At 46.3% G+C, this 71800-nt stretch overlaps 1 protein-coding gene across 4 annotated transcripts; it reads left to right on the top strand.

Moving 5' to 3' along the window:
- The first annotated feature begins 42775 nt into the window (after positions 1-42775).
- Thnsl2 (threonine synthase like 2) lies at positions 42776-61562 on the top strand. Of its 4 annotated transcripts, none has more exons than XM_052721075.1 (9): positions 42776-42904; positions 45838-46072; positions 48259-48453; positions 50017-50169; positions 54479-54709; positions 56951-57099; positions 57201-57326; positions 60567-60718; positions 61063-61562. In XM_052721075.1, the coding sequence occupies exons 2-9, from the start codon at positions 45850-45852 to the stop codon at positions 61289-61291; spliced, it is 1458 nt and encodes a 485-aa protein (XP_052577035.1). In that variant the 5' UTR covers positions 42776-42904; positions 45838-45849; the 3' UTR covers positions 61292-61562. The 4 variants fall into 4 exon arrangements, with proteins under 4 accessions (XP_052577035.1, XP_052577036.1, XP_052577037.1 ...); XM_052721077.1 differs by having other exon boundaries at positions 42780-42904; positions 45926-46072; XM_052721076.1 differs by lacking the exon at positions 45838-46072.
- Positions 61563-71800: the final 10238 nt, after the last annotated feature.

Raw genomic sequence — 71800 nt, 5'->3', positions numbered from 1 at the left:
AAAACAATGAGTCACCAGGTGGTGGTGGCTCACGCCTTTAATCCCAGCCCTCGGGAGGCAGAGGCAGGCAGATCTCTGTGAGTTCGAAGCCAGCCTGGTTTACAGAGTGAGCTCCAGGACAGACTCCAAAACTACACAGAGAAACCCTGTCTCGAAAAGAAAAAAAAAAAAAAAAAGAAGAAGAAGAAGAAGAAGAAGAAGAAGGAAAGAAAACCAGCGAGGCACAAATCAGCAAGCTTCACACAGCTTGGCCCAAGCCATTCCAGGGATTGCTCTGCTGAAACCCAGAGGTCTGCTGGAGAGATGCCATGAGCAGCCTGGGGTCTCTCCAGGGAGCTTTTGCGCCTTTCCCCAGCCCCTTTGGAAGGTGCCCACTTGCCCTGCAGCTTGACCACTGTCTTCTCCACCTAACTCTCCATCAGCTCCCAGACTTAGGGAACTCCCCTGCCGTTCAAGCGAGCATATCAAGACTGCCTTTGTTGTGCCTTCCATTCCCAGACTCAAGCTGCCACATCTTCAGTGACTCTTGAGGAGGATCCCCATTCTCTCCCCTCTCCTGTGTTTCCGTTCTCCTTAATAGACATCTGAAACAGGCACGGTGGAAAACCGAAACGTGAAGGATTGCAGCTACATTTATAGGCCATGGATTCCTGGACACACAGTCCTGGGGTGCACTGGTCTCCTTCACTGCCACTTTCCCATTTATAGAGTAATCAAGTTGCTTATCCACTCACATAAGAAATATTTATCAAGCATTTAGTTAGTAGTCTGCAGAGTAGTGATTGTCTCAAGGATCAATCCTAGCTGCTGTCTGAGGTTGCTGGGTGTATGGATGGAGATTAACCAAAAGTATTGTGTAAAGTACAAAGACCAGGGGTCCTAGAGATTGAAAGCAGCTTCTTTTCCCAGAGATGCTGTGCCCTTGTCTCCCACCCCAAGCCTGTCTTCCTACACAGGCTTAGTAATGCCTCACACACTTTGCATTGCTTCATAACACACATGTATACTTGCCGTCAATGCTGAGACATCCCCACTCTTGTTCCTAATCCAGAGGGAAAGAGGTTCTCAGTTTTCCTGTGCCCTCATCAATAGTTGTCATTGTCCCATCTTTTAAAATACAGCATCCAGAGAACGTGGATGCAACACCTCCCTGATGTTTTGATTCGTATTTCTACAAAGTCTACAAAGACGTTTTACATCTTTATGTGTGTCCACTGGTCCTTTGTTGACCTCCTTTGAGGGAAAAGTTCATTCAAATTGTTTTCTTGTTCCTAATTTTGTTTTGAGTCAATTGTCAAGAGGCCTTCATGTATTCTAGATAGAGTTTTGTTTTACCAAATACATGACTTGTAAATATTTTCGTTCATTTTATGTGTTGTTTTTTTCATAGTCTCGACGGTGCCACTTCAAGTAGAAAAGATTTAATTTCCATTAAGTCATCAATGTTTTCAGTGTTTGTATTTTCGGTATTAAATACAGAAACTACTGCCTGAGCTAATATTTTTATTTTTAAAAATGTGTTACATACATTTGTTTAGTATGTGTGTGTGTGTGTGTGCATGTGCGTGTGTGTATGTGTGTGTGTGTGTGAGCCTGTAAGTGTACCATGGCTCATTCGTGGAGGCCAGAGGACAACTTGTAGGAACTGGTTCGTTCCTTCCACTATGTGGCTCTGGAGGTCAAATTCACATCCTCAGTCTTGGTGGCAAACATCTCTGCTCACTGAGCCGTCTTGCCAATCCTAGATCATTAATTTTAAAGGGCTCATTGATACATTAGTTTTGTATGTTCTGTCTTTCTAGCTATGTACTATTTCTTCCTTTATTTTTCTTCCTTCATGTGTCCCTTTTTCTTTTGGATTGATGTCACACTGTTTCCTTTTTATCTGCTCTGCTTGTATATCAGCTGTGAGTCTTTATTATCCTTGTGATTGCCTTCAAGTTTAGAGTACATGCCTTAACTTATCACTCCCTCCCTTTGAATCATAGTGTACCTCACATGTACAGCATAAAAGCTTTGAAGTTGTAGACTTCCTCTTTCCCCTTTTAAACCTTGATGGGATGATGGTCACATTTTTACCCTTACGTAACACACTGCACTGTGATTAATGTTTAAATAGCTGATTATTTTTTAAAGAGATTTAAATAATAATTAAATTTTTATTACAAAATTGCCACTTCCTCTGCTGACCCTCCCTGTGCAGATCCGACCTCCACCTGGCATCGTTTTCCTTATTAAAGGGCCGACTATCCTTTGCCCTCAAACCATTCCACACATTAGAAATGGAAGGAATGCTCCCAAGGTCACCCTAGAAAGGCGATGTTACCCTGATGTGAAAACTCAGTAAGGACAGAGCAAAACAACAAAGACTATAGATCAGTTTCCTTGATGGATATGGATGAAAAAGTTCCTAATAAGAAAATATTTGCAAACTGAAGTTAGCAACTTTTTTTTTTTTTTTTTTTTTTTGGTTTTTCGAGACAGGGTTTCTCTGTGTAGCTTTGCGCCTGTCCTGGAACTCACTTGGTAGCCCAGGCTGGCCTCGAACTCACAGAGATCCGCCTGGCTCTGCCTCCCGAGTGCTGGGATTAAAGGCGTGCGCCACCACCGCCCGGCTAAGTTAGCAACTTTTTAAAATGATAGCACACCCTGATAAAATTTACTTCATTGCAGGGATACCATGGTGGTTCCACACAGGCAGATCAATAAATGTAATTACATGACTTACTTACATACTTAATCACAGTATTTACATATTACAAGTAGTGTGTAAGAGTCAAGGGAAGAGATGACATGGTGATCTCAATAGACTCACAAAAGGCCTTTGATGAAACTCAGCATCCCTCTATGATCCAATCCTGGAAGATACTAGGAATTCAAAGACTCTAATTCAGAATACTGAAGGCTAGAGACTCCAACTCTGAATAACCAACATTATAACAGAGTGAAGGAAGAATTGAAAGAATGCATCTTGAGAATGAGACAAGGACCTTGGGAGATGTCTTACCTCCTGGGTTGAAGGGTTGAGATGTGTCTGCCCTCAAAGAAAGTGCTTTTGTATCAGGAACATGTGCACTAGGCCCTGTTCCCACCCGTAAGCTGAGCCATAGGTACATAATCTAGACTGTTTTCTTAGATTCTGCACTTTTATAGACTATTTTTGAAGATTAACACATTTGCAAGATGATTGACTTGATCTTTGCCTAAATCCCGTGAGTGTACAGAAGCTTTCAGAGATGATAATGTAAATCTTGAGGGGGGAGATTATATACAATAGGAGGCAAAAACTAAACCTGTATTTAAAAAAAAAAATCACCAAATCTATTAGAAAACATGTCAATGTGCTTAACACTGAAATCTGGGGGGGGGGGTGCTTTCAGATTTCTCTAGCTCCATTTCCTGAATGCATAAAAATGCCAGTTTTTTGTCTGTTTGTTTGTTTTTAAACGGCCCTTTGTGCCTCACAGTGTGTTCTTGTCACCAGCAGTAACTCTCGGGACACTACTGGCTTCCTGTGTCTTTCCCTTTGCGGCAACAGTACAAGTGGTAGAGGTACAACTCACTGGATTTTTGTTAATGTGCTTATTTCATCCTAGTCTGATTTATTCTAATTGTTGATACTTAAGTTGCCAGACAGTAGACATGCTTTATTTCTGATATATTTTATCTTAAAGTTACGTTAGTATATGTGGACATAAATATAGATTGGGTGTTTTACAAAAACAAAACCAGAATGAGTCAAGGGTGTTCACTCGCTGCGTTCTCGCTGGACTCAGTGCTGGGATCTTGGCTGGAGCAGAAGGCTAGAGAAAGAGATAGGGGGCAGGAGCAGTGGCTCAGTAGGCAAAGTTCTTGCCACCCAAGCATGAGGACCTGAGGTAAATCTCCAGCACTGGAAATCCTCACATGGAGGAGCCCAGCCTCTCACCCTGCACAACCCGCCTTTCAAAATGGGTCAGAGATCTTAATGCATGGCCTGAAACTTGGAAACTGCAGGGAAACAAGAGGAAACACTTGAATAACTTTCAGAGTGTTACTCCCGTGGCCAAGGCAGCAATGTGGAGAATTAGCAAATGGGACAACAGGAAATCTGAAAGCTCCAGAACAGCAAAAGAAAGCACTGCCCCAGGGAAGAGAGCCCACAGAACAGGGAGACTGATGGGAGTGTCATCGGAAACAAAGAGCTAGCACACAACAACAACAACAACAACAACAACAACAAAACCCAAAGGACAAACAACTCAGCCACTAAGTGGTCAACTTACTTAAAGGTTAATTTTTTTATAAAAGTAAATGCACAAACAACTAATAAAGGGGGTTTTCAAAACACCAATAGTGATAATTCATGAAAAAATGTTCACTGTCTGGAAAACACAAACTCAAACTACAGTGAGATCCTGCTTTAGTCAGAATAGGGCAAAGAAAAATGGGCAAATGTTAGTAAGGGTTCAGGAGAAAAGGAACCATTGTGCCCTGTTAATGGGAATGGAAATTATGCAACCACTATGGAAATTAGTGTGGAGGTGCCTCAAAAAACTATAGAACCACCATATCACTCAGGTATCTATTTCTGGATATATACTTGGTGCTGGGGAGATGGCTCAGCCATTAAGAACACTTCCTGGTCTTCCAGGACCTGAATTCAGTTCCCAGCACCCATGTCTGGTGACTCACAATTGTCAGTAACACCTCCTTCTGACCTCTCTGAGTACTGCGTTCATATGTATACACACACACACACACACACACACACACACACACACACACACACACACACAAATAAAAGATTGTTCAAAATATATGAACTCAACGTAAATGTCCAGCAACAGATGAATGGATAAAGAAAATGGGCAGGAACCTGGGAGGGGGAAGCAGGAGAATCGAGTGTTCAGGACCATCCAGGTCTACATTGTGAATTCATCTGTGTAAGGCTGGCCTGGCCTACACAAGGCCCTGTCTCAAAAAACAAAAGAGAAGAGAAAGAAGGCACATATACACAGTGCTAGCTGTAGAGAATAATGGAACCGAGTCATTTGCAGAAAAGTGGATGGACCAAGGATCATCATGTTAAGTGGAGAAAGCTAGACTGAAGGAGACAAATGCCACATGTTTTCTCTCATATACGGAATACAGATGTTTTTAAGGGGAGTAAGAAGGGAGCTATTTGAGAAGAAGAAAGAGGCAAGATGGGAAAACGAGAAGGATTGGAAGATGAATATGAACCAAACATGCTCTCTCTCTCTCTCTGTGTGTGTGTGTGTGTGTGTGTGTGTGTGTGTGTATGTATGTATGTATGTAAATATATATTGGGCTGGAAATATGGCTCACTAGTTAAGAGCAGGTGCAACCCTTGCAGAGGCCTTGGTTCAGTTCCCAGAACCCATGTCTAGCAGTTTACAACCTGTAACTCTAGTTCAAGAGATTCAGCTCCCTCTTCTGGCCTCTGAGAGTAGCTGCATGCATATGATACACATACAGAAAAGCAGGCACACACATGCACATACATTTTTTTTAAAGGAACATACTCAGAACAAAAATACACGAAGGAACCGTCTACTTCTTGTAACGTGGGACTGCTATACGAGTCCACTCAGCTTTTGTTTGTCTGATACGGTCGGTATTTTGCCTTCATTTCTGGGAGATTTTTCACTACTGTAGAATTCTAGGTTGTCAGGGCTGGTTTGGTTTGCTGGTTTCTTTTTCCCTTCTCTCCTCTCTTTAAAGCCTAACACTCTGGGGTCATGCTTGCACTGTTTCCCATGTGAAGTCTGCTGGTGTCTCTACTGCTGCTCTTTCCATGTAACATGCCATTTTCTTGCTTTCTTCAGATATTTTTCTCTTTATCATTAGCTTTGGGCAATTTGATCTAAGATGTGTACAGTGTTCTTCCTCTAGCTTGTGCTTGGGTTGGTTGAGCTTCTTGCATGTTAACAGTTTTAATAAAATCAGAGGGGCTGTTGAGATGGCTCATTGAGTAGACGTGTTTGCTGCCAAGCCTGATGACCTGAGTTCAATTCCTGGAACCCACATAATAGAAGGGGAACGTTGACTCCTGCAAGTTGTCCTTTGGCTGTCATACACATGTGCACACATGTATGTACACAAAGAAGTAAAATGTAAATAAGCGATGCAAAAAATTGTGTTATTAATTTTCAAAATATTTTACTTCTGCTTTGTTCTGCTCAAACTTCTCAGCTCACCAAACCTTTATTTTCTAATTACAATTTTCTCTGTGTCTGGACTCATATATATTTGCTTTTTTGGGTTCACTGTTTTTCCTCTGTTTGTTGGTTTTTGTTTTTTCAATATCCATCTTTTAACCCCATACAGTTCAATAAAATAGTTTTGAGTGTACGTACATCTGTGCATGTGCCGTCAGAGGCCAAAAGGGGGCGCCATTGCTCTGCAACTGGAGTCACAGGCAGCTGTGAAACACCCAATGGGTTCTAGGAAGGGAGGTTGGATCCTCTGGAAGAGCAACATGTGCTGTCAACTCCTGAGCTGTCTCTACAGCCCCTTCCATTCATTTTTTGGTTCAGGCTTTAAAGCATTTCAGTTTTCATCTCTAGAAGTTTCACGTGGTTTCACTCAGTCTCTCAGAATTTTCTTCTCTCTGTGTAATGTGGTGGACGTGGGATATGGGCTACGAGTCAATGTCTTTGTCTTCTAACATCTGTGTCAGTTGTGGGGAGGTAAAATCAGTTGCATTTATTCTCATTATGTGTGTTTTTCTGCTAATTTCTGACTGGATGCATATAAGTAGCAACATTGGGCAGTGGATATATATTTTTGTGTTCCCATAAATATTCTTGGCTTTTGTTCTTGGATGCAGTGTATTCACCATGAAACATTTGGACTCTTTCGTATCTTGCTTTTTTTTCACTTGATAGGCAGGACTGGGGAAGTGGTTTGACCAGGGCTAATTATTCACCAGTGTTGACATTTTACCAGAGACAGCACATCTCACGGTACCGTCCACAGCTACTGCTCTTCCCGCCCATGAAGTGTTCCGTCCTGACTCTTGGGAAGAAGCACTGTCCCTGGTCTTGTGTGGTCACCAGGAACTGTGTTCTTTAGTTTCTTTACTTGGTCTTCTGACTATTCAAAGGGCACCGTCTGGAGGCCTCTACTCTGTAGCTCAGCTCTCTCCTCTCCAGGACATGTCCACATAATCTGACTCAGCCTTCCTGGACTCTTCATTTTGTCTCAACTCAGAATTCATCATGGTCTGGACAGAGTTCCTCCAACTGTGCCATGGCCTAGAAGTTCCCTTGAGACAATGAACCGAACTAAATCTAAAGCAACCTACTTTGAAGCTCTCAGAGGCCAGTGTCCTGCATAACACTACGTCTTGTGGCTTGAAAATTTTGTCTCATATATTTTTTTAGTTCTTTGGTTTCATGCAGGGGGGTTTATCTTGTCCAGAAACAGTAGTTATAGTAGCAGTGGTAGCAATGGTGGAAACAGTAATAGCACAGTAGTAATGGTGGTAGCAATAATAGTGCCAGTGGTAATAATGGTGGTAGCAGTAATACTGGTGGTAACAGTAATAGCATAGTAAGGGTAGCAGTGGGTCATGGTGGTAGCGGTGATGGCATGGTAGTGACAGTGTTTCCTACCCTTTCTCTCCTCTTCATATTATCTTCAAATCACCTCTCACAGTTTCATCACTTCCTTTCCAATCTTCCTAGTCATCACTTCTTTTTCTTGCATTATAATCTGCGGAGCCGTGGCAGTCGTAACAGTTAGCAGGGCGGTACCTGGTCTTATTCTTAATTTCAACTGTCCTTACACTTGCAGTGATCTAGGCCCACAGGTCCTTTGCTTCATTCCGTTTCATTGAATTTACACGTTCAATGGACACTGCATGCTGCTCTTTGGCTGGCCCCTAACCTGGCACATACAACCGGGTTGTAAATATCCCTGACCTGCACCAAGATAACCTGAGTCTTCTGGGAGAGCACACGTTTTCTGGGAAGGGGTAGGACAATCTGTGCAGGTGTGAGGTCCGAAGGTCTTCAGCCATCTTTGTCAAGCCCGAGGTGACCTTGCAGGTGGAGGTGGCAGCTCTGCTCTGGGGTCATCAGAGCTTCTGGTTAAGTGCTGATTTCAGGCTGGCCCAGGCCTAATCACAGGAGTGGTTGGTCCCGCCGCTCTTCTAATCTCAGGGAGATTAATTAATGATCTGAGGCTCCTAGCCAGATGGCCAATGGTCACAGAGCCACTGGGCTGTCCATGGGACAGACGCATAACCCAGTACAAGGCTCCTGGTCGCAGTTCATCATGCTCCAGAGTGGAGGAGATCTCTGTCTGTCTGTCATCATCATCCACATGCTGGAAGTTCTAAGCTTACCCAGGAAATGAGCTACACAGCACATCAGAATTGGCCTGCCACCTGCTCTGAGGCTCTGCCCGTTCTGGTCTTGTTTATACTGCAGCATGACCATCTACACTCCAGAGTGTTAAGTTTATCTTTATTTTAAGATTTTTACAATTCAAGTACTTCAGAGGGTCATAATGATGCATGTAATTAAAAGCCTGTGTGGGAGGTTACATTAGGTTAAACGGCCCTCACCACCCTGCCCGGCTCTCTTCATTCCTCTGAATCTCGCTGTCACCTCACTGGAGACAAGAGAGACCAGGAAGCTGGGGGCAAAGGCAGCAGGTGGAGGTCTAGATGGAGACAGCCACTGATCTGCTTCTACTTGACTCAGAGAAGGGGGCTGCTCAATGAAAATGGAATGACCCTCAGTTCTGCCACATTCTCACCCGCATTTGCTTTTCCAGCCTCCCTCCCATCATGCCCTGAGCCAGGCTCTGCGGCTTCCACACCTCTCTGTTTTACATCTGCTTTTCCTTTTGCAAATCCTACTGTGTTTCCCTTGGGCCGGATGGTGAACTCCGATTCATCCTTCAAGATGAGGCCTGGAGACCACTGCCTCTGTAGACCTTCACGATTCCTCTCCTCCTTTCCTTCAAGCGGGTCACACGTATAAGACTGCAGTTTTACCATCCAGTGCTGCTCAGGCCCTGATCCTTCCCGACAGCTCTCCTTTTACACTGACAGTCACCTTCTGAGGCACCTTAGTCCCTAGCTAACAGACTTCCTGTGCCAGGATCTCTCATCTGAAAAGTGAGCTACATCAAGGGAGGCATTGGTGGCCACACATCCCGTTCCCCATTCCTTTCCCTTACTCTGTGAAACCACCCCCATCCCCAGGAAGGTGTACAAAGAGACCCCACCTTTGCCCCATGGACTCCGACTCCTCTCTTCAGAATCCCTGCCGTGTGTCTGTCCTGGGGCTGGGGCCTGAACACCTCTGTCGTGCTGTTGCCCCTCTGTCTGTCTGTCTGTGGCAGTAATGTGTTTCCTCTCTGTGCCCACATCACCCCAGGCCGTCTCCTGCTCAGCAGGTATGGAACTTCACTTTGATGAGTTCTCACGATTTCCTGCCTTCCCAATTAAACTCTGAGCTCCTTCAAAAACCTCTACCACCTGCCCAGCACCTAGCATCCATTTGGGATCCTGAAGCTGCTGCCTAGATTCAGGATGGATTCTGGTAAGGACACGTCCCTTGACACTACTTTTTCTAAGTGACTGTCACCACGAGTCCGCAGGACTCTAAAGGATCCAGAAACAACTGAACTGTATGAAAATTTTCAGATTGGACTTTTCTGAGTCTTCCATCACATTCCCAACCCTCTCCTCCACCCAAACCCAATAAGCTGTGAATATCCTCAAATGTGTGGTCCTCCTGCCTCAGCCTCCTGAGTGCACCACCATGCCTGTCGAGTAGCTATCATGACCTAGTTTATTATTATGGTAATTAGGATCCCAGACATATCTGGTGGTTTTCAGCTGCTGTCCTAGGTACACCTGACATCTTGACCATCAATGCTCCTGAGGTGGGACCAGATGTGCCTCGCTTCACCTGCCATGTCAGAGGAGCCTCTGCTCACAGGAATGGGAGCTGGCATTAGAGATGGCTCATGGTCTCTGGTCCTGCCCCTTCCGGGCTGTCCCAAGTGCACATGACACCTAGGAATGACTGGTAACATTGCTATAGGATCCTGAGGGTGAGGGAGGGACCTATGCATTCTCTCTGCTGGTGAGGTCAGCCTGGCTCTTCTCTGTGCCGTTCTCCTGTGCCCAGCACTTGGTTCTACCCTTTGCTCATCCCTCCTTCATTCTGTATCATCTTTCCAACTTAGAAGACATTCATGAAACAGCCTATACTTTAAAATTGCCTGTTCACTTAGAGAGGGGGGCGGTCACCAAGAGACTCAGCTCTGTTTTCTCCCCTGCCTCCCTGTGTGCAAGCACCTGCAAGGCGGAGACCGCCACATTCAACCTCCACTCCTCACCCTCGTGTGCAGCATGCAGCAAATGCTTCGTGTGTGTCTGCTGAGGGACTCACTTTACAAAACACTCACCAGAGGTGCTTTCCTCCTCCTCGAAATCACGCAGTTTCATAGTTTCTCTACTGCCTCCTTTTCCACTGAAAACATTTTCACAGTTCAGCGTTTATCTTTAATTTAGAGACTGTATATGCATGTCTGTACATAGATGAGTGCATGCCTTTGTCTTTGTGTGTGTGTGTGTGTGTGTGTGTGTGTGTGTGTGTGTGTGTGTGTGTGTGTGTGTGTTTGGGGTCTGTTTGTGTGTGTGTCTGTGTGTGTAGGCCAGAGGCTGGTGACAAGTGTCTTCCTCTATTGCTCTCCACCTTACTTCTTGTGAGACAGGGTCTCTCATTGAATCCGGAGTGCCTTGTTTGGGCCAGATTGGCTGGCTCTGAGCTCCTGGGACCCTCCTCTGTCTGCCTCTCCAACACTAAGGTTATAGGAACAGGCTGCTAAGTTCAACTTTTATGTGATGCTGAGGATATTATTAACTCAGGTCTTCATGTGTTTTGGGATATCACAACCAACAAAACTTCTAGTAGAGTAGGCTTTGAAATATTTTTTGTTTCATCTCAGGCACTGTTTTGGGAGCAGCTACACGATCCTGCACGAATTCTATCTTCTCCAATCCAAACTAGCAAATGCAGTTCCCAGGTGGCTTTAAAACACCTGTTGTGAGCATTGTTGGCCACGTGCTGCCATCTAGTGGTAATAAATGTAACCATCTTCATTTATTTCAGAACTGAGGACAAGAAGGTAAAATCTCCTGTACCAAGCTATAGAAAAGAGTACATGTGACACCGTGCTTGTTAGGATGTGTTTGTACTAGGAGCTAAGTCAGTCAGGGTCTCATGTGTCCCGAGCTGCTTTGAACTCTTCTGTTCTACCAAGGATGACCTTGAACTTCTGGCTCTCCACTTCCAGAGTGTGCATCACAGGTGTGCTCCCACACACCCAGTTTATGATATGCCGGTTTCAAGTTCGCTAGACAAGAATTCTACTGCTGAGCTACACCTCCGGGTCACTTCTGCTCTTTCAGTCTCTGGTGCATTGCCTGTAAGACCAGCAGCCTAACTAACTGAGTTCTGGATCAAGGGGACACTAATAACGGGCACAGGACTCCACCTCTTCGTTCATCTTCCCCAATACCTGTCCAGAATCAGATCAAGATGAACACCTTGCTTTGTGCTAGCCACGTTCAGAATTGAGACTTCCTAAGCCACAGTCTTCCTGGCCTCACAGGCCTGCCTTGGCTGTAACTGGTTGAAAAGACCCCAGCCCAGGTCAGCCGTCCCCATCGGCTATCGCTTTGGTTTTCCCAGCTCATCTGCCGTTTTCACCTGAAGTCTTTTCCTTGCCAGCCTCTTTTGGTTTCTCTGCTGACCTCCACCAGAGCATCTCCCAGCCAAGGCCATGTTGGCCATTCCAGACTCTCACACTGGTTGGTGCCTTTGCTGTAGGGTTTCCCTGTGGATGGAACCGGGAACGGCCTGATAATAAGAAATGAAAACATTACTGCCACCAAGAGGGACAGAAAGGAAACACTTGGAAATGTATCTCAGTGGTACTTTTATATCAGTAGAGTGTATGTATGTGGGATCATATGATTCTAACATATTCCAACATTTTATAAACACTTCGGGCTGCCACCGCTTAAACTCCATTTAGCAATGAAAAGCAGGGGAATGGGCAAAAAGTGATTTTAAAAATTAAGGAAATTTTATATACAGCTTGATGACTGTGCACTTGGGATCAGGCTAAGAGGTATTGGAAGACATAGTGGGGAAGTAGATCATATGGGAAAATTCTTTTGTTGCCAATTCTTTTTTTTCTTTTTTAATTTAACATAATTTCTTTATTGATTCTTTGGAAATTTCACATCATGTACCTCAATTCTGCTCACCTCCCAGTCCCGCCCCCCATATACTCCCCTCAGTCTGGCAGTAACCCCCTCAAAAGAAAAATTTTTAAAATCAAACCAAAATGAAGCAAGCAAGCAAACAAACAAAAAAACACAAAACAACAAACCTCTTTGCTCCTCCATGTTTCCCGCTTCTCCAACACCTCTTCATTGGTCCTGGTGGCGTTGGGAACTGTGGTGTGTCACACGGTACCCGCTTTTGTACAATTAGCTTTACAAGCAAATGTTCATTGCAATGAGTCACTGGTCTCGTGCAAGGCCCCTGGGCATGCCAGGCAAGTACTCTCCTGAGGCAGACAAGCACAGAGAATAACTCAGCGGCCAGAACTCCACGTGGTTTGGAGTATGCACACACCCCCTTTCCGTAAGGATGCACTTGGAAGACTGCTTCCTTTACCTGTGTGTCCTATGCACACAGCCGTCTCTGAAAATGCACTCACCACCTCAGGACTCGCCCAGAACACCTGCATCCCACTACACCTCCCTCAACAATAACGTCAGTCTCTCCACTCCAGATTTAGGGAGCTTCTAATCAAGCACATTCTCAGAGTATCCAGGTAGGAAGGGTGAATGGGTGGACCCAGGCTGAACTGGTTTTGGCGTATGCACAGAAAGACAAACTCTGTCCTCCAGTGAACTTTTGGGGAGAATCCTGTGTTACCGATCTTGTGCCTATGCATAATTGGGCATGTATATGAGAAAAGTTAAACACATTGTGGGAAGGGACATGGGCGTTTAAAAAATGAATGTGACTTAATCTATCAATCAAAATAGAGCGCTTCCCAAACTATGCCCCTTAGTGCCCTCCTTCATTTAAATCCAGTACAAAGAGACAGCAGGCTGAAGCCTGGGGCCCTTGGGCCCTCACGTGACCCACAGTTAATCTTGATGTTGTACCTCTCTATAGCCTGTACTGTCCCTTCGTTCTGAATAACGTTTGTGAGACTTTAATTCAGTGGATGAGAGAACCAAGACCTGGACACACCCAACCTAGAGCCTGCCCCAGGGACTCTGCTACTGAGATGCATCCCTAGAGCCTGCCCCAGGGACTCTGCTACTGAGCTGCATCCCCAGGCCCTGTTTGCCCATTCAGACAGGGTAGACTGATCCTCCTGGTTCTGTCTTCCAAGTGCTGGCACTACAGGAGGTTGACAAACCACGCCCAACCTATGCTTGCCACATCCTTTATGCTTTCTGCACACGTGTACAATGCTCCTTCCAGAAGATACCAATGGTGTTAGGTGCTAGAGACTTCACACTGAAATGCTAAGGTGTCCTTCATGGACCTCACTAGTTTATCTGTCTCCACCACTGAGGTGGAGCCTTTCATCACATCCTTACAACCATGGGTATATTCAGTGTTACTCTGACTAGCTCTTCTGTATTTGGGCACTTCATTTTACATCCCCTTCCCCTTACAATTTCAGTGAAAATAAACATACACTGTGAGTTGCCTGTTAAAGGTGTTTGACCCACCTTTGCAATGACTTGGATTTTTTTTTTTAATGATATTGGGTGAGTTTAAAATTCTTTTTGCTTTCACCATGTAAGCCATATTGTGTTCTCCCACAGTGTTCTTTGTGCAGAAATTATATTAACTTGTTTTTACATTTGCAACTTCAAGTTTTAACAAAGTCAAGTTTACTAACTGTGTTCTTCTGGTCTTTGTGTTTTATATGAAAATTTTTCTGTGTTTGAAACCATTTATTGTCTTGCATTTTATCTTTTTTCTATCGTTCTTGGTTTTATTGTTTTGAGACAGAGTCTCATGTAGCCTAAGCTGGCCTTTACCTTCTGTGTAGCTGAGGATGACCTTGAACTGAGCCTCCTGTCTCCATCACCCCAGTGCTGGGATTAAAGCAGACATGATCATGCCTGACTGTCAAACGTATTTCTATTATTTCATATTTCTTTACATAGTTCTACAGCTGTCTGGAATTTGTGACTGGTATATCATCTTTTTTTTTTTTTTTTTGGTTTTTCGAGACAGGGTTTCTCTGTGTAGCTTTGCGCCTTTTCCTGGAACTCACTTGGTAGTCCAGGCTGGCCTCGAACTCACAGAGATCCGCCTGGCTCTGCCTCCCGAGGGCTGGGATTAAAGGCGTGCGCCACCACCGCCCGGCGGTATATCATCTTTTATTCTCTGTAGCTCCAAGATCCACGTTCTTACAGAAATACAGAAACTAATTCTTCCAGTCTTCTTTAGACCCACAAATAATGGAGCTCCTTTTCCCCCAAAACTCCATTCCAGCTCTGGGAATAGGAGTCAACCCATGAAGAATCTCATTTGCAAGGCTGAGAGTAAGTCATCTCCAAGGACTGGTGCAGGATAAACTGGAGACGGACAAGAGGACACTTGGAGCTATCAAACCAGGAGGAGGTGGTAATTATCTGTGAGGGAACCGGACTCAGCATATTGATTAGAATGGATAGCACAAGCTAATTAAACTGGAGAGGCTGCCATTGCTGGGACTGGCATCCTAAGGGCCGTGAGCTGAACCAGCCTGCCCTTCTTTCTGCTCTTCATCAGTCTAGAATGGTTTTTGTTCAGCAGACTCAGGATGTAGTGTCAGAAAGATCAGAAGTTCAAGGTCAGTCTGGGCTATATAGTTAGTTCAGTCCCAGCCTGAGCCAGTTGAGACTCTGTTTTAAAATGAAATATCAAAATAAGTAGTATCTTACGGCATATGAAATATATAAATTCAAATTTCAGTGCCCATAAATAAAACTTCCCTAAAAGTCATCCATTACTACACTGTAGCTAGTTTTGTGCTGTGCAAACAGAACCAAATTCTGTGGGGCTGGAGAGAAGACCACTCCGTGAAGGATGAAATTTTGTTGGGAGTTAGGACAAGGGTATGCTGCAGGGGCTGTATAAGACAATCCAGGGCACATGTGACAGTGTCACCTCTAACATAAAGAGGACGGTCCTTTATCAGGTCTTACTCTGGGCCCACTCCACTTCTGGTACTGAAGGTCACTGTGCAGACAAAATGGCACACTTTGGCAGCTGTGGTGTCTGAAACTGGTTCATTTGCTGTAGCTGCCATTGTCCCATACCCTGGGTTGATAAACCAATACACCTTAATGAGCCCACAGTTCTGGAGGTTAGAAGTGTGAGACATGATGTGAGCAGGGCCCAGTTCCCTCTGAGGGAGGCACCTGTTCCAGGCTGCTCTCCTGGCCTCCAGCAACCGCTTCTCACGGAGTTGGGTGACTTCACTGCTCACTTGCATTCTTGCTGGGTGAGTCTCTGTTTCCAAATTTCCCTTTACAGTATGACACCAGCCATGCTGAATTGGGGTTTCCCACTTCATTGTGACCTCATTGTAGGGCATCGTGCTGCAGCCATCTTGTTTCTGAGATAGTGGGGTGTGAGTGGGGAGTTAGGACTTCAGTGGGTGACTTTCAGAGAGATGCAGTTCAAGTCAACCCCTGTAAACCCCTAGCTTCCTGGAACAAATTAGTGTTCAGGGAACTCCTTCCTCTTCCTGATTTCTGCTCTGCCAGTAATATGGAGGAACCTCCCTTCTGAGTCACTTCTCTCTCATCGGGCAGCCATCACTAAGCCTTCATGGAAGAGGAGAATCTGGGGCCTGATGGAAGCTCGGTGGTCACAGGCGCATGCTGCTTTCCAGACTACCAGAGTCTGACCCCCAAGCACCCAGGTCGGGCAGCTCACAACTGTGAGAAACTCCAGAACCTGGGGATCTGCTCACATCTTCTGACCTCCTTGGGAACCTGCACACACACACACACACACACACACACACACACACACACACACACGTGCTCAAAACCAGCATCATTGATGGGAAGCCATCAAGCAGAAATGTTTCAACAGAAAGCTGTCTTTATTAATTTTACATAATAAAGTATGAAGTGGAGGGTTATTTACAGTCTTTTGATGATCCTCTTGAAGACACGGTCTGAAAGTGAGAAAAGAAATCATGAAATGTTCACCTGATGTTGAATATAAAACAAATGATGTTGTTTCCCCAAGTGGCCCCAAATGTGTAAGCACACAAAACAACCCTCCCCTCAAATCCCCATTTTCTTTAGTTTTTTTTTCCCTAAAACTAGGTCTTTACCATTTCCCCCTTTCATATGGAGGGGTATCCTGGCATCATGAATCATTTCCTACGTCAATAAGAGCACATGTGCTCTGAACCCCTGAGCCATCTCTCCAGCCCTCTGGTTCTACCCCTCATCGGCTGGATGGTTCGCGATGACCTGATTATGAAATCCATCGTCTCCCTCTCTCCCAGAAGAGAGGAGGATTTGGGTGCTAAGTTGAAATGGAGGACAGGCCAAGACTAATGCAAGATGGCTCTTGTCTGCGGCCCTGCTCTGCTGTGTAAGTGAAGGGGGGGAGTTGGGACTGCACACTTGCTCCATGGTTGACAGTCTCCTCTCCAGTTGAGGGAGGCTCCACTTGAGCAAGGGGTGACAGCCTCTGTCAGGGCTCTGCCTATGTGACTCTAGGGCACATTCCGTAAAAGAGCTGGGAGATACAGCTATGGGAGGAAGACTGTGCATAATCCTGCGAACGGGGGACAGGATACAGCTGACAGCTGGGCATGGGGGATGACTGCCTGGGATCGGATCCCCAGACATTGGTAGCTGCAATGAACTTGACATAGTGGGATTCCACATCAATGCTCCGTGGGCAGAGGACTGGGCACCTGAGCTGTGGAAGATGGCAGTCTCTGTGGCTTGTTGGTTAGTGCTGAGACAGAAGGAAAGGCTGTGGCTGTTAATCACTCTGACGTCATCAAGTAGGAACAGCAACGAGAGAGCCTAGCTTTTGTGCAGGTCTTACACTGATGGGAAGTACACCTGCAGGAGGCATGAAGGCCTCCTGGGTAGGAGATCTGCAGATGGAGTGGAGTCTGGGGACATCCCTGGGTTGAATGGACTTCTGTCCTATAGGGAGGTTGAGGCCCCACCCCAGCAGAGACAGGAAAAGGCAAGCTGTGTTCTGCACATCCTGTCCTGTGTCTCAGCACACCAGGTACTTCTCACCCCATCGGGTTTTGGTGCTGTTGGGATCAGGGAAGAGGCAGGAAGTGAGCAAGGAGGAGGGGCTGAGGTGGTGGCAGTGACTGACTGGGAGTGGAGGGCATCCTGGAGGTGGGAGTGGAGGTGGGAGTCACCAGGTGACTTAGAAAAGGTGCCCCTTCCTCAAGACACTGCTCTTCTGTCTGTCAGAACACCACCCTGATGTTCAGCCCTGGTTTGGTCAGAACAAGATGGTTGCAGATGTTCTGAGTGCAAATCCCCACTGTCTACAGTGTGAACAGCTTCCCCTAGGCCTTGAGTGGTGAACAACTGTGACATTTTACTAAGAGACAGACCCAATTCCGGGAAAACTTGACTCTGCCATTTCAAGCCATTCATGGCCTCTATTTTCCCATTTAAGAAATGGTTGTTTAAAAGATTAGAGACAATGTGTCTCAGCTTCCGAGTACATACTGAACCCTCAGCATGCTGCAGGGGATGTTGACCATAGGTAAGGTGGAGGGTGGGGTCCTGTAAGAGGAACATTTGGGGCATGAGAAGCAAGGGGCAGCTGCCCATCCCGCCTCAGAAAGATGCTGAGTTTGAGACCACTCAGGGATACAGGGCAAGATGCAGGCTCAAAATAAATGAATGGGTAAATGAATGAGTGAATGAATAAATAAAAGAAGTAACCCACAGTAACGGCAGAGCCATCGGCCAAGGTAAACAATCAACCTCCACAATGGACCATTGGAAAGGCCTGTAGCAAGCACTTGACAGTCCAGCCCTTGCCATGAACAGATCAGGAGACTCCCCTTCCATTCCTCACCGGGACATGTAATGCTGTCTATGGAGAGGCAGAACTAAGGAGCAAACAAAAAGAGGGACTCTGCTGAGCCTGAGGCACAAAGCTGCCAGGAAAGGCAGGAGTGGAGAGAACAGAGGCACAGTCCACTGGCTTCCCTGGGATGTGTAGGCTTCCTGGGGAGGGGCAGATGACAGGACCCACAGCACCTGGATCTCTGTTATCACCTGTCCATCGCTCACACAGCCCACGGGCAGCTGGCATTGCCACCTGGAACCATTGCCCCGAAGAGGTGAAGGTGCCCTGGCTCTGGTAAAGGTTTTCACTGACTTGCCCCAGTACTGGGTTCTCCTTGGAGGACTCTGAGAGCCTGGAGCACTGTGCCTGGGAGACCCTATGAGTTGGGATCTTGGCTTGTGCCCCATTTCCCCCACAGTCTCCACACAGTAGAGGTTGAGCTTAGAGGATGCCTGATCAGCCCTGAGACAATGAGAGCATCTTCTTTCAGAGCTGAGAGGTGGCTCTGGAGACCTGGTGTCTGTTAGGGGATTGTGAGGTGGAAGTGCTGAGGCCTTGAGCCAAGAAGCCTGGCTCCAACAACTGTTCTGGAAGCAGAGAGTACCTGAAAGACAGACATGTCACATACCTTCACCTTATGCACAGAGACAGTCTTAGTCGGATGCTTATTGTTGGTTAGAGCAGGCTTAGTTGGGGGCTTTTCGATGGCTGGAGCAGTCTTGCTGGACCCCATAGTTACTGTCTCTGCAAAGTCAAAGCACATAAAAGGAACAGTTAGAAGAGCAGGCAACCCAGGGGACTCACACTCTCATTGCTAATCTACGGGGAAACAAGGCCTTTGGCTTCTGACAGAGAAGGTCAGCGGCAAGGCCTGCTCTCTTTCTAGGTAATTGTTTTTTAAACACGGGTACTCGTGTTGGCCCCCGACTCACTAGACAGTTGACAGTGGCCTTACAATTCTAATTCTCCTGTCTGTCCCTCCCAGGGCTGGGATTCCCAGCATGTGTCACTATGCCTGGTTTACGTGGTGCTAGAGTTTGCACTCCATAACTGAGCGGCATCCCCAGCCACCAAGTCATTTAATATAAGGACCATCCACTGGCCTGACCATCTTTCCCTCTGTGGCTCTCCGCTTCTCACTCACTCTCCTTCCCCATTCCCTCCTCCTTTGGATCTTGGAATGGGAACACTATATCCTCCACAGCAGAGGGCCCAGAAACTTTACCTTCCAAATCAAATTACCCCTGAAGTGATGAGGGGGCCATCAGTAATTGGGCCAGGACAGCATGCAGGAAGCAGGGCCATCCCAGGTGAACCTGAGCTGACTCGGGCATCCTGTGACCTCTGAGTCAAGGCTCTCAGGAAGATACTCCTGAAAACCCCCTCCCTGCCATAGGCTTTGCAACTTCAGGGCACATGTGTGCTTTTACATGATGGAGGTTGACGGGAAGCACATAGGCTGACAGCAGGATCAAGGATCCTTTTACACCTGAGGTGCTGGAAGCAGTAAGTGATGTGACAGCCTGCAGAAGAGACTGAGTCCTGGGTTGGCCCCGGGGTCCTCTTTCCCATTCTTGCTGGTTCAATTCTTCTCCCTCTTGGCACCCTGTGCTTCTAGGGGGGGTCCCTCTTTCTTGAACACATCACCACCCACTACCTGGGACTGCCTGGGTCCCTGGCTCAGCCTTCATAGCCGCTAAGTCTTTCACAGCCTTCTCTGCCCTGGGAAGTGTAAGAAGTTAAAATGGAGTCCCTGGAATCCAGCACCTGCTTCTAACTCAAATGCGAACACTCCGTATCGTGTGACCTTGGTCACAGCTGTTTCCCCTTTCTTGGCTTCAGTTACTTCAATTATAACATGGGAACATATCAGTGATCCAGTCAGAGTGATACCATGATGGTTAAAAGAGGCACTGAAGTATGGCAGTGCCTGCGACAGATTCGTACATGTTAGGGGACACCACCCTCTCTAAACTGTGCTCTTAGAGTTGTGGCTCACCACAATCTGTCTCCCTGGTTGATATTTCAAGCATTGTTCTTGAGCCAGTGTTTGCGAAAAGAATTAGTGAATGAATGAGTGAGTGAATGAATGAATGAATGAATGAAATGTGATTTGAGGCTGGAGGGATCGGTTAGCAGTTAAGCACAGGTACTGCTCTGCAGAGGACCTGAGTTTTCCAGCACCTGTATCGAGTGGCTCACAACTGCCTGTAACTCCAGCTCCAGGGATCCAACACTCTCTTCTGGCTTCCTCAGTCACTGTGAGTGCCTGCGTGCACTACTTCTGGAGTGGCCTCATCCGGTCAGTAATAACACAAGTGACGAGAGACCAAATAGTCAGAACAGTTTGCTCTACCTCTCCCCCCTCCTCAACATCAGATCTTGAACAGCAGCTGGCAGCAGGGACAGACCTTCAGTCCTAAGACCCACGCTTCAGTAAGACCCACACCTCAACAGACCCACGCCTCAGTAAGACCCACGCCTCAGTAAGACCCACGCCTCAATAAAACCTAAACCTCAATAAGACCTACTCCTCAGTGCCCACTCTAGCACTTACCAGTAAAGGTTTTTGTACGAGTTATAGTAATCTTTTCTTGGCTCATGTCGTAGGCACCTTTGGAGGCAATGGGGGGTTCCTTTTGTACAGCTAATCACAGCAGTTCTGCCACATCACCCACTGTTTGCTATTTATAGTGGACTATTTCCTCTAAGATGCTGGCTGTACGCCAATAATAGTTGATTTCCTCATTGCCAGGTATAAACATTAAATCCTGAGAGCAATTGTCAGATATCAAACATGGGATGGGCAAGACAGTGGTTTGCTTTGAGTGAGCAAATATTAGTGAGTGCCCATCAAGTGTGAAGCACTGGGCACTATTGTCTTTATGCCAGCTTACCACACTCATGAAATAAGTGTGTGCCCAATAAATGTATGTGCATTTATATAATGTCCACACATGCCATATGCATAACAATGGACATACATGTGAGTGTTTATATATGTGTATTACTAGCATGCATATTATTTTTAACAAGTAGCAATATGAGTATATATACTTATGTGTATGTGTGTAATAATAAAAAATTGGGAAGCATATATACTCCTAGGCATATGGGTAACACAGGGAGAAATGTCTTAGAACTCAAAAGCATTTACACATAACCTTTACTTGGTTTCCCATCTTTTTTATTATTACACATCAAGTTTTTTGCTAACTTGGCACAAGCTAGAGTCATCTGAGAAGAGGGAATCCCATTTGAGAACATGCCCCCATCAGATTGGCCTGTTTGGTAGCCTGGGAGTGCATTTCCTTGAACAGTGATGGGTATGGAAGGTCGTAGTCCACTGTGGATAGAGCCACTCCTGAGCAGGTGGTTCTGGGCTGAATAAAAGAGCAAATAGAGCAAGCCAATAAGCAGAGCTCCTCTGTGGACTCTGCTCTGACTCCTGCCCTAGGACCCTGCTTGAGTTCCTGTCTGACTTCCCTCAGTGATGGACTGTGATCACAAAAAATGACACAGAGACTTATTATTAATTATGAAAGCTTGGCCTTAGCTTATGTTCTTCCCCAACTAGCTTTTATAACTTCATTTAACCTTTTTCTATTCATCTACAATATATCACATGACTTGGTTTCCTCTCCCCTGTACAGTATGTCCGACCTCTTCAGTGTCTCACTGGCGTCTCCCACGCACCTGGATTCTAACTCCTCTTCTCCTCTCTCCCTGGAAATCCCACCTATCCTCTCCTGCCTAGCTCTTGGCCATCCAGCTCTTTATTAAACCCATCAGAAGGAGCCTTGGCAAAGACACATCTTCACAGTGTGCAAAAAGATGACCCCACAACAGCTTCTGGTTGTGGTGTTTATTGCAGCAGCAGTAACAAAGTAATCCATATACTACATTTACATTATCATGTAAGATTACTTGTCCTTGGTGCTGTTTTCTTTTCTGAGAATTCTTCCTCCATGATTCAGGCAGTCCCACAGTCCAGAGAAGTCTCCCTGCTGGAGTTCCCACAGGGCATCACTGTCAGCAGGTGTAAGCCCTGTACTGCAGTGGTGGGAACTGATACTGATTCCACCGGTAGTGGAAGAGAGAAGGCGGTGTCTGCTGACTTGTCCCATCCCTGCCTCAGAGACAGGAACAGGAGACAGGGACAGCACATGGGAATTTGGTCTGACTGCTTCTGCCTTTGAGGAGATGGCATAGGGATGCTTCTGGAAATCTTGGGATGCTCTTGTTTGTGGTGGAGAGCAGGGGTGGTGGGACCCTGTCAACCGCCACGTCCCTACCATTTCTTGCCCTGAAGCAGTTCTCAGCAAGCACCCCTTCACCCTCCATTTCTCTCCTCTGTCTGGACTTCGGTATCAGCCTCTTCTCTTGATCTTTCCATCCTCCAGTCCTGTCTACACCGTGACTACACAGATCATCCAGTACAGAGTCCGAGGTGTGTTACTCCTCAGGTGTACCTCTGATAGCCCTGTCGTTCCTGCAGCAATTCAAAGACTTGTTCTTACTTTACCAGAAAGGGGGGATGGTGAGTGTGAAAGTGAAAGAGTCTCAAAGCTGTAATAACCTGACCCGAGTCCTTGGACCAGCCTCACTTCCTTTACCCATCATAACCTGACCCGAGTCCTTGGACCAGCTCACTTCCTCTTCCCACCTTTCCTTCATGTGTCTCTGCCTTAGTCACTGGGGCTGTGGCTTCCACACCTCTTTGCTTTCCACATACTTTTCCTTCTTCTCTTAGTGCGATTTCCCTTAGCCAGACTGCAGACTTCTCCTTAGGATGAGGGCTAAGGACCACTGCCTCTGCGAGCTTCTTCCTTATGTCTCTCCCAGGTCTTCCTTTCAGTCAAGACTCCAGCCTTTCATCACTGTGTCTACCTGCGATAGATAAGCACCTGCTTAGTGGGTACTGCTGCCTCTGACTCACTCCCTGGATTTTATTTCCCCTACTTAACTTACTTTCAAACAGTCCCCCTGTAGGAGACCCTGCAAGTGTCCTGGCCAGCAGAGAAACAATCCTGGTGGGCACTGGTTCAAACTTCCAGAGTCTGACACAAGGCCAGTGTCTTTAGATATATGTAAGTGTAGTATAATTTTAGAGAAAAGTTTCCTCGTAACAATTATCCCAATTCTATGTGTACAATAAAGCTTAAGGAATGACTACATCGAAACTCCTTTGCAAAGTGCACATGACCATGAAGGTGGGTTTTATAGCTTACGGCCTAGGATCTGGTGCGCTCTCTGACCAAGACAGCTGGAAGTCAGCAGGCTATAAATAAAGTCTGTGGGACATCTCCCCTAAGGATGCGTTCTACTGGCTGAGAGACAAAGCTAAAGACAAAGGTCTAGGGAGGGAAAATCTGGGGTGAACATTCTGGAGGAATCGGGTGAGGATTGGCTCCACGTATAGCCAAGTCCCCAGGTCATTAATGACATCCATTCACAGTCTTCTGGGTGGAAAACGGGTATTCATTGCCTCCATGGAGGAGACAACCTGAGCGATTCACACTGCTGGATTCTCCAGGGTTTATCTATGAGCACTCTATGTACCCTCTACACTCAACCACCTGCCTCTCTGTGCCCAGCATCAGATATCCTTTTTGGGATGCTAAAACTGCTGTGTAGGTAGAGAACATTTTCCAATAAGGACATGTCCTCTGAGAACACTTATCCTAAGAGATTGTCACCAGAGTCAACAGAACTGAAGGATCCAGGAATACCCCGACTGTATGAAAAACTTCAGATTCCACTCTCCTAAGGTTTTTAATCATGTTATGAATTCTGAATCTCCTTAAATTCAGTAAGCCTCAGCCTAAAGCATTTCTTTGCTAACTGACGGAGAAACAGAGAAGGGAAGGGATTCATTCAAGGTCACACAAATAGGAATAAGGAGCAGGAAGGGAACTTGAGCTCTGTCATGCCTCTCTATCTACTTGCACTGGGATCTAGAGGATTCCCCAACACAATCCACCCAGCTCTTGTCTGAGCTTAGACATTCACATGTCTGGGTTCAGCAAAGGAATAGAGACAGTGTCTCAGAGACAGGACCTGAGTGTTCAGTGAACTCCTTCCACGGTTGAGGGGTGCAAACACCTTCCAAAGGCGAAAGGCACTCCAGCAAGATGGAGTAGTGAGATGAGTCGCTTTCAGCTCTCAGAGCTGTTCTGTTTTCCTTCTTTCCTTGAGACTTTTGGCATGTCTATCAATATTTTTAAAAAAATCTTTCTTTCTTTCTTTCTTTCTTTCTTTGTTTCTTTCCTTCCTTCCTTCCTTCCTTCCTTCCTTCCTTCCTTCCTTCCTTCCTTCCTTCCTTCCTTCTCATTCCCCTTTAGAAACTATTTGTGCATATGAATTTTTTTCTTTTTTTCACTTTTTCACAAATTTTTTTTATAAAGGTAATAATATAATCACCTCATTTCTGCCTCCCATTTCCTTGCTCCAAATCCATTTACTGCCAGAGATACCAAACCGTCTTCCAAATTCATGGCCTCCTTTTCTTTAATTGTTGTTTCCAGGGCTGACCATTTGGTATTGAATATACAATTGGTGTGCTCTTCCCTGGGGAAGACTATTTTGGGAGCTCTCAAAATTCCTTAATTACCTGTAGTTCTTCATAATAGGTTTTCTGCCCCCCCCCAATAAGTTTCTCCATTGACTCAGTAAGCCAGAGCAAGTCTAATTGAAACAGTATAACAGGTTTATTGAGCAAAGCAGCTCCAGGGTGTGTTCACTGGTCTCAGAGATCAAGGCCAGAGAAGTAGTGCACCTGAGCCAGAGCAGTAAAGTTCATAGATTGTAGGTGGGGGATGATGGTATGTCTGCCACAAGCTGGGTTTGTACCCAAGTATGGTCAAAAGCTGAGCACTTAGGCAGGGACTTGGGTGGCTGGCTGGAACCGGAGGTGTGTGGGGTGAGTCGTGTTAGGGGATGGGATGGAGAGGGTGGGGTGGGGGTGGGGTGGCATGGGATTGCAATAGTCCCAAGACTGTGAAACTGGTTTTTAGATGTCTTTACTTTTTTCAGAGACTTTCTAAGTGAGTGGGGTTTTGGGGGGGTGGGGAATGGGGCTTCCCAGAACATGCAGGGGCAAGCCAGAAGCTCCAACCAAAAATTTCTTGTAGGGTTGAACCTCCTGGGCTTTTTCCATCCACTCTAGTCTATTGTTTTGTCCTTGCTCAGGTCATGTTTAGGCAGCCATGTCAGGGAGACTTTATGGATGTAGCTTCTGACATTTCTAGGAGACACGTCTCATAGCAAACTCCTTGTTCCTCTGGCTCTTACCAGGATTTGCTCTGTAGCACTAGCTTGCCTGGCTGCTCATTGCAAATTATAGGGCAGCCAGCTGCCCTGCACTAGAAGCCTAGGGCCAGGACCCTGAGAAAGAAACTCTAGCCCTCAGAGGCCGACCATCTTGGGAAGGTCCAAATTCATCACAGGTAAAAAAGCCCAAGTTAAGCCGGGCAGTGGTGGCGCACGCCTTTAATCCCAGCACTCGGGAGGCAGAGCCAGGCGGATCTCTGTGAGTTCGAGGCCAGCCTGATCTATAAAGTGAGTTCCAGGACAGGTATTAAAACTACGCAGAGAAACCCTGTCTCAAAAAACAAAACAAAACAACAACAACAACAAAAAGCCCAAGCTAGAGTGCTTTTCTGCCTCTCAAAAGCAACTGTCTAGGAAAGCATTCTTCAGGGGTCAGCTCACAGACGCCCACATAGTTCAGGTCAAGGTGGCCGATGTCATCTCAAGACGAAAGCAGAACTTGGCAGTGTTGTAAGCAGTGTCCCTGTGGGATTGGTTTTGAAGGAAAGAGCTTGAGGGGATCTTAGAAGTCGGATAATGTGTGGAAAGGTGAAGTCCCTGCAGAGGGGTCCTGAGAAGCCATTGTATGAAGCTGTGGAAGGGAAGCCTCAGTTGCCATGGAGACCCCAGTATATTGGAAATACCAGGACCATGGGACCTCTGCAAGGAGAGCTACAGGTGTGGAGTGAAGAAGATCTGAATGAAGCAATGTGTGCCTTCAAGTAGCAGAGTTGGAGGAGGGGCTGCTACCCAAGTCCTTTGGATCCCACCTAGTTATATCATGAACCCAAATATCCAACACCAAACTCCAGGATTCGCTGTTTGTCCTGTGAGATTTTGGTTCATCACTCCTTACTGTGCCCTGTTTTTCTATTTTGAAATGAGAGTGTTCATTCCGTGGCATTAGATGTTGGAGAGATAGCCTTGTTGGGTGGCGGGCCACCCCCAAAAGAGAAAAGAGCAAAGAGTGAAAACAACCAACAGCAGCCCACCACACACCTCTCTGTCTCCCTTGCATTTGGAGGGTTCTGGGAATGGGGGCAGAGGACCAGGGGTGGGGAAGGAAGAAGGAAGCGAGCGTGGTGGGAGTGACTGACTCTGGAAGTGGAATTGGAAAGCTATCACGGAGGTGTGAGAGGAGATGGGGGAAAAAAGGTTGGTCATCTGCGTATGTGGTGGTTTTGGTACATTAGTGAAGGGTGCCTTTTCCTCAAGACACTGCTCTTTTATCTGTCTGGGAAAAAAAAAAAAAACAACCTGAAAATCTGTCCTGGTTGGTTAGAACAAGATGGCTGGCTGCAAGATTGTACAAGTGTGCAAATACACGTTGTCTATAATGTGAACAGCTCCTCTGGAGCTGGGGTAGTGAACAACTGTGATTGGTAGCCCAAGAGACAAACCCAGTTCAGAGGAACCCTGGCTCTGCCATTTCAAACCCTTTGTTGCTTCAATTTCCCATTTAAGAAACTGTTGTTTAAAATACTGGAAAAAGAGCCAAGTGTGGTGGTACATATACCTTTAATCCCAGAACTTGAGAGGCAGAGGCAGGTGGATCTCTGTAAGTCTGGGGCCAGCCTGGTCTACAAAATGAGTGCCAGTCCAGCTAGTGCTACACAGTGAGACCTTGTATCAAGTTTTAAAAAAATAGGAACAGTGTATGGGGGATCCAGAAGCCTTGAGTGAATGTGTAAAGATGAAATTCTGAGTGAATGTGTATTGTTGACTTGGGAACAGCCATGTCAAGGACCAGTGCCTCAGATGCATGGGGATTTGGCAAAACCTTCCTTCCTAAGGCCAAGTCTTCATAATTAATAAGTCTCTGTGTTGTTATTTGTGAGCTAGCAGCCCAAAGGAAAGTCCGGCTACACAATACATAGAACTGTCATGTACTAAATGCTCCTTCAGTCTAAGTTGGTCAAGTGGAGCTGGATATTGTTCAGTGGGTACAATTACTTTTTTCATTATTAAGAAATTTTCTATTCATTTTACATACTAACCACAGATCCCCCTCTCCTCCCTCCTCCTGTCCCCCAGCCTTCCCTCCCCCCATTCCCACCTCCTCCAAGGCAAAGTCTCCCATGGGGAGTCAGCAGAGCCTGGTACATTCAGCTGAGACAGGTCCAAGCCCCTCCCCACTGCACCAAGGCTGTGCAGTGTCCTACCATAGGCACTGGGCTCCAAAAAGCCCACTCATGCACCAGGGACAGGTCCTGATCCTACTGCCTGGGGGCCCCCTAAACAGTTTAAGCTAAACAACTGTCTAGCCTATCCGGAGGGCCTAGTCTAGTACCATGGGGTCTCCTCAGCTATTGATCCACAGTACATGCATTTCCACTAGTTTGGCTAGTTGTCTCTCTCTGTACTTTTTCCTATCATGGTCTCGATGTCCCTTGCTCATAGAATCTCTCCTCTCTCTTATTGATTGGACTCCTGGAGCTTGACCTGGCACCCAGCCATGGATCTCTGCATTTGCTTCCATCAGTCACTGGATGAGAGCTCTATTATGACAGTTAGGGTATTCAGCCATCTGTAGAAGATGTAAATAGAAGATTGCAAATAGATCCATATCTATAACCATGCACAAAACTTAAGTACAAGTGGATCAAAGACCTCAACATAAATCAAGTTACACTGAACCTGATAGAAGAGAAAGTAGGAAGTAGTCTTGAATTATTCTTGTAGGATCTTGGAAGACAGTAATGATAACAGAAATGTGAGCAGGGAGAAATCTCAGCTGAGATTTAGAGGGAAACAAAGATTTTATCAGAAAGGGCCCATCTATGGGGGATTGTCTTGATTGTGTTTGAAGCAGAAAGACCCAGACTAAAAGTGGGCACCACCATTGCCTGAGTAGGGTGACTCAGAACTGTGTGAGTGGAGAAACTGAGTTGGATATGGTATACTATTTTCATCAATAATATGGCTTTATTCTGCCTATGTCCTGAGAACCTACATGAAATTGAATTGAGAGATAATGGACTGGTTTTTGGCAGGGGGCATTTTAGAATGGGAGAAGATTGAGGCTAAGAAAACTACTATGATACCTAAAGAGATCAGCCTCACTGGAGTGAGATCTGCTATGCTATACTGAGACAATAGAAATGATGTGCTAAGGGCAAGATATTGGAGATGTGGAGTGTGTGGGATGTCCACCGAGGAGAGTTCCAGGGATGGAGTGGAACTGGACTAAGCCTAACAGACAAGCTGTGTGTGCTGCAAGTGGCAGAGCTGGAGAGGTGGGAGCTGCTACATTCTTTGGAGCCAGAAGATTGTAAGCCCCATATGCAGGATATAAAGCTTCAGGTTTGGTATTTATCCCTGGTGAGTTTTGGTGTTGCAATGATATGAATGTTTTGTGATCTTTCCATTTTGAAGTAAAAATATTCTGAGCCATTAGATATCAGGGTTTTTTTAATTGTTACTAGTTTATAGGAGACCACAGTTAAGAGACTTTAGACTTGTAGAGAGTACTTGGATTTGTAAAGAATATAGGACTTTAAAAGCTGGATTGGGGAGGGGGCAAAGCAGCTTGACCACGCAGCTGCCATGACAGGCCTAGAGGCCCAGACATAGCTTCTGTGACAGGCTTACTGGCAGGCAACACCCAGATCCAGGAAAAGCCATTAGCTGACCCCACCCAGGGATCCACCCAGGTTTGGGAAAGTTACCTAACATCCCAAATATCCCAACTGTTAGACAAGATAGCCGATGTCCTTCAGCCTAGCACACACCTATTTCCCCTCCTTACCAAGATACCCCTAAACAATTGTCAGCCAATCAGGGTCCTGAACCCTGGAAATCCCCTCACCCCAACCTCTATTATGATAAAAACTCTACCCGACCTGGGCTCAGGGCTCTCTCTTCTCAACACTGCATTGGACAGACAGAGAGACCAAGCTCAGAGCTTGAAACTAAAAGCTCTCTTTGCTTTTACATATGGGATTTGTTCTCCGTGGTGGTCTTTTGGGGTCCCCACGATCTGGGCATAACAGATTGTGTTTTCTATTGTGAGATAAACATGAAACTGGGGACAAAGAGTGGCAGGTTATCTGTTTGCTTGCGTGTCAAATTGACAAAGAATGGAGTTTTTTTGTGACAGGGAAAATGTCCCTCCATCTTGTCTCAGCTGGAACCATCTTTGACGTAACCTGAAACTGACTCCCTTTTTATCCTGCCTTGGAAAGTCCCATGGTAAAGCACCCAACCCACTCCTAGAAATTTGAGGTCGAAATGCCCCAGCTAACTGCATGTTTTTGGCTTCTGTTAAATGGCATGCTTTACTCCCTCCTACAACTGCCAACCAGGATGTCGTTTTTCTGTTCTTTGCCTTTAAAAGTTCCTTGTAAAATGCATTCAGGGCTGCTCTGTGAGAAATGTTTCTCTCCAGGCAGTTGCTAGCAACTTTATATAGACTCTCAATTCAGACTGTGGTTGAGAGAATGGTCTTTGGGTCTCACCCTGGAACAGTTTAATTGTCAACACCATCTAGAACGATCTGGTGTGAGAGTCTCAGCAAAGGATCTTCTAGGTTAGGACACCTTCGTCTATGGGGGATTATCTTAACTGTGTTGATCGAGGCAGGAAGTCCCAACCTAAAAGAGCACCACCATCCCCTAGGTAGGGTATCCGGAATTGTGTGAGAGTGGAGACCTGCACATTTCTCTCTGCTCTTGACTGTGGATCTGAAAAGTTGCTTCGAGTTCCTGCTGATGTGACTTCCCTGCTATGAAGGACTTTAACCTGGAACTGTGAGCTGAACCAAGCCCCTTCCTCCCCACCTTGTGTTAGTTGCAGTATTTTATCACAGCAGGAGAAGTGAAACTAAACCGTCAGCAGAGAAAAAGATAAGGAAGCCATGACTTTCCTGGTTAAGGGGCAGTAACCAATATGGAGAGTTAAGTCAACACAACACCCTGTGATTAGTGAACCATTAGGTCAGGCAGGGTCAAGAAGACCGGCAGGTGACTGGGTGTGCATGCGTATCTGACGAGGCTGCCGCTGGGCTCTGAGGCCAGTGGGAGAGGTTGGGAAAGGACTGCAGTGTGTGACCCCCAGTCCTGAGTGCCCCCTCCTCTCTTCCTGCCCTCTGTGTCTTTTCTCTGCAGCCCTGTTCTGCCATCCCAGCCTCTGTCTGCTAAGCCCTTGGTGCAGGATGCCAGGTGGGGCCTTCTCTATTCCAAGACTGTTCCCTCCCACTTGCCGCACAATCACCAAAATCATTAAATGCGGGATCATCCTGTGCATCTGCCCAGCTGCAGCCTCCTCCTCTGCACCTGGAAACTGGCTGGGCTTGTTCAAATCCAAGAGCAGCATCTAGAACAATGTTTCTCAACCTGTGGGTTGCAACCCCTTTGGGTAGGATGACCTTTTCACAGGGGTCAACTAAGACCATCAGAAAACCCAGATATTTACATTGTGATTCATAACAGTAGTAAAATTATAGTTATGAAGTATCAATGAAGATGACTTCATGTGGTCACCACATCATGAGGAGCTGTATTAAAGGATCGCAGCATTAGGAAGCTTGAGAACCACTGATCTAAAAGGTTCTGGTTAGACGAGTAAGAACACATGAGTGCTTGTGTCAAGGGTGGGCATTGATGCTCCAGGAAGATAGCATGAGGAGCTTCAGACTAACAGTTACAGCGGCCGACAGTAGGGTGTGCTCTAAGATCCCAATACTGCACAGACTGTGTGTTAATATTCTGATCCTGCCCCTTGGCGCTGCCCCACGCCCTGATGTAAAAGCCCATTCTTGAGGGAAAACTCAGCCCCCTCCTTCTCTCCTCTCCTCTGCTTTCCTCCCATGAGGTAGGCACCTCTCAAACCCCTTTCCCTTCTCTCTCTTCTCTGTCTCCCTCTTTCCCTCTTTCTCTCCTGACTCTCTCCTCTCACCGCCCCCCCCCCACACCAAATAAAACTCTTCACTGAGCACTGTCTGCATGGCATCTCTGTCTCTCCCCTGTCGTGGGGCACTTTGGCTCTACCCTTAACACTGTGGTCTCTGGAGTTTATAGAGAAAACACTTTAGAAGTCCTCTCATCCACACATGTGCTCACTGCCAGGGCTCTTCTCTTTAAGTGCACTTGCTATGGGAGAGGTCATCACCTTTGGAACAATGACAACAGAATCAGCCAAGTGTGTGGTTATGAGGAACCCGACCCCAGCACAGATGGACTCTCTGTGTGCCTTCCCTGCTCAGCCCTTTTCAGATAGGGTCAATGGCCTTTGCAAGACATAACTGTGGGAACGAAGGGCACGGCTCGGTTGTTACGTGCTTGCTAGCATGCGCAGATTCCTTAAAAAGGGTGTGGTGGCACATGCCCTGTAAATGCAACAGGTGGAGTTAGGAGCATCAGAAGTCCAAGGTCATTCTTGACCTCATAGTGAGTTAATGGCTAGCCTGGACTGTATGAGACTGTGTCTTAAAAGAAGAGGGGGCATGGTATCTGAATCTTTGTAAGTCCAAGCAGAGAATGACAAAAGACTAACTTTTGTTTCTGGATTGATGCAATGGAGCGGAGGCAGCTGGCCTAGAAGCAATGGGATGTTAGCCATTATGTCCTTCTGCCCACCACCCCTAAGCTGCTAGTCATCTTGGGACATGCTAGAGTATACGGGAAGTAGAAGGTGAATGAAAAGCAGGACTCTATGATGGAGCTTCTGAGGTTGGGGTGAGAGTTTGTGGTAATGTAACTACTTGGGGGTCACCCAGGCATCTGTAAGTAACCTCTCACTCATTAGTTCAAAAGCTGTACTTCAGTGAAATCCTTGCTTTGGTCTGTTGTTGGTGTCCAACCTGGAGCAAACAGGTTTTTGCTCATATCTACCCAGGGAAAGCGAATTAAATAAACATACTGTAGGTTGTCAATATGAGGGCCAATTAATCCAACACAAAGTCTTTCTTGTTAGACCCAACAAAGCTATGAGGGGGTGGAGCTCACACCAGCCTCTCTGATAGCACCTCCTCACAAAATTTCTGAAGGTTCAAAAGAGAGTGTTCTCAGGCCACACACACTAAATATTGTGCCAGCGTCACAGTGCACACCAGCTGTGAAATGTTTATTAACGACATTCTTGAAGAATGCAGCGATGCAGAGGACAGTCTGCTCCAGAGAGCTGATGGCAGTCCTACCAGATCTTCAAGACCGCGAAACCCTGCATCTGAATAGCTTGCTTAAATCTCTCCCGTTCTGCCTATAAAGTCTCTCTTCCTGTCTGCATATTCAATTACTGTTAGGTGCCATTGTGCATTAGAGAATCCCAATCTCTCTCTCTCTCTCTCTCTCTCTCTCTCTCTCTCTCTCTCTCTCTCTCTCCCTCCCTCCCTCTCTCTTTCCATCCATCCATCCATCCCTCCCTCCCCCTCTTACTGTTTAGATTGACATGAGTATTTGCTGAAGGTTAGATAGATGGATGGATAGATGAGGTTTCCTAATCACCTTGGAAGACACTGGGCAGCAGAAGTACCCCTGACTTTTCCAGTCAACTCTCTTTGGCCCAGACTAAGTCCAGGAAGCCCCAGGGAGGGACAGACTCCTTTATTTCTGAGGCTCCAGATCCAACCCCGCCACCTTGATGGCTTCTCTGGCAGTGACTCTCACTGGGCTTATGCTCTAGGGTGTTACACAGGGCCAGGCCCCTGCTTGGCGCCCAGAATTGAGACTGTGAGGTAGCAAGCAAGTGCTTTTTGACATCAGCTCGTCCTCCATACAGAAGAGACACACATCTGCTGCTATTACATTCCTTGCTGTTTACATCTCCCTCTCCTCTGACCCCCGTGAACATGTACCGGGATCAACTGAGTGGTGTCACACAGTCATAGAAAGAGACTTGAACACACCTTAGAAGGGAAAATGAAAGCAAACAGGGAAATCATCAGCAAGCTTCTGTACTTCATCAGAAAGCATGACCCAAGCCAGTCCAGGAATCAGTCTGCTAAAGAGGTTGGAGGTAGGTGCTGGAGAAAATGTCATGAACTCCTGGATCTCTCCAGAGAGCTCCCTTCCCTTCCTCCTGCCCCTTTGGAAAGCACCCACTTGCCTGACTGGCTGACATTGTCTTCTCCATCCAAGTTTCCATCAGCACCCTGGCTTAGGGGACTCGCTGCCACTCAAGGGAGCATGTCGAGACTACCTCTCATTGCATCTTCCATTCCCAGACTCAAGCTGCCACATATGGAATATCACGGCATGGTGTCTTCAGTGACTCTTAAGGAGGCCTAAGGACTGCACTCCTGCTTTCCTTAGTTGGGTTTTCTGATACTGAGTTGAAACACCATTACCTGGGGAGGGAAAGATTTATTTTGTTTACAGTTCCATATCCCAGTTCGTAATTGAAGGAAGTCAGGGCAGGTATTCAGTACTCAACCAGGGCAGGAACCTGCAGGCAGGAACTAAAGCAGAGGCCTTGGAGGAGTGCTGCCTACTGGCTTGCTCGCCATGGCTTGCTCAGCCTGCTTTCTTAGAGAACCCAGGACCACTATCCCAGGGGTGGCATCACCCACTGTGAGATAGACCCTCTCACATCAATCAGGAAAATGTAGCACAGGCTTAGCATTTTCTCAATTAAGGCTTTCTTTTCCAAAATGACTGCAGCTTGTGTCAAACAGACATAATGCTAGCCAGCAGACTCTCCATGCTCTCTTCATCTCAGTCTCCACGCTCTCCTCATCTCAGTCTCCATCCTCTCCTCATCTACAGTCTCCATGCTCTCCTCATCTCAGTCTCCATGCTCTCCTCATCTCAGTCTCCATCCTCCCCTCATCTCAGTCTCCATCCTCCCCTCATCTCAGTCTCCATGCTCTCATCTACAGTCTCCATGCTCTCCTCATCTACAGTCTCCATGCTCTCCTCATCTCAGTCTCCATCCTCCCCTCATCTCAGTCTCCATCCTCCCCTCATCTCAGTCTCCATGCTCTCCTCATCTCAGTCTCCATCCTCTCCTCATCTCAGTCTCCATGCTCTCCTCATCTCAGTCTCCATGCTCTCCTCATCTCAGTCTCCATGCTCTCCTCATCTCAGTCTCCATGCTCTCCTCATCTCAGTCTCCATCCTCTCCTCATCTCAGTCTCCATGCTCTCCTCATCTCAGTCTCCATCCTCTCCTCATCTCAGTCTCCATGCTCTCCTCATCTCAGTCTCCATGCTCTCCTCATCTCAGTCTCCATTCTCTTCCCTCACCTGCCCTCCCACTTTCCTTAATACACATAAAAAGTAGTCACTGTGATAAACTGAAAAGTCAAGGATTGTAGTGACATTTACACATCATGGATTCCTCCATATACAGTCCTGGGGTGCATGGGTTGGTATCCTTCACCGTATTCTTCCTAGTTACATACAATCTACCTGGTTTTCTACCCACACTACAAAGATTTGTTAAGCATTTAATTGATACCAGCCAGTGCTTTGCTTGTCACTTTTACTATCCGGGGTTTTAGCAAGTTGTAATCTCGGGGACATTTCCAGAGCTCCAATGTTGAGTCAGTCCTGTGTGCCCTCTACAGTTCCTGAGGGGGTTCATGAAGATCAATAGCATGGTCCCTAGAGGCTACGAGGAGCCTCTTGGCCCCCAGGGTTGCCATGCAGAAGATGAAGATGTGGGAACAGGAGGTTGCAGAATGCACAGCTTTAATGCCAAAATGCAGTGTTAACCAAACATAGAGATCAAGTGACCCTCACTTACTTTCATCTCACATAGGATCAAAGACCTTCCTGTAAGACCTGAAACTAGGAAGCTGCTAGGGGAAAACATTAGTTTTGTTTTGTTTTTAAATTTACTTATAGGCATAAGCAATAACGTTCTGAACATTCTTCCTGTCACTCAGGGGAGAACAGCAAATAGGACTTCATGGAATTAAAAAGCTTCAGCACAGCAAAGGAAGCCATTGCCCTAACAATGAGACAGCCTAGGAAATGGAGAGGCATGTGTGTGTAGGTGTGTGTGTGTGTGTGTGTGTGTGTGTGTGTGTGTGTGTGTGCAATTCGTTTACCTTAATTGTCCTAGCATTAATAAAAACTCAGGAGTCAGAAATTGAGATAAAAATCTGGTAAATCAAAAGAACATCAGGTTGCCCAGCTCTCCACATTTCCCAGATTAAAAAATCCATGCAATCTCTCCAAGCCTATCCTCATCTCTTCCTGTACCTCTCTACCTGACTCTCTCGGTCCTCCAACATCTCTATGGCTAATTCTGGTCTGCCAATTGCTGACTCTGTCCTCTGATTCAAGGAGAGGCAAGGAGCAGACAGCCCTGGAGAGGAGACCCCAGGCTCTGCTTGTAATGTCACCCAGTGTGGAAAGTTCACTGACCAAGTGATAACGGACTGCAAACACTTCAGACTGTTGCTCCTTTACAATTCCTACTTAACACCAAACAGTGGAAACGGGAGAAAAAGTGATAAGAGACCTGCACTTGGAGAACAAGAAAAGCATGACGTGTATTGTGTGCACGTGAGTGACGTCTGGGACTTGACTAAGAGAGAGGGGCCTAGAAAGGAGAGGGAGTTCTCATGGGAAAACGCCACCGTTGCCAATTCTCTTTCTGCTTCTTGGAAAACTCGAGGATTTCCTTGATTTTTTAAGCCCTTTTGGAAGATTGATTAAAATTTCCTTTTAATATAAAAAATTCTATCTCCCTCCTCTAAGGATCCCACCCCATCCCTCAACACACACCAAAACCAAAATGAGCGGACCATAGACACCTGTCCCAAGCACCTTTGACCACATACTGCCATCTAGTGGCAGTAAGTGTAATGATCTTCATTCACGTCGGCACAGTCAGTACCATACAGGAGAGAAAGAGTGTAACTCTAAACAACCCCCAGTCAGGGATGAGTGTGGCTGTTGGTCCCATTCATACTTTTCTCATTTTCTCTGTCCTTTCATTCTGTTTGTCACTTTCCAATGAGCAGGAATGCAGTAGTTCAGGGCTGGAGGAATGGCTCAGTGATGAAATCTTGTTGCAGATCCCTCCTCCCTCCCCCAATGCCTGGAGGTAGAGTGGCCACCATGAGGGAGAAAACCATCAGGTAAATGGAGGCCACATGACCAGGAAAGCCATGAAGGATGAAGGTAGAAGATGCCTGGGGTGTTGACCTGATGTTTGATCCCTGGGACCCACCTGGTAGAAGGAGAAAACACACTTCTGAGCTACACCTGCGTGCTAGGCACACATGTGTGCACACTTGTACTCACACAAATATATAAATGTAATAAAAAAAACTAAAACAACAAGCAAAAAAACATTTGTTCATGTCTTCTAGTCTTCGTGTCCCAGAACATAGGGTGACAAAGTAAGGACTTCTAGGGTGTGCTAAGGCGCTCTGATGTAGCAAAAAAAAACATCTATTGTCTCCTGGGAAAGAAAGGTGCAGCCTAGACACATTACTCCACAGCGCTGCATAAACCAGGTGTAATGGTAAACACGTTTAATCCCAGAACTCAGGCGGTGGATGTAGGAGAATCAGAGTCCAAGGTCATCCTTGACTATGTAATGGGTGACAGGCCAGCCTTGGCTCGAAAAGGCATGGCTTATTCTGGAAAGGAAAAAATCAGGCCTGCTCCATCACAGCCGGTGAGGATGAAGTGCTTCAAACTGACACCGGAGAAAGCACCCGGGGCCACGTGGGCTCAGAAACAAATTCTAACAGCAATGACTATTATTGCTAAGCCTTTGGTCACTGAGTGCTGGGGTCAGTCCTACCGAGAGGATAAAGGGTAAGCCATGGGGTGGACAGGATGAAGAGGTAGTGAGGTAGAGGTGGGTGGAGCTGGAGTTGTGGAAACTGGATCATGCATCTTGTGGGCCAAACCGGGGGCACTGAATGGATTGGCAGGTTGAACTTGAGTGATAAGGGTAAACGCAAGAATGCTTACCCAGGGGCTTGAGCAACTGTGCCAAGGGCAGTGCCATGCTTGGGAGGACATTTTGCATTGGCATGGCATCTCCTCTCAGAGTCCATGTTTAGAATGATTGTTTGTCCCTCTCAAACTTTCCTCATTTTTCCTTCTCTTTCATCCCATCTGGCAGTTTCCAAGGAACAGAAATTTAGTGGTTGGGGCCAGCAATGTAATTCTGAGGGTAAACACACTTGCCTGATGTTGGATCCCTGTGATCACATGGGACTTCCGAGTGTTGTCTTTTGACCTGTGTAAGTGTGCTGGGCATTCAAGTGTGCTCATGCACGCGCACACACACAAATAGATAAGTGAATACAATAAAGATTAAAACAAACGAAGCAACCACAGCAACTACAACAACAAAATGTGGTAGTTAAGATTTTGTTTGTCATTCAGGAAGAGGGAACAGTTTTAAACAGGTGAGTATAGTTCTTGCTCAAGGAAGCCACCAACACCTCAGGCATCCATCTTCTGTGGCTTCTCCTCCTCCATCATTTGATGGCTTTCCCGGTCATGTGGCCTCCATTACTTGATGGCTTTCTCTCTCACGTTGGCCACTCTACCTTCAGGTATTTGGGGAGAGAGGGAGAGAGTCTGCAATAAGATTCCATACTTGTATGTATGTGACCATGTGTACTAGTATCCATGTAGATACTATTATTTGAGACAGGGTCCTGTCAATGATGCATAAGCCAGACAACTACCCTGAGCTTCCAAAGAGTCTCTTGTCTCCACCTCTCACTTTGAGATTCATCTCAGCTTTGGGATTCAAACATTCCTGCTACTACATCTGGCTTTCTCCTAAGCTCTAGGGATTGGGACTCATGTCCTCACACTTGTATGGAAATACTTTACACACTGAGCCATCTCCCCAGCAAATGTTCTATTCAATTCTAAGTTCTCTACAATTCAAGGTTTCAGAACAGAGGGTAGGTCTGAGTTGCTAAGTCCTTGGAAACTGGAGAGAGTCTCTTCCTCAAGGCAGAGACATTTCTAACACTCCAAGGAAATCAGTCTGGCCTGCCCACTCCCCAAGAGATTTGCTTCGTGAATAATCTCAGAACACAAGAGAAAAACACAGCCTATAAAACACCTAATTTCAGTACTAACTTCATTCTGCACTAGTAGGGATAACTGGGTAAGTATATTTTTCCTATTTGTATGAACAAACATACCTTTGAATTTGGCTCACTTTCATGCACACAGAGTGATGCTTAATGTGGATCAGGAGAAGGAAAGAGATGTGACTGAGAAATCAGTTCAGGCCCTCATAGCAAATATCTCTAAACACACACATTTGGGACAGAGAACAGCTCAGCAGTTAAGACCATTGGCTGTTCTTGCAGAGAACCCAGGCTTGAGTCCCAGAATCCATATGTTGGCTCATAAATATCTGTAGCTTCAGTTCCAGGGGATCTGATGCCTTCTTTTGGCCTCCATGGGCACCGGGCATGCACATGGTACACAGACATACATGCAAGCAAATGCTCATACACATAGACAAAAATAATAAAATGTTTAAAACTATTTTTAAAAAGACTAACACACACACACACACACACACACACACACACACACACACACACACACACACACACATACACTCCTCAGATAGTAAAGGAACAACCAGAATGTAGAAATAAGTGCAAGACTAGTTGTGTCGTTCTCAAATATACTATGTTGCCATCTCAAAAGTTAGTGAGTTAAACCAGATATCAAAATATTAAAGGCATCTCCTGACTTGTATAAATGCTGTTCTAATTAAATTCAGCATTGCAAGAATTTATTTGGAGAGGTAGGAAAGAGCACATAATTAATATGTATAAGAATTATTCTGTGGCTGGAGGGGATGGCTCAGTGGTTAAGAGCCCTGGCTGCTCTTCCGGGGACCCTGACTTCACTTCCTAACACCCACATGGACTGGCTCACAACCGTCTGTAACTACAATTCCAGGGGAATCTAACACCTTCTTCTGGCTTCCATGGGCACCTGCACTCATGTGAACATACCTCCACACAGACACACAAAGAGACACATAATTTAAAAGAAAATATTTTTAATATGAAAAGGAAAAGAAATAGCAGTGGAAGAGGCTTTCTCTCCAGAGGTTTAGAAATGGCTACTGGTGAATTAGACCATGCTGGAGTCAAAACCCTCCTCTTGCTATTTTGTCCTCTCGGGGGCGTTGATAAGGGACACAGGGAAGGACTGGGGGCGTTCCCACAGTCTGCATTAAAGAGACACGTTTATACTATAAAGGAAATCAGCGTGTGCTTGTTATCACACTACCTTGGTACTGTACACGCTGTGATGGTTTGTTTCCTTCTCACAGCCCAGATGCCCCGAGGAGTCCAAGGTTGATACCAGCAGAATTAATTGACTCTGCCTTTCAAGAAGTGCCTGTGCCCACACATCCACAGAAGGAGGCAGGAGTGGGGGGGCGATAAGGAGAGAGACTCGGACATCACAAGTCTCAGGGGTGGGCTGACCCCTGACCTGAAGGGCAAGACTGAGTTCCAGAATGACCTTCTATGTCAGTGGTTCTCAACCTTCCTAATGCTGAGACCCTTCAATGCAGGTCCTCATGCTGTGGTGACCCCAACCATAAAATTATTTCATTGCTACTTCACAACTGCAAATTTGCTACTGTTATGAACCATAATGTAAATATCTGGTATGGGACCCCCGTCAGTGCTAAGACAGGTCTCTGACTATAGTAATGACACTTTTCCTATATGATATATATATATATATATATATATATATATATAATTTAATTATAGTTTATATAGCATAAGCTTCACTTCTTTAGCACGCACAACCTCACAGTCCTTTATAAATTTACAAATGTGTGCAACCATTATCACTACCTAATTCCAGAAACTTGCCCCCCAAAAAACACTAGACTCATTAACACATGGGAGTGGGGGCAGGAGGACCAGAAATTCAGGTCATCTTCCCTGAGGACATAGTGAGTTGGTGGCCAGCGTAGGTGAGACCTTCTGAGGCTGGTGGAGTCCACCCTGGGGCTGCTTTAGAGTCTGTGTGCCCTCCCAGGAGCTGTCGGTTCTAGCCCGGCTCTATCAGAAGAAGGTGGGGATCCTTATGAAACTTGGGGTTGGAACTTGATTGGTGGGTAGGGCACCTCGTGGTGTTTTAAAGTTACAGATTCAGGTGGATGAGCAGGAGAAGGTTGCGGCTCGTGTTTAAAACTTTGGGCTGAGGTTCAGCTGTGGCTTCCAGCCACCCACTGTGTGGAGGGGGAAGATGGTGGAGTTAGCCTTGACCTTCCAAACTGCAGATCTCACCAAGGAGTTCTGCTGGCTGATAACACAATCAAGGCCAGCATGGCTGATTAGAAACTGAAACGGAGTCCTCAGAAGGAAAGACAGAGGAGCAGTGAGTCCTGGTCAAAGCTCTAGCCGGTCAGAGCAGCTTCGTGTCCCCACTGGGTTCACTTAGATGTCCAGTCTCCTCCCACCACAGCAAAGCAGCTCTGAGATCGGCCATTTACACTGTGAACACAAGCAAAACACACTGCTTAGTTATTCCGAATCCTGTGGTTTCTTTCAGCTCTCTTTGGTCGTCTTAATGCGATTAATGTATTTTTGTTAATTATGTGCGTGGCCTCAGAACTGAAATCAATTTTGACAGCCTGTGAAATGCTACATCTAATTTGATCTGATCTGTTTGGGGCAGGATTGCCAATAAGAATGCCTTGGTCTGTTTATTTTATTTTTATTTTTTATTATTTTATGTGTGAGAATGTTTTGCCTGCATGTATGCCTGTGCATCACTTGCATGCCTGGTACCTGTGGAAGTCAAAAGGCGGAGTCAGGTCGTACCCCCCATTCCCAACCCACATCTAGACTTACAGACGGTTATGAGCTGCCACGGGGGTGGTGGGAACTGAACTCCAGAAGAGCAGTCAATGCTTTGAACAGCTAACTCATCTCTCCAGCTCCAGTCTGATTTTTGTTAGAACTAATTGCTGTATAGTTTTAAAATCCACATATATATTAAAATAGAAGACTGTTAAGAAGATGGAAGAAACTTTTATGTGCGTCCAAACTAGAAATGAACTCCACAGTTCTGCTGGGCTGGCTGCTCTGAGTTCAGCCTTCCTCCTGGGTCTTCCGGGGCTCCTGTGCTGAACGCCCCAGGCACAGCTCCTAATGATTAACTCAGATGTTCCTCCAGCCTTCGACCTCTCTCTGGTGAGCAGTCAAAGCAGGCTTCCCAGAATATTCTGGCTGCCCTCTGACCCCAGGGTGGTGCTGTCCTGGAGGCCTGACCAGCGGGGCAGACAGCCTGGTGGAAGAGCCCTGCGGATGGCATTGCTGTCCTTGGATGCTTGTGAAGACTTCTTAGGGAACACTGTTTTAGGGATGCTGATTTTTATGAGGAAACAGAGACCCCAGGAGGAAGAAGGAGATAGGCCAACACCAGGGGGAGTGTCTATGCTTTACAAGTCCCAGAATCTCCTTGAGACCCAGCTGGGGCAAGGACCAGGCCAAGCCCAGGGCCAAGAGTAAATAAATCTCAGTCTGTACCTGTCTTCAAACAGACGCTACTCAGGAGTGTGAATGTGAATCCAAGGACATTGGGGCATTATTTGTAGGAAAATTTCCCCAAGTTCTTTCTTTTTTCCACTCTGAAAAATAAACTGGAGGCTGGGACTGCAGCTCAGTTGGTAAAGTGCTCTCCTAGAGTGCCCAAAGTTCTGGTTCGATTCCCTGCATACGGGGTTAGTGCCACAGGTCCTCTGATCTCAGCATTCTGAAAATGCAGTCCAAAGATCAGGACTTCAAGGTAATGAAGCTCCATGAAGCGGGTCGGGGGTAGAGAAAAGGAAGGGGAGAGGGAGAGACTGAGTCAGATTTTATCCTAGACTAGATTTATGTCTGATAAAAAGTATTACCCTATTAAGAATTTTTTTTTTTTTAAGCTAAATCGATGCATCCATCTAGTGGATTTTAGCACAGGCCAGAGCCATGAAAGCCAAGGGCCAAAAGGGCCTTCCTTCTTCCCAGGTTGCCCTCTGTTTTCTCATCTAAAAACAAAACAAAGCTTTTAATCTCAGCATTGGGGGTGGGGGGTGGGGGGGGGGAGAGAGAATGGAGACATCATAGCAAGTTCCGGGAGGCCAGAGCTATAGAGAGAGACCCTGTCTCAAAATAAATAAGTAAATAAACAATAAGAATAAAAACAAAGCATAACTTTACCAGCTTTTATTCTACTAAGTCGCAGGGAAGATCTTGAGTAAAAGAAAGTCCAGGGCCTGAGAGGCGCTGGTCAAGAACGAAGGCTAGTAGCTCTCCCCTCTCCTCCACGCCCCCTTCTTCCACCCCTCCTCCACGTCCCTCCTCCACGCCCCCTTCTTCCACCCCTCCTCCACATCCCTCCTCCACGCCCCCCCTTCCGCCCTCGGGAGGATCTCCTCCCCAACCTTGCGCTCAAACTCTCTCGGAACCTCGGGCTCCGGGACAGCAGGGCCGTGCGTGTCGCCCACTCGACCCGGGTAGCCAGGCAGCTCGGCGGCCCCACGGTAACGTCCCCCGCGCTCTCCGCGGTGACGTGTCCGAGTCCTGGCTGCTGTCCCAGCCACGGCAGCTCAGCTTGGTTTGCGGGCCGGCGTCTTAACGCCAGCCGGGAGCTTTGGGGTGGCAGCGGGTCGTGCGGGGGAGGATTTTGCGTGTTTTCCGCCTGCAGCCGGGGTTCGGTAGTGCGGGGAGAACCCCGAAACCCAGGGCTGTGAGCTGTGTTCAGAGGCCTCTGCGAACTCGCCCGCGGTTCTAGACTCCACTCCCAGGCCCAGGCCCTGCCTTAAACTCCAACCCCGAGGGTAGCCATCTGCCCCAAGGGTCTCGGAACCATCCCAGACGCGGAATCCCGGCCCAAAGGCGGATATCACTGTTATTATTATTTATCGTGCTTGTTGCCCAGTCTCCATTCTGGAATAAAACCCAGAAAAGTCTCAAGAAATAATTATCACAGTAATGTACTGCGGAGGTCTGAGTCCGGAATCCTCACACAACGGTCTAACGAAAGTACAGCTGATTTTTTTTTTTTTTTTTGAACCATCAGGTGTGTTTCCTGTAGTTGTTAGGCTGGGAACGCTGTCCCTTGACGTGATTGGTCAGAACCGACACAGCCCTTACCCCTGTAAGGAGCTTGGGCCTCTGTGCTAACCGGGTCAGCTTCTTATTGCTCCTAGAGAATTCAGGGACACGAGCTGAGTTCAAGCCAGGCCCTCGCTCTGTTTCTTGTTCATGTCTTTTCTTGAGTTACAGAATCTGGAGCCCACCTCCGTGCCCGGGTACCCTAGGGTCCATTCCACTGAGAACCGGGCTTTGGGGAAATGATCCTTTTAGCTGTTCCTTGTAGCCCGACCTGCTTCTGTCCTGTCCAGCACCTGCAGCCGTTGGTTTGATTGGGGTTTGGGGTAGTACTCGCTTGTAGCATTTCCATTAGTCCGGTCTGATAAAGTTATGCAGCAAGGATTTCAGGCCAGTTTGCATAGGTGCAAACCCTGTCCACAGCATTTCGGCATTTCCCGTGGTTACTGAAGGCATTTCTGAGTCTCTGGCCTTCTGGGATGCTTCTGCCTTCTGAGATGCTTCTGCCTTCTGAGATGCTTCTGCCTTCTGAGATGCTTCTGCCTTCTGAGATGGTGTGCCTGCGTTGGTTATCCACTGCACTGGGCTTTCGGGTTGCCTTGATTTTGTTCTTTGTCATGGACTCCTGTGTGGGGTGACTGTGTATCCCAGATTCCTAAAGTCATTTCCGTTTGTACCTATTGTCCCAGCGTGACAGTATCCACCCCGGTTCTATTTAATAATATTCTTGGTTTCAGGCACGGCTAATGCACATGACTGAGGATAGCTATGAATGAGGCCCAAAACGAAATTGTGATTTTAAAACATTACGTGATTTCATTTATTCGCTTACTCTTGTAACTTGACGTCACCATTCTGGGGCTTGAACTTTGTAGAGAGCAAAGTCATGTTGCGATGGCGAACGTTCGGACTTGCCTGCTAGGTAACTTAGCACACCCCTGTCCCTAAAGTGAATGTACATGTATTGGTAGGCAGCAAGAGTGGCTGGCGCATGGCAGATAATGTAGAACTCAGGATGGACCCACAGGTGTCAGAGACCCTTGACTTCAGGACTAGAGGTGGAGCTCAGTGGCCCGGGGTCCGTCTCCAGGGCCAGGCAGAGGCCAAGGGGAAGGAAAAGGAAAACAGAATTCTATGGGCAGGGTGTAGAAACACCTAAGTGGTATTGAGAGTTATCCATGGTCACATGAACCCCCTAGTTACTGTGGGGCTTTAACATTGAAACCCCTAAATTCTGCTGTGATCTCTGTCTCGGTCTAAGGACCGTAAGGCCCCCTGAATCCATACCAGGAGCCAGAACCAATTAGCCATGGCTAGAGAGTTTCAAAGGCAGTCTATAAGGTCTACTGCTGGCCTTCTAGAATTAGGCTCTGAGGTAGGCCACAGGTTATTGGTAATAATGCCCAATCATCCTGATTTGCCAGAGACTGAGGGTTTCCTGGGACATGGGACTTGCAATTTTAAAAAAATATGTATTTTATTTAGTATTCATAATGCTTGGAATATGTTTTGATCAAACATCCCCATTCTTTCCCCTCTGGTTCCTCCCCACCACTTTTCCCTCCCAACTTCATGTGCTCACTCTCTTAAAAAAACAAACAGACAAACAAAACAAACAAATAAGCAAACAAAAAACCCCACTGAGTCCTTTTAGTACATGGGTGTGGGACTATCTACTGGAGCATGGGAAGCCTCTCAGAGCCTGCATCCTTGAAGGAGACAGACTCCCAATTATCCGTTCATCTAGGCTATTTCTATATCCTGGCTATTGTGACTAGAACAATCATGGATGGGCAAGTGTCTTTGCAGAGTCCTTTAAGAATGTGTCCAGAAGTGGTATATCTGGATCATATGGTAGATCCATTTCTAGCTTTTTGAGGAATCACCACACCAATTTCTATAGTGGTTACACAGGTTTGCACTCCCCCAACAGTGAATAAACATCCCCCTTTCCCCACGTCCACAACAGCATTTGCCAATCAGATCTTCTGGTCTTTTCCCTACTAAGAAGCCTGTCAAAAATGGCAGCTAGCTGCTATTGCTATGATGTTTCTCCATGCCAAGGTTTTCTTGGTCACTGGTAAGGGCTATGATTCTCTTTTCCACATGCTCTAGTACCTACACCTCAAGGTAGTGGGCTCAGTGGAATTTCCTGTTTTGATCAGAAGAATCATAATGTACACAAGGACTTGGCAAAGCTGAGATGAGATTCAAATTAGGGCCGCCATAGCCATGTCTGAAATACATATTCCAGTGAGTGGGGGCACAGAGGTTACATCAGAGGACTGTGGATACTCAGCTTCACCCTGTGGGGTGCAGGGAGCTCCAAAGACCAGCTGCCTCTGGGACTCTTCCTCTGCAGGCTTCCCAGATCATGTGGTACACTAGCACCCGGGGAATGGCCCCACGGGTCAACTTTGAGGGGGCCCTCTTCTCTGGCTATGCACCAGATGGGGGCCTCTATGTGCCAGAGGAGTTCCCACAGCTGGACAGAGAGACCCTGCACCACTGGAGCACGCTTTCCTATCGCAGCCTGGTGAAGGAGCTGTGTGCCCTCTTCATTGGCCTGGAGCTCATCCCAAGACAGGACCTAAATGGTGAGGAGACCCCTGCAGCACCCCCGCCCCAGCTCTGCATTGCACACCTCTTCCCTGAGTTATACTCATCACCCAACCACTGGAAAATCCCCAGGTGCCTTTCTCAAACCTTGCAAACTTTTTCCCGATTCTAGAATTTCACAATTAGACTATCCAGGACTCCTCATTCCTCTGTTCCGCCTCCAGTGAGATGAATGACAAAATGCGCCACTGAAAATTGATTATTACTTTTAAAAAATACATCAAAATTATTAAGGATTTTTAAGTCGTCCAGAATTCTTGAGTGTTGATGAATGTCTCTCTCATTCATCCGGACACCTAGATTACTATTTTGTCTTGTTGAGTGTCCTGGGACAGGTTGTCTCAAGCTGTAAAGTGTAATTAATTTTCCTCAAGGATCTCAACTTTAAAAGCAGACTCTAATTCAGTAGGGTGTGTGTGTGTGTATGTCTTAGTTATTTTTCTATGCTGTGGTAAGTCACCATGATCAAGACAACTTATAGAAAAAAGAGTTTATTTGGGACTTACACTTTGGGATGGTTAGAGTCCATGACCATCACGGTAGGGAGCATGACTACAGTCATAGCACTGAAGCAGTAGCTGAGAGCTTACATCTTCATCTACAAGCATGAGGCAGAGAGAGCTAGCTGAGAATGGTATGAGCTTTTGAAACCTCCAAGTCCACCCAGTCCATCCCAGTGACACACCTCCTCCAACAAGGCCACACCTCCTAATCCTTCCCAAACAGTTCCACCAACTGAGGACCAAGCATTCAAACATATGAGTCTGTAGGAACCATTCTCATTTGGATCCTGCCCTTCTATTAAGTGCCTGTTTAGGACTACAGCTGTTGGTTCTCAGGCGACATTTTGAGTGACAAGAATAAAATCCACAGGGTAGTATTTTTAGTCAATATTTTCTGTTGCTGTGATTAAAAACCATGACCAAAGCAATTTGGGGAAGAAAAGGTTTCTTTCAGCATACAACTCTCAGGTCATGCTCTATTACTGAGGGAAGTCATGGGCAGGAAGTCAAGGCAGGAACCTGGAGGTAGGAACTGAAGCAGAAGACATGGAGAAACACTGCTTACTGGCTTGAGCCTCATGGCTTGCTTATCCTTCCTTCTTATACACTCTGAACCACCTGACCAGGGGTAACACCACCCCCAGGGAGCTGGGCTCCTCCCACATCAGTCATTAAACAGGAAAATTCCCACCGATTTGCCTGCAGGCCAATTTGATGGAGGCAGTACCACAGTTGACATTCTCTCTTCCCAGGTGTGTCTAGGTTTGTATCGAGTTGACAAAACCCAACCTGCACAGTAATGGTAGGTTTTTAGTTGGGGAGGAGAAAGGACTACAGTGTTCTGGTGACCAGCAGTGATGGCGTTACCTAGGCAGTGGGTAGACATTTCAAAGTCAGATCAGACCTGTTGACACAGACTCCACATTTTCATAAGATCTTAGGTGTGGTGCACAACAGTTCAGGAAGCTAGGTTCTAAACTGTGGCTAAGTTTGTATGTATATCAGCTATGCCCAGGTCCTGGCACCACAGATGTGAGATTTAGTATTACAAAAATAGACTAACAAAACTTCCATCTTTAGGAAAGAAAATTAGGAGGCTGAAACTGACTTATTTGATTCATGATTTGATCTTCTATTGAAATATGTGCTTATAAAAAGACTCAAATCAGCTGGAGAGATGGTTCAATAATTAAGAACACTGGCTGCTTTTCCAGAGGACCTGGATTCAGTTCCCAGAATCCACATGGTGACTCGTAACCATCTGTAACTCTAGCTCCAGGGGATCTGACTCCCTCTTCTGGCCTCTTCAGGCACTGCACACACATGGTACATATACATACATGTAGCCAAAACACCCATTCACCTAAGATAAATAAAAATAAAATAAAAAGACCCAATGAAGAAGTATGCAAAATGAAAACAAGACATTTTCTAAAGCCAGTTCTAGTCCCTGGGGAATTCTAAAGAGGAATGTATGAGCAGTTTAATACATGTCCCCCCAGATTTTTCTAGACCTATACAATTCTATTCCTAAATATGCCATTTAAGATCAGATTTTCTGGACTTTTTAGCTGGCAATGGTAAATAAACACTTTAAAGAGGCAGAAAGAGAACTTGAAGGGCTAATACCTTCACCTGCTGTTCAATCTCTACCCTCACAGATCTGATTGACCAAGCCTTCAGCAGATTCCGCCACAGAGATGTGGTCCATCTGCGCAGACTGAGGAATGGGCTGAACATACTGGAGCTGTGGCATGGGGTCACATATGCCTTTAAGGACCTGTCGCTGTCCTGCACTGCTCAGTTCCTGCAGTACTTCCTGCAGAAGAGGAAGAAGCATGTCACCATTGTTGTAGGTGGGTGTTGGGAGAAGGCAGGGTCCTTTAGCACCCCAGCTGGGGTGTGCTCATGCACAAGACACCCTTGATTGAAGCCTTTAAGGCTTATGCTATCAGTTCTTCTAGATAAGCAGTTCTCAACCTGTGTGCTCACGACCCCTTTGGGGGTCGAATGACCCTTTCACAGGGGTCACCTAGGACCATGTGAAAACACAGTTTACATTGTGATTCACAACAGTAGCAAAATTACAGCTGAGTCTGAGAGTACAGTTCACACTGCAGGGAAGTGCTCACAGCTGAGTCTGAGAGTACAGTTCACACCACAGGGAAGTGCTCACAGCTGAGTCTGAGAGTACAGTTCACACCACAGGGAAGTGCTCACAGCTGAGCCTGAGAGTAGAGTTCACACCACAGGGAAGTGCTCACAGCTGAGTCTGAGAGTACAGTTCACACCAGAGGGAAGTGCTCACAGCTGAGTCTGAGAGTACAGTTCACACCACAGGGAAGTGCTCACAGCTGAGCCTGAGAGTACAGTTCACACTGCAGGGAAGTGCTCACAGCTGAGTCTGAGAGTACAGTTCACACTGCAGGGAAGTGCTCACAGCTGAGTCTGAGAGTACAGTTCACACCGCAGGGAAGTGCTCACAGCTGAGCCTGAGAGTACAGTTCACACCGCAGGGAAGTGCTCACAGCTGAGTCTGAGAGTAGAGTTCACACCGCAGGGAAGTGCTCACAGCTGAGTCTGAGAGTACAGTTCACACCGCAGGGAAGTGCTCACAGCTGAGTCTGAGAGTACAGTTCACACCGCACACCGCAGGGAAGTGCTCACAGCTGAGTCTGAGAGTACAGTTCACACCGCAGGGAAGTGCTCACAGCTGAGTCTGAGAGTAGAGTTCACACCGCAGGGAAGTGCTCACAGCTGAGCCTGAGAGTACAGTTCACACCACAGGGAAGTGCTCACAGCTGAGTCTGAGAGTGCAGTTCACACTGCAGGGAAGTGCTCACAGCTGAGCCTGAGAGTAGAGTTCACACCGCAGGGAAGTGCTCACAGCTGAGCCTGAGAGTACAGTTCATGTGGTGGGGAAGGCCTGGTGGCAGGAGCCTGGGGCATCTGGTCACATTGTCTCCACAGTCAGGAAGCAGATAGCATGGATGCTCGTGCTCAGCTCGCTTTCTTGGTTTCATTTTGTCCGGGACCACAGCTCACAGAGTGGTGCCACCCATGTTCAGGGTTAGTCTTCTTCCCTTTTCAAACCTTTCTGGAAATGCCCTTATAGACACGTCCAGAGGTGTGTTTTCCCTGGTGACTCTAAACATCAAGTTGACAGGGTTAACTGTCATAGTTCCCTTTGTCAGACTGCTGAAGGCCGCGGATCCTTCTCAGAATATTTTTAGGCGTACAGAATACTCATTGACATCCTGAATTTTTTCGGCATATCCACGGACTCTGGGCTAAGTACTAAGCACCTATCTTTCAAGTACTCGAAAGCCATTGCTGCTGCATTGAACACCAATATTTTAAGGTCAGTTTCATTCATCTATTCCCCTTGTGCTAAAGGGAGGGGTCGGTCTCCTTCCTAGGAACTTCTGGGGACACGGGAAGTGCTGCCATTGAGAGTGTTCAGGGATCCAAGAATATGGACATCATCGTTCTGTTGCCCAAAGGCCATTGCACAAAGATTCAGGAGCTCCAGATGACAACGGTGCTGAAGGAGAATGTCCATGTGTTTGGAGGTAGGTGTGGGACCGTGTGGTCCTGGCCTGCCTGGCTCTTTTCGTCGGTGGGATTAGTCATGTACGGAGGTGCCGCGGCTTAGCTCTGGGCCGGTTCCTGACTTCACGGTTTTCCACACTAGCTGGCATATGGCTTTAGACCTGCACTCACTGTGTTGAACTATTGCAGCTGGTTCAGGTGACTGTCAGTGCTGCCTCTGTGCAGGTCCCCTTGCCAATGTCACGTGCAGGGAGCCCTGCAGAACCATGACTCGAGCTAAGCAACTTGCTCTGTTCCAGTGTTGTGTTTCATCATTGAGAGAATGTGTCAGTGCGTGTGGGTAGTCCATGCCATTCCATAGAGTCCATGCATGTAAGCAGGGCCAAGTATTAAAATAGGAAGCTGCCCTGGGCTGGCTGCTACCGGTTCCATTATAGCTGATTGTATAATGAAGACCTTGGTTTTTACCATGGCAATAGTAGCTTTAGGGGTCTTGGTTGGGGTTTTACACACTCTGGCCATGCAGGCTGGCATGGTTTTTTGATCATTCACTTGATACACAGGAAGTGTTCTATCAGTCAATCAATCAGTCAGCCAATCAGTCAATCAATAAAAGGGGCTAGAGAGATGGCTCAGCGGTTAAGATCACTGACTACTCTTCTAGAGGACAGGGTTCAATTCTCACCACCCACATGGCAACTCACTATCATCTGTAACAGCAGTTCCAGTGAGATCCGATGCCCCCTTCTGGGCATTCTATGCACATGGTAAACAGACATACATGCAGGCAAAACACCCATACACATAAGATAAAATAAATAAAAATAAAATTTCTTCTATAACTTGCCTGGGTCCTGGTATAATCCTGAGTAGTTTGAATGAAAATGGCCCCCATAAGCTTGTATGTTTGAATGCTTGGTCCCCAGTTAGTGGAACTGTTTGGGAAGGACTAGGAGGTATGGCCTTGTTAGAGGAAGTGTGTCACTGGGGGTGGGTTTTGAAGTTTCAAAAGGCCAGGCCAGGTCCAGGTCCAGTCTCTCTCTCTCTCTCTCTCTCTCTCTCTCTCTCTCTCTCTCTCTCTCTCTCTCTCTCTCTCTCTCTCTCTCTCTCTCTCTCTCTCCCCTCCCTCTGCCTTCTGCCTGTGATCAGATGTAAACTCTCAGCCACTGCTCCAGTCCCATGCCTGCTTGCTGGCTACCATGATGATCTAGAACGAATCCTCTGAGAGTGTAAAGAAGCCCTCAGTTAAAGGCTTCCTTTTATAAATTGCCTTGGCCATGGTGTCTCTCCACAACAAAAGAACAGTAACTAAGACAAACCCCATAGAGGATGATTAGATGTTAATATACCAACACTGACAGTGAGTTCAGACACTGGAAAGAAGTCTTACCATAAGAGCAGCATGAATACCCTTTGTCCAGTTGCACAAGTGCAGAGAAAAGGGCCCTCTGCGTTTTTCTTTGGCAAGCACATGTGCATTCCAGTGCAAAGTCTGTGGTTTGGCTAATCCATTGTTGGCAAACTCCTACACATCAGCCTTGGTAATTGCTCATACCTGGCTGCATTTTCCTGTGGTCACTGTGAGACTTTAGTGAACAATGTTTGGGCTCCCACATGCCAAGCTTTCTGGTCATGGCTCTAGGGCTGTCTTTTCCCAGCTAAGCAGAGGATTGATTTTTGTACTACAGTCCTTCTCTCTTGCCTTGTACAGGTACATTGGAGGACTCTTCTGCTGGGGGCTGGAGAACATTGCCCACCTGTGAAATAGTGGAAGGAAGATGTGTGGTTGATGATAAGTGTAGCATGTCATAATTATCGATAGAGCTAAGGTGTTTCTGTTCTGTGCATCAAGGAAATAGTTCTGTAGGCCTTAAAGACATCAAGTTTGTTGATAAGCAGTACTGTTCATGTTCTTTTCCTTCTTCCAAGCTTCTAGTTTGACTGTTAAGAAGATGCATGTAGATTCAGGGGCTAATAGGAAAGATGTGGTTTCCCTTTGTAAGCTCGAAGAGTAGAGCTGGACCACATGGGGCACTGAGTTTAAACTTTATTAATTCATCATCATCATTATTGTGTGTGTGACGAGAAGGATGCACATGACACAGTGACCCCATGAAGGTCAGAGGACAACTTTGTAGAGTCATCTCTTTTTTTTCTACCTTTAAATGGGCACCAGAGATCAAACTCAGGCTGTCATATTTATGTGCCATATATTCTATGCCATTGACTTTACAGGATGTTACAGTTAAGAGAGTGCCTTGAGTCTCAGAAGAGAGTTGGGCTTTGGATTTTTTCAACAGTCTTGAGATTGTGGGGGACTTTTGAAGTTGGACAAAATGCATTTTGCACTGTGATGTGGCTACAGTAAGCCCATGGGGTCCAGGGAGTGGACTGTGGTGGTTTGAGTAAGAATGGTCCCCATAGGCTTACACGTTTGAGTGCTTGGTTCCTAGTTAGTAGAACTGCTTGGCAAAGATTCGGTGTGGCCTTGATAGAGTTGTTCACTCGAGTGGGCTTTGAGGTTTCAGAAGCCCACAGCCATTCCCAATTAGCGCTCTCTTGCTCTCCCTCCCTCCCTCTCTCCCTCCCTCCTTCTCTCCCTCTTGCTTGTGGACAAGGATGTACACTCTCAGCCACTCATCCAGCACCATGCCTGCCCCCCAGTGCTGCAGCCTTAATGGTCACAGACTCTGACCCTCTGAAACTGCAAGCCCCCCAATCCCGTTCTTATACAAGTTGCTTTGGTCACAGTATCTTCTAACAGCAATAGAAAAGTAACAAAGACACACGGCAAGCGTCTTACCCAGCCACTGGTTTATAAAGGTGACAATGTCCATGTACATTGTGTGATTCCTGAGCACCAAGTACTTAGTGGACACTAGATGTTCATTGATTATAGTATATGTGTGTTTTTTAAACCAGAAGTAACAGAAAATCCAGCTCAGACTATCGGAAAGAACAGTTTCCAGCTTTTGTAACTGGGATGTTCAGGGGTGAAGTAGGCTCTCACTTGGTTGATTCTGAGACTCAGCATTACCATCAGGAACCCACAGTCCTAGGCTCCTTCCTCTTGAGGTCACAGTATGGAGACCTGAGGTAACCAAGTCTCCCTTTTCCTGTGGCTCATCCTTAAAAGCGGGGGTGGTTTCTCTAGCACCCCAGTAAATGTCCTTCTGAGTCTTAGTGACCTGAACTTCTCATATATCCATCTTGGACCCAACTCCTGACCCCATGGGCATGCCAGGCACAGATTGGCTTGGCCTTAGCAAAGAAATGGGGCCACTGGATCAGGCTGCTTGGGGTTTACACATGGACTACAGATGGTTCCTCTCTTCATTGCTGCTATACAGTGATGAGGAGACAAGGGTTTATAGCCTGAACGGCTGTCCTGGTACTTCCCCCAGTAACCTTCACACCCACCCACCTTGAGGTATGGATCCAAATGGAGAATTAGATACAGGTGTCAGGTAAGGTGTGGTGAAATATTATTTTAAGGTGTGTTACATTTGTTTATGCTGTGGCATATTTGTTTAATGATGCAAAGATGTGTTGCATTCTTTTATGTTGCATTTGTTTAACTATGTTACTTTGCCTGTCTAAAATACCTGATTGGTTTAGTAAAGAGCTGAATGGCCAATAGCAAGACAAGAGAGGGATAGGCGGGGCCACCAACAACAGTAAGGGTCAGTCTGGTACAATTACTGAGGCAGCTCGATTGGGGTGTTAATATGTTAGACTGGTGGATAATTTACCCAATAATTAGCCACACAAATTAAACCAATGTACACACTCAGCTTCAGGGCCAAGTTCTGCCCAGCATGCTTACCTAGCACATAGAAACAGGGTCAGGACACCCACACTTCACTCACAGGGGAGAAGTGACCATTCCCCCCAGCCCCGATAGAGTTCACATCTTTCAGTTGGGTAACACTCCCTCCTTCTTTCCAGAAGAGTGAAGACATACCCTTTGTGGAACAGTGAAGGCTTGGAATATGAGGGGAATTCTTTTCCCGATAGCCCAGAAGGCTGACATTTTATGTCTTATGTTATAGAATGCAGGAACATTGGAAATGCTTCTGACCACATTTTCTTTTCTCCCAAGTGAGGACAAATACTCAGGGTCACAGGAAAAAGTGACCTGTATTCTATCCCCAAGCAGCTTACACGGAGCCTGGAAAGCCAGGCCAAGCCATGTGAAAGTGAGGGAAGCAAAGGCTGGACCAGATGGGAGAGGATGGGCCCCGCCTGGGAGGGCCTCGGCGGAGCCCAGAGTGACTGCGGGGGGCTTCTCCTGCTCCTGACAACTGCCATCTTCTCTCTCCTTGGCAGTGGAAGGGAACAGTGACGAACTTGATGAGCCCATCAAGGCCGTGTTTGCGGATGTGCCTTTTGTCCAGAGGCACAACCTGATGAGCTTGAACTCCATCAACTGGTCTCGGGTCCTGGTGCAGATGGCACACCACTTCTTCGCTTACTTCCAGTGCGTACCCTCCTTGGACACGCACCCCCTGCCCGCTGTGGAGGTGGTCGTGCCAACAGGGGCTGGGGGTAACCTTGCAGGTGAGGAGACCCTGGGATGCAAATGGACTTTCCAGAAAGTACCTGGTCTTTCAAAAGCTATCTTTTGCCTACAAACGTGGAGCAAAAGAAGGTTGTGTTTTAGTCTAAAGACAACAGAAAACCACATGGGATTCCCTAGATTTCTTCTGACTTGGAGAGGCTGTGGACAGAACTTTCCAGGGTCCTGCAGAGGAGGGAGATTGAGGACTCAACCCTGGGAGTTTCAGCAGCCCAGCCTGTGCTCACTTGCACAGAGGCTAATAGACAGACATCAAAGCTCCACCACCATCATAGCTCAGTGTCCTTTCCCAAAATCTGCACTTTACTCCCAGCTCCACCCACTGCCTACTGAGGGACACCCGCTTGGTGCTGTGGCACACTGTTCTCACTACCCTGGGGCCATGTGAAGCGGAAAGGACTCTGGCCTCAGCAGTCTGGCCCTGGCTCTGCCCTTTACTAGCTGTAAAGGCTGGCTGATCACGTGCTCAGAGCCGCCTGTGGGGAGCAAGTCTGAGTGTTGGGTGCACATGAGCTTTGCACAGAGACAGTGCTGTCCAGCTGCCTGGTACCGAATACTAACAGACGTTCTCAAGCATTAACTATGCACCAGGTGCTGCTGTTCTAAGTGCTTTTCATGAGTTAATGATTTCATGCAACTAGGACAATGCTGTCTCCTGATGTACATGGACAATTGGTTCTAGGACCCCTACAAAATCTGCAGATGTTCAAGTCCCTTATATAATATGGCATGGTGTTTGCATATAATCTATGCACATACACCTGAGTACTTTAAATCACCTCTAGATGATGTGGAATAACATACAATATGTGAATGTTATTTAAATGGCCATTGTTCTTTAAGGGGTATTTGCAAGAAAGAGTTTGAATGTGTTTAATACAGGCGCATTTTTTTTTTCTTGAGAAAGGTTCTCACTATGTAACTCAAGCAGCCCTTGAATTCAGTATAGCTCAGGCTAGCCATGGAAGTCTCCATCCCCCTGCCTCGGTTTCCCAAATGCTGAGATTATAGTGTGTATCACCACACCCTCTTTCGGATAGTTTTGGTTTGTGGTCATTTGAGTCTGTAGATGTGGAAGCCCTGTATCCAGGGTCCGCCTGTACTGTTCTCAGCATTTTAGAATGAGGAACTGGACACAGAGAAGCTAGCTGTCCCCTGTTTCCACAGCTGGTTGGTAGTGAGCCAAGTTGACAGCCAGGGAGGCTGCCATCCTTGCCATCTCTTGAGGAGGCAATGGTGTTGGTGTTTGTGGTAGCTCTGTCTCTGGCCTTGCTTCTCTAGGCACCAGGGATGAATGAGATGACGAAAGCATCGTGGTGGTTGGGAGACTCCTGGGCTTCTTACGGGAAGACAGAGGTGATGGGCTGGCAGCTAGGCGAGGAAGGCTGGCTTCCCCACTACTCAGAGGGTGGTACCCAGTGCTTCCCTTTCATGTCACGCTCAAGCTAGAGATGCCACCTACAGCTGTGCCCTCCACAGCACCTGGTGCAAAATAAAACCTGGGCAATACCCATAGAGGACATTTCCGTCTGGCATTTCTCCTGGGGACCTATTCCACCTTAAGTCTTCGGGCCCTCCTGAGCCTCCACTTTTCCTAATCTCTGAAGGACACTAATGTTTCCATGAGGATCAAGTGACATAAGAGAGTGAGTGGGCTTTACAAAATTAAAGTTGATGTTGGTGAACATCCCCGCCCCCTCCAAAAAGTAAGGGCCTGGAGAGAGAACTCAGTAGGGGACGTGTTTGCCACACAAGTCTGAGTTTGGATCTTCAGGCATGAAACTGGACGTGGTAGCACACATCTGTCATCTCCGTGCTCCCACAGCAAGATGACACAGACAGGAGAAGCCCCGAAGCTGTCACCAGCCTGGTGTGTCAGCGGTGAACAGTTAGACACCCTCCCTAAAGCAAGGTGGAATGCAGAGACCTCAGCTCTGCAGTTTGGGAGGATCCGGGCAAGACATTCGGCCTGTGGTGACCTCATTTCCTCTTTTGAAGTGGGAGGGTTGCCTCACAAAGCTTTATATGTGTGTTTGTCCCTGGTAGGCAGGGCACAGTGACCCTCCTCCTTGTCTCCCTCTCCCCCCTCCTGTGTCTCTGCCCATCCCCTCTCTCTATTCTCATTTTCAAACAGCCCAAAAGCTTGTTTTTATTAAGCTCAATTTAAAAGTAATTCTTTGCCTTTGTCCTAAAATCCTGGTGTCTTCTCATCTTGTCCCAAGCTGGGTGCATTGCTCAGAAGATGGGTCTGCCCATCCGCCTGGTTGTGGCCGTGAACCGCAATGACATCATCCACAGGACTATCCAGAAGGGAGACTTCTCTCTGTGTGAGGTTGTCAAGCCAACCCTGGCATCCGCTATGGACATTCAGGTGGGCCTGTGGGGAGAAGAGCAGGTCTGGCCAGCCGCTGGTGGAGCGGGACTGGGTAAGGGTTGGAATGAGGTGGCCTAGGACCCTGTCTCTCCACTCAGGTTCCCTACAACATGGAGAGGATCTTCTGGCTGCTCTCTGACTCTGACAGCCAGGCAACAAGAGCGCTCATGGAGCAGTTTGAAAGAACCCAAAGTGTGAGCCTCCCCAAGGAACTACATAGCAAGGTTGGTCACTGACCAAAGCCTGGGAGGGGGTGGGGGGGTGGGGGGGGTGTCTGCAGTCTCCAGAGCCAGCAGAGTAATGATCTGAGGGAAGCAAGAAGGCCGTTCAGTTCAACAGGACTCAGTGGACAGTGTTGGCTCAAACGTCTGGAGTCTGACCTCTAGTGGTTTATTTTAGGCATGTTTAAGCACAGCACAGTGTGGTGAACATCATTCTTGCGATGATTAACTCAGTCCCGTGTGCACAACAAAGCATACATAAGTCTCCTTGAGGAACAAAATAAGCTAAATAAATATAGATCAGGTGTGACTACATCAAAACTCTTTGTAAAGTCCATAAAGACCGGTTCTGTAGATTTACTGCTAAGGATCTGGGGGAGGATCCAGTGCTGGAAAAGTCTCTACCACACAGAGCAAAGGTCATGAGGCTAGTAAACACATCCACATCCAGCCTTCTGGGTAGATAGCGGTTATTACATTCCTACCCTTAAAGGAACAGCCCTGTGTGCTTAACATTCTAGGCACCCCTAGTGCTTATCTGTGAGCACAAAGACCTCTGTGCCTCCTACAGCAGCATCCCACGGAGGACAGAAAGGATGCAGCCACAGGACAGAGTTGGGGTTTGGAAGTCTGAACAAGGGAAGGGGAGACCTGGTTTTTTTTTTTTTTTTTAGGTTTTTTCGAGACAGGGTTTCTCTGTGCAGCTTTGCGCCTTTCCTGGATCTCGCTCTCTAGACCAGGCTGGCCTCGAACTCACAAAGATCCGCCTGCCTCTGCCTCCCAAGTGCTGGGATTAAAGGCGTGCGCCACCACCGCCCGGCGAGACCTGGTTTTTTGAGCATCTATGAGCCAGGAACTTTCACAGCTAACACTGATTGAATGAGGAGAGCTGTGAAACACTAAGCTAGTTGTATAGATTCCGCACCTCAGTTTCCCCATCTGTACAGTGAGGATAATAGGAATGCCTGTCTCATAGGGTTGCTGTGAGATTTGGGTCAAAAGAAACATGGGAGGCACTTTACATACTGCTGGAAATACATGGCTCCATACAGCTACTGTTTCTATTTTTATTTATTGTTGTTGTTAATTTCCAATAATAGCAACAACTGTACAACAAGGGCAAAGTCATTCTGTCCTTCCGACATGGACAGAGGCTGTGGCTCTGGCTGACCCTTGTCTCTCTCCTTTGTCCTCCTTGTCTCTGTCTCTTCGCTAGAGGAGGAGAGACTTTATTTAGTTAATGAATAAGTTTCATTGGTTTTAGGGAACGAGTTAGAAAGCGCTGCTTTTATTTGAATGCAGCCTGGTGATAGGTTCTTAGTTTATAGGGTATCTTAATTTCTGCACCTCGTTCCCTGTCAGTGGTCATGCTGGCTCTGTAGCCCCCCTCTGGGTGACTGGAGCAAGCTTCCTTACTGCAGCTCCGATCATCACAAAGTTCTAGAATTGCTTCTTCTAGATTGCACAGCCTGATTTTACCTCAGTGTCCTCCACCTGAGGAGAATCCTTATTTACCAACTTGGCCTTCGCAATTCCTTTTTTTTTTTTTTTTTTTGGTTTTTCGAGACAGGGTTTCTCTGTGTAGCTTTGCGCCTTTCCTGGGACTCACTTGGTAGCCCAGGCTGGCCTCGAACTCACAGAGATCCGCCTGGCTCTGCCTCCCGAGTGCTGGGATTAAAGGCGTGCGCCACCACCGCCCAGCTGGCCTTCGCAATTCCTTTAACAGTCTCTTACATGACATAATTGTCCATGGTTAGTGTCTCTCCTGAAGGGTTCTTCTCAAAAACAGGACACAGTCATCTGGGCCGAGTTATACCCTTGATCTATACTGCTTTTTAAAACAAAAGGTTTTCATTATTTTTATTTAATGTGTATGAGTGTTTGCCTGTGTGTATTTATGTGTACCTTATGCATGCAGTGCCTGTGGAGGCCAGAAGGGGACTCATATCTCCTGGAACGGTAGTTACAGATGGTTGTGAGCCACCATATGGGTGCTGAGAACCAAGCCTGGGTCCTCTACAAGAGCAGCCAGTGCTCTGAATAGCTAAGCCATCTCTCTAGCCCTATGCTGCTCTTGACATAGCCAAACATTAGTTTGTTTGGCCCATGATTTGTGCAGACATCAATATTCCTTCTCCTTATTTCAGTGAGATCCCCATTAAAACTGGAGACATCAGCTGGGTGGTGGTGGCGCACGCCTTTAATCCCAACACTTGGGAGGCAGAGGCAGGCAGATCTCTGTGAGTTCAAGGCCAGCCTGGTCTACAAAGTGAGTTCCAGGACAGCTAGGACTGTTACACAACGAAACCCTGTCTTGGAAAAATTAAAAAAAACAAACAAACAAACAAAAAACCCTGGAGATACCATATCCTCTGTTTCTTCGTTTTTCTCCCTGGCTGTACTCAAAGGATGCTTTATTTCCTGGAAGGGCATCCATCCATCCATCCATCATCCATCCATCCACCACCCATCTATCCATATTATCTATCTGCTATGGTTCAAGAACTATGTTAGGTGCTGGAAATACAAAGAGAAAATACAGCTATCATACTGAGTGATACATCTAAGTGGTAGAGCACATGCTTCATATGCATTAGGCCCTGCAGTCAATCCCCAGAACTGGGAAAAAGAGGAAGAGGAAGAGGAAGAGGAGGAGAAGGAGGAAAAAATATTGTTTGCCATCTCTGACCCTACCCAGGAAATACTCTATCTATATAAACAACCTGTGAACCACTTGGTCTCTGATGCCATTGAGGGTGTTGTTTGTAGGGTGTTTGCCATGTTGTAAGCATGCAGAACATCTTCAGGAAATTATCTGGAAACCAAATGCTCAGGGAGCACTGAGAAGGGAGGCCTCCTCTGCCTTCGAGTACTAGAAGGTTTCCCAGGGGAGGTGCTCCAACACAGGGTGAGAACTGACAGGGCAGTTTTCACACCACAGGTGGTTTGAACACCCATGACTTGTGTTGTATCTGGCTGTAGAACAAGACTGTGAGACAATTTGATTCGTGATCTAAATACATTGAGATGTACCCAAAACTTGTATAAATCCTTCTGCTAAGTTGGCTCAAAACTGTAATTGGCTCAAAACTCAGAAATTGCTTTTACTCTGAGCTGGGTCAGTATTCAGTCTGGAGCATTCATATGAGCTCCTGGCGTTGGTGTGGCTGTGTATATAGCAGGGTTTTAGTCCTCCTATGGTTCACCAATCCCAACATTCACCCCTGTCCCCTGACCCTTCAGCTTTCAGAGGCGGTGACATCTGAGTCAGTGTCTGATGAGGCCATCACCCAGACCATGGGCCGCTGCTGGGAAGAGAACCAGTACCTGCTATGCCCCCATTCAGCCACAGCGGTGAACTACCATTACCAGCAGACTGACAGTGGGCAGTCCAGGTACCAGCAGGGAGGTCTGGGGCACTGAGGGCACCGCTCTTCTCCAAGCAGGGCATGCAAGGCTAAGGATAGTGATGATGGGAGCGTGGTGGGTTCTGTGCCCAAGAACTACAACTGTTTAGAAGAGGAGTGAACTATATCCCAGGTCATGCGGGGAGGTGATGGCTGAGCTGGGTCTTCATTGGGAAGCTTTGTCGGCTTCTTAGACGGGTAAGTTCAAGGTACTAATCATGTCTTTGTCTGTCTCTGCTCTCTGCCCCACCCCCCGCCCCGCCCCTAACCTTTCCCCTGGTCCTTCTTCCTCCATCTTTTCCCTGTTCTCTCCTGTCCTGCCCCATCTTCAGGAGCATCTCCCGGTGCTGCCTGGCCTCTGCCTCTGCAGTCAAATTCCCAGAAGCAGTCCAGGCTGCTGGGCTAACTCCTCAGACTCCTGCAGAGATCCTAGCCCTGGAGCACAAGGAGACCCACTGCCTCCCGATGCGGAGAGGAGATGACTGGATGCAGATGCTGCGGGACACAATTGAGGGCGTGTCCCAGCGCTGGCAAGGTGGTGCTGTGAACTCCTCAGAATAGCCAGGCTGGAACTGGTTTGAACACGCTTGTCCCGGGACTCACTAGGACAAGATGGCTCAGTAGTTAAGAACTCTTGCTGCTCTTCCAGAGGACCCAAGATTAGTTGCCAGCACCCATGTCAGGTGACCCACAACCATGTGTAACTCCAGCTGCAGGAGTTCTGACACTTCTGGCCTCAGTGGGCAATGCACTCTTGTGCACAGATACACATACAGACACGCATACCTATATATAATTTAAAATAATAAAAATAAATCCTTTTTTAAACTTCCTTGTCCCAGCTGGGTGTGTCAGCACATTTAATTCCAGCCTTTAGGAGGAAGAGATAGCAGATCCCTGTGAGCTCTGAACCAGCCTGGTCTACATAGGAAGTTCCAGGGCAGCCAGATCTCCATGGTCAGTTTGTGTCTTTAAATATATATTCTCGTCCCAAGGAGAGTTACCCTTAAGCAACTTGTGTCCCTGCTTCTGGGGAAAGCTGCAGGTGATTCCTGGGGACCTGCTCGCTTGCCTTTATTCTGTGAGGGGAAGAGTGAGCAGCTGGGGTGGAGGGTGGCCGATGTGGAAAGGCTTGGCAGTATCGTTCTTAATATGCAAGTTTCAGGGACGGCACATGATGAGCCTTGGACTTAGGGTCAGCTTCAGCTTGAAGGGGTCGGGATTCCAGACCTGTGACGCGAAGCTGCTCACCTACATGTTGGTCTAGGTCTCATGGTCTCCGGCTCTCTGTTTATTCAGCCACCACACCAAGTTCAGAGCCTTGGCCCTCCTTGCCACTTGCTTTCAACCTGCCGAAACCTTGGGGAACCCCTGGAGTAAAAGCTCTGGTAGTTGGATGGGGCTCTGAATGGCTGTTAGGCAGAGCAGAGCTGCAGGACTGAGGGCAGCCCCACTAGCCTGAGGTGATGCCAAGGCACGTGGCACATCCACCTGCTGCACCAGGTTAGCTCAGCAGAGCAGGCAGGGGGCAGGGAAGCCTGGGCTGGTGGTGTGGATAGAAGTAGCTGATCACAAAACTAGGTCATGTGGGCCAGAAAGCCATGGCGGCATAAATGTGCCAACCAAGACATCTAGCTATTCAGTTATTTATGTTACTAGCTTCGGCTCTTATGAGCAGAAGGAGAAATTTCAGGCAAACACAAGTCCACGAGTGACAGTGGCAATCCTCATGCCTTGGATGGTGGACTTCCTTCTAGAAAGACAGAGATGGCAGTGAGTAGAGGAAAAGTTTTGGCACTTGAGGATGCTATTGCTCTACCCTTACAGCTGGCTGCTCTGCCCTCATCTACTTGGGCCTCAGGAACTTCCTCACCCAGGACTGAGAATGCCCACCACCCAGAACCAGTATGATTGGTTTATCCCATCAGAACATGCCAGATCCACATCTCTGTGGTACCTGGGTACCACAGAGGGAGTGCTGGAGGAAGCCCATTACTGGAAAGGTAGTCATTGAGAACCAGCGTGTAGTAGAGAAGAGTAGGGATGCTGGACCTATTGGGGGCAGCAGTGGTAGGGTCACTCTGAAGGAATGACAGTGACCCCTTACAGGCTACGGCACATCACAGTTTTCTGGGACACTGCCGTCCACAGTGTCTTAGTTAGGGTTCTATTCCTGTGAAGAGACACCATGACCATGGCAACTCTTATAAAGGAAAGCATTTAATTGAGTGGCTTACAGTTTCAGAGGTTTAGTCCATTACCATCATGGTGGGACATGGCAGCGTGCAGGCAGACATGGTGCTGGAGAGGGATCTGAGAGTTCTGCATCTGGATCAGCAGGCAGCAGAAATGAAAACTGCCACACTAGGCCTGGCTTGAGCACATATGACCTCAAAGCCTGCCTCCACAGTGACACACTTCCTCCAACAAGGCCATGCCTCCAAATAGTGCCACTCCCTATGGACCAAGCATACAAGCATGAGTCTATGGGGCCGTTCCTATTCAAACCACCACACACAGTACAGACAGGTAGAACTTCTAGGGCCACTTACCTATTGGCTATGACTGACTCAGTGCTCAGGGGTCACCATACTGCTTGAGATCCATGACTATGTTTAAAATTTTGTTTCTCATTTATGCGTGTGTTGTTGCTCACTGCTGCAAATGGCAGACTATCTGGCCTGCAGACTTCCTGGGATCCCTTGTCTCTGCCTCCCTTCTTGCTGCGGGAGTGCTGGGATTGCACACTGCCTCATCTGACTTTTACATGGGATCTGGAGATCTAAATTTAGGTCCTCAGGCTTGTATGGTGAGCACTTTACCCACCGAGCTATCTCCCCAGCCTTTAACTTTTGTAAAACCAAAAGAAAACAGTACAGTCCTGACCTGGACCAGGAGGTCATTCTTCAGTGACGAGGTCCTGAGAGAGAGGAACAGATCAGAAGATAGAGATGGAAGACAGAGAAGATAATAAAGTGTTTGATCAGGACGTCTTGCACGAGCTGTGTCTTAAGCTAAGCAAGCTGTAAAGAAGTACAGCATCTTATATACTATCTCCAGGGGAGAAACAGGACAGAGTCAACAGTGGGACAGAATCAGCCCGAGGCTAATCAAGCTGTGTTGGACAAGGAGAATACAAGGTATCTCCAGAGCATCACAGACTGAGCACACAGCAGTCTTGGAAATGATAACACCAAGTCTTTTCAGGGGGAAAGTCAAGTCCCCAGGAACTGAAACTAACTCCTTTGAGGCCCTGGTATCAGCCCCAGCCTGGCCTTGCCAAGTCTACACCCGAGCAAGGACACAAGACTAGGTTCCTTTTGTCCCTTCATCAGAGCCTCTGAGAAAGCTCTGGATCAGTCCAGCCCTCAGTACAGTCCAGCTTGGGTTACTGGACAATTGTTCAACAGTTTTCAAATACTTTCATAGAGCAAGATCCCCATAGGGGGCAGTGAGATGGTTCAGCAGGGAAAGCCCTTGCTGTGCGAGCCTGGTGACCGGAGTTCGATCCTCAAAACCCACATAAAGGGAGAAGGAGAGAATCTACTCACATCATATACACACAATAATAATAAATACAAATAAGCAAATTGAACAAAGTCATAATGTGTTCCTGATAGCACCTACAATGTGTCAGTCATTGCTTTACAAAAGTTAGTTCACGGGATCTTGATGGCGGTGTGACATTGTTGGCTCCTCATGTCTCCATTTTACAAAGGAGCTGACTGGGGTTCTGGGATGTGAGGTAACATGCTGTGGAGATGGGCCTCACCTCAGTATGGCTTTGAGTTTGTTGTGAAGTGTTCATCACAGCTCCTCTGGAGAGCCAGTTGCATTCCTGTGGGGTCCCCTTGCTGTTTTCAGCTTCCTATTCTTCCCTCCTCATTGGTCCCCCCACTCTGCTTCCTGGCCCTTCCCCCCTCCTCTTTGCTTTCTGTGGGAACCTAGCTGTGTTTTCCCAGAAGGCCCACCAGGGCCTGCTGCAGCTTTGGTTGCCTGGAGACCTATCTGCTATGGGATGGTCTGTATGTCAAATGTGTTGCTGATTGGTCAATAAATAAATCACTGATTGGCCCGTGGCCAGGCAGGAAGTATAGGCGGGACAAGGAGGAGAATAGAGCTGGGAAGTGGAAGGCTGAGTGAGAGAGACACTGCCAGCCGCCATCAGGACAAGGAAGATGTAAAGTACCGGTAAGCCACAAGCCACGTGGCAAGGTATAGATTAATAGAAATGGATTAATTTAAGCTGTTAGAACAGTTAGCAAGAAGCCTGCCACGGCCATACAGTTTGTAACCAATATAAGTCTCTGTGTTTACTTGATCGGGTTTTAGCGGCTTGGGACTGGAGGGTGAGAGAGATTTGCCCTGACTGTGGGCCAGGCAGGAAAACTTTAGCAACAAATGGCGCCCAACGTGGGGCAAGAGTTTCCACCTAAAAACCTGAGTAAAAAGATTCTAAAACGGAGCTAAAAACAGCTTCCTAATTGTCTCTCTCAAATGAGCGGCAGCTGCCGGTTTCAGCTACTGGTGGGTTCCTAGGGTGCACGCTCGACCTGCCGCCATATGGCGGGAATGAGGCCTCTGCAAGTGGCACATTAAGCTGCTTGGTGAATTTAGCCTTTGCTAGTACAAAACAAAAAAAGAGGTTTCTGGACTACACGCTGCTTGGATAAAAGCATAGACCCACGATAGCTCCCAAAGCTGGCGGAAAACTACAGTACCGCCGCCATGTTGGGAAGTTGAGGTAGGCGGAGCCAGCAGCCACAGCTGCTGCAGCTTAAAGCAATAGATTCACAATAAGACAGATTCAGATGTAATAGTTTAAAATGTGTGTAAAATATACGTAGGCTTGAAAGAGACAAAAAAGGTGATATATATAGTATAGAAACAAATACATAGTTTTAAAAAATAAAGTCTTTTAAGAGACAATAAAATTAGTATAAAAAATAAGCCACGTGAAGATAACTATTACACAGAGAATCTGGATTGTGTTGTCTTTGGGATTTTTAACTGCAGAAAAACATTTGATTGTAAAAGCTGTTGAGTTAAACCAATATATATATTTTAAAGATACCTTGACTTCAAAATTTGGATATAAGGATATGTTGCTTTGAAAAAGAGTCTCTTTTGTTCCCACAGAAAGCCAGAGGCTATAGATTTGTTCCAGATTAAGATACATCAGGTTTGACCAGCCAAGACCCCCTAAAAGGTCTCCGATGACACCATGGCCCAGATGATCCAACATCCAGAATGGTTTAAAGGCAACTGGCTCAGACGATACACCCTCATGGACTACTCCATAATCCTAAAATGTTCTTTGTGTCCCCATAAGATACAGCGCCCCCCTCCAGCAGGAAGTAGTAAGAGAAGCTACGCCCAAATTCCCAAATATACCAAGCTGACTTTGGAGATATGTAAAAGTTAAAACCTTCCTTTTTAAGAAAAGAAAAGGGGAAGTGCTATGGGATGGTCTGTATGTCAAATGTGTTGCTGATTGGTCAATAAATAAATCACTGATTGGCCCGTGGCCAGGCAGGAAGTATAGGCGGGACAAGGAGGAGAATAGAGCTGGAAAGTGGAAGGCTGAGTGAGAGAGACACTGCCAGCCGCCATCAGGACAAGGAAGATGTAAAGTACCGGTAAACCACAAGCCACGTGGCAAGGTATAGATTAATAGAAATGGATTAATTTAAGCTGTAAGAACAGTTAGCAAGAAGCCTGCCACGGCCATACAGTTTGTAACCAATATAAGTCTCTGTGTTTACTTGATCGGGTTTGAGCAGCTTGGGACTGGAGGGTGAGAGAGATTTGCCCTGACTGTGGGCCAGGAAGGAAAACTTTAGCAACACCTATCCATCATGAGAAGCCACTGCAGCTGTGCGGGAGCCTAGACTAAAGGCAGAGGACACAGCAGCTCTAGGTGAGATACTACATGGGATGAAAATGGCCAGGAGGAGTCCTGGGGACAGGACGGGGAAGAGAGGCTGAGAGATCATTTCAAGGTGCACTGACCCTTGTCTAACACCATTCGGGGCTGAACTGTGTCCCTTCCAATTAGTCTGCAGATACTGTAAGCCACAATGCCTTTGAATATCACTGTAGTTGGAGACAAGGTCTTTAAAATGGCAATTCAGAGTGAGAGTGATTGCACACACCTTTTGTCCCAGCACTCTGAAGGCAGACACAAGCTGGTCCCTTGAGTTCTAGGCCAATCAAGGCTGCACATTAAGACCCTGTCTCAAACAAACAAGCAAAGGAATGAATAGCAATTCAGTTAAAATGAAGTCTTTGGGGGAGGACCTAATCCAATGTGGGTGGTGTCCTTGTAAGAAGAGGAAAGGACCCAGACAAAGGGAAGATGATGATGTTTGAGGGGAAAGCCAATCTAAAAACCAGAGAGAAAAGCCACATGGTCTGTGATGTGCCACAATGCCAGCCAGAGCAAGCGTGTGTGCGTGCATGCAAACACACACACACACACACACACACACACACACACACACACACACACACACACACCACCTCATGTGCACAGGTACCACTTAACAGGAAAAGGCAGGAGTCAGTCTATTTCAAATGATGTTAGCAGCAGGTGGAAATCTTTCTAAGTCATACATTGGTGAAATTATTAAGACCATTCCACGTAGTTAAAAGGAGATTTATTTAATGGCGTAACTTACAAATTAAGGGATAGGTAGGTTGTGGGGTCTGGGGAAGGTGTATTGCAGTACAGCGGTGTTCTCTGGAGCTCTGCTTGGCCCACCTCCACCGTCCAGGGTCCCGGAACTGAGAGAGCGCTCGCTTATCCAGATCTCAGGTCTCCAGGCGCCTCCCTTGGCCCCACCTTGTAGGCGTAACAGTTGCTGAAGTCTCAATGGGGGTTGGAACTTCCAGATCAAAGCTGGAATGGCTACCCACTACATCTCCCCCTTTTTGTCTAAATAAGAAGGTTCTAACCTAATACAAGACTATATACAAAGGAATGGTTATCAAATATTGTCCAGGAATAATGAGGGATAATGACCTAGATAAGATGGAACTACAACCAATGCAAACAATATCAAGCAAGAAACACATACTAAAATCCAGAGAAGTATAGAGCATAGGTAAATGGCATGTTACAAAGATCATTCATTCCAAAAGGTGTCCTATCCTAAAGGACCTGAATCTAATACTTAATATGTTCTATCTACCAAGTTGTAACTATAACTGCTAGTCTTCAATCCCATCAAAGACCTGAGAAGGAATATAATGGTACCTGAGAAATGGTAGATGGATGCAAGCAACTTTCGGGAATCTTGCAAGAGTAGACCGAGACAGCTGGCAGCCTGGACAGTCACCTAATGTTTCTCAGCATTGTTGGTGCATTCAAATTGGCTACAGACCTAGAGTATCTGACAGACCATTTTCCGAAGCAGGAATTCTGAAAGACCATCTTACCCTGTCTTGGCAGAGTACAGTGGTTGCTTTCCTTGTGTCCCGCTTGTCCAGAAAGGACAGCATTGCATTCGTACTGTCAGCCATCGAGGCAAGGGCAGTTCTTTGTCCAGTAGGCCATTTTGTGCCAAGAAGACAAACTTCCAAATGGAAATGTCTTAGAAGCCCAACATTCTCTCGGGATCAAATTGGTGCAGCCAGGAGCAATTGTGTCTCATGTCAACAGAATTCTAAGTTATTTAAATGCCATATTTGCTAGGTCTATGAAGTGTTTGAAGATTACCTGTCCATCTGACCTATGTATCTGTAAATCTGGATAGCCTAACTAACGTAACTATAGAGATGACAAGCATAAGTGACTATAAATCTATAAGTCTTATCTACCAGAATAACCTAAGGACTAAGGCTTCACATAAACAAGGTAAACAGTCTATAAGCAAATGTATGGTAAAGAATGATGACTTCAAAATTGTGGCAATACACAAGATATTTATAACAGAGGTAGGAATATATAGTGCGATATGCAATATGACAATAATCTTAAATATATATCAATATACCAAATATCCTAAACAGAAGTAGAACATACACAAAGTATGACAGATATAAATTTACATTTGTATCAATATACAAATATTTCAAATAAGAGTAGAAATATATGTACATTATAACAAATATAGTTCTATATTTGTATAATATACAAATTATCTTAAACAGGAATATAAAAATAGTTTACATTTGTATCAACATATAAGAATCCATAACAGTGCAAATTACAGTGCAAATCATCTAAGGCTGCTATTTTACTAAATTGGTTTACTAGTATATACAATAATCTACCATAATATCTTATACCTATCCATTCCATTTCTTCTTTTCCCTTTTTTCTCTCTCTTTTTTTTTTTTAGAATACTGAGTCTAATATTTTCTTCCACCCCTAACTCTATAACCATCATCCATAACCCTGAGAATTATGAAACCTAAGGGAGAATGGGCGTCGTTTTCTTAGAATTGCTTCCTGCTGTTTAGGGGGTGATGTTATCTCTGTTGGGTACTGTGAGAAAGCTCAGATAGTTAAATCTCAGTTAGACTAACTGTAGGTTCTGCAGCAAGTCTTAGAGTAATGGGTAAGATTGTCTGAAATTCTGGCAAGAAGTGTAGTATGATGATGATTACCATGGCATCATTCTGGATTGGGTCAAGTTGTTGTTGTTGGGGCCCCATCTTCCTTCTGGAGACTTCCGAGATTGCTATTGGAAAAACTTATTTGTTATCAAAATGTAAGGTTTGGATTTAAAGAGGACATAGCATGTAAGAAAGGATTCTGAGAAATCAAGAGTAAGCATGGAGAGAATTAGAATCTAGAAGACAATGGTCCCTTTTTATTGGTTTCCTTCTGTCCCACACCAGAGGGCTCTTCTGATATGAGACTGAAGAATCTCTCAAACTTTTCTTTTAGCAATATACTTGGGTTTAGAGAAGGAGTGAGCCAATTCCATCTCCAAAGCCAGCTTGGCTTATAATTGAATTGGAACCACAACTTTTCTAGATTGATAGAGAGATAGATGTTAGACAGTGAGATTTTACCATGTGTAGATTGGTACCAATAGATTTCTTTCTTTCTGCTGTAAACATCCGGATATCCAAGGCCTTACGATTTTTGGAAGATTGGTATTTTCATTATCCTGGAAAGACAAAAACAGACCCCTACCCCAACTTTTGATTGTTAAATTTTTCTTACAACTTGTAGAGATGTCACATTGGTGGATGATCTTTTACTTCTCCTCATCAAGGGGTTTTTCCTGTTTGAATCGAATTTTTATTAATTTTGTTGGTATCCATAGCTTTTTTTCTCCTGCAGGAACAAAGGCAAATCCCCTTCCTCAACGTAGAACATATCCAGGTTTCCATTCTGAGGTCAGCACATCCTTGAAATAAACCGGTTGGTTTAGCTCAGGAGTTTTGTCTGTTGTCCAATGTCTCTCCGCAGCTGTTGTTCCTTTCTCATCAGCATTGAGAAAATTCAAGGTTAATAAAGCACTATGCAATCTATTTATAGGAGTCATTGTTACCTGTTGCTGTTTATTTAGCATATCTTTTAAAGTTCGATTGGATCTTTCTATGACTGCTTGGCCTGTGGGATTGTGTGGTATACCTGTAACATGCTTTATATTGTAATAAGCAAAGAATTATCTCATTTTATTGGAGACATATGCTGGGGCATTGTCTGTCTTAATTTGTACAGGTATTCCCATGATGGCCATAACTTCTAATAGGTGTGTAATCACAGAATCAGCCTTTTCAGAACTCATAGGAGTTGCCCATTGAAATCCTGAATAGGTGTCAATGGTATGATGTACATACTTTAATCTTCTAAATTCTGCAAAATGAAACACATCCATCTCCCAAATTTCATTTCTTTGTGTACCTTTTGGATTGCTCCCTGCAGGTAATGGAATTTGGTTATAGATGGAACAAGTAGGACATTTTTTCACAATATCCTTAGCCTGTTGCCAAGTGATGGAGAAATCCCTCTTCAAACCTTTGCTATTTACATGGTATTTCTTATGAAATTCTGAAGCTTCTAGCACATTACCTATTAGTAACTGATCAATCTCATCATTACCTTGTGCTAGAGGTCCTGGCAGACCTGTATGGGATCTGATATGTGTGTATATATATATATAGGATGTTCCCTTTTTCTGATGATTTCCTGCAATTGTATGAATAATGAAGTTTATTCTGTATTATCAGGAATAAATTCAGCAGTTTCAATATGTAAAACAACTCTCTCTGCATATTGAGAGTCAATGACTATATTGAGGGGTTCTGTGAAGTCCGTCAGTACCATAAGAATGGCATACAGTTCTGCCTTTTGTACAGAGCTGTATGGACTTTGTACCACTTTACTTAAGTCTCCTGATTTATATCCTGCTTTCCCTGATTTATTTGCATCAGTATAGATTGTGAGGACTCCAGAAATTGGCTTTTGTCATACAATGTGAGGAAGGACCCATTCGGTCTTCTTTATGAATTCTATTCTCTTGCTTTTGGGATAGTGGTTGTTAATCTCTCCCAAAAAGTTACTGCAGGCTCTCTGCCAGTATTCATTATCTTTCCATAGTGATGAAATTTCCTCATTAGTTAAAGGTACTACAATTTCTGCTGGGTCCATTCCTGTCAACTGGCGAAGTCTTAGTTTACCTTTTTGAATCAAATCGGAGATCTTTTCTATATAAGTCTTTAATTTCTTATTTGGTTTACGTGGTAGGAATATCCATTCCAATATAATATCTTCCCTCTGCATCAAAATACCTGTTGGGGAATGTCTGGAGGGGAATATGACAAGAATGCATTTAGGTTCCGGATCCACACGATCCACATGTGCTTCTCGAATTGTCTTTTCTACTAGAGCCAATTCCTTCTCAGCTTCGGCTGATAATTCTCTTGGACTATTTAATTCTTTGTCCCCTTCTAGAGTATTAGCCAAATTTTGTAGTCCATCTTTGGGTATTCCCATGATACCCAGTAAGTTGGAAATGCTTCCTAATAACTTTTGAAAATCATTAAGAGTCTTCAATCGATCTCTCCTTAGTTGTACCTTTTGGGGTCTAATTTTTTGTAGCTCTATCT

Source organism: Peromyscus californicus, unplaced genomic scaffold, assembly GCF_007827085.1.
Source record: "Peromyscus californicus insignis strain IS unplaced genomic scaffold, ASM782708v3 Scaffold_6__1_contigs__length_162567912, whole genome shotgun sequence".
Lineage (NCBI taxonomy): Eukaryota > Metazoa > Chordata > Mammalia > Rodentia > Cricetidae > Peromyscus > Peromyscus californicus.
Note: the sequence above shows the minus strand (reverse complement) of the source record. Positions and strands in the feature narration are given on the sequence as shown.

Bases quoted from the DNA above. Each gene is read 5' to 3' on its own strand.
- Thnsl2 (XM_052721075.1), top strand. From the start codon at position 45,850: ATGTGGTACACTAGCACCCGGGGAATGGCCCCACGGGTCAACTTTGAG. The intron at 57,100-57,200 runs GTGGGCCTGTGG...CTCTCCACTCAG, and splicing joins CATCCGCTATGGACATTCAG to GTTCCCTACAACATGGAGAG. The intron at 57,327-60,566 runs GTTGGTCACTGA...CTGACCCTTCAG, and splicing joins CCAAGGAACTACATAGCAAG to CTTTCAGAGGCGGTGACATC.